Source organism: Quercus lobata, chromosome 12 (assembly GCF_001633185.2).
Source record: "Quercus lobata isolate SW786 chromosome 12, ValleyOak3.0 Primary Assembly, whole genome shotgun sequence".
NCBI classification, from domain to species: domain Eukaryota; kingdom Viridiplantae; phylum Streptophyta; class Magnoliopsida; order Fagales; family Fagaceae; genus Quercus; species Quercus lobata.
This window is the reverse complement of record NC_044915.1, coordinates 13,399,630-13,471,718: the sequence shown is the minus strand read 5'-3', so window position 1 is coordinate 13,471,718 and position 72,089 is coordinate 13,399,630. Positions and strand designations below refer to the sequence as shown.

At 35.0% G+C, this 72,089-nt stretch overlaps 3 protein-coding genes and 1 long non-coding RNA gene across 4 annotated transcripts; 1 reads left to right on the top strand and 3 right to left on the bottom strand.

Moving 5' to 3' along the window:
* Window positions 1–29,820: 29,820 nt before the first annotated feature.
* LOC115970991 lies at window positions 29,821–33,134 on the bottom strand. Its single transcript, XR_004087190.1, has 4 exons — window positions 32,996–33,134; window positions 32,846–32,884; window positions 30,727–30,802; window positions 29,821–29,942 (listed from the first exon to the last, which is right to left on the bottom strand). It is a non-coding gene; the product is annotated as an uncharacterized LOC115970991 (long non-coding RNA).
* Window positions 33,135–49,453: 16,319 nt separating this feature from the next.
* Window positions 49,454–50,964, bottom strand: LOC115972584 (protein INAPERTURATE POLLEN1). Its single transcript, XM_031092914.1, has one exon. It carries the CDS (start codon window positions 50,589–50,591, stop codon window positions 49,758–49,760), a length of 834 nt encoding a protein of 277 aa, XP_030948774.1. The 5' UTR covers window positions 50,592–50,964; the 3' UTR covers window positions 49,454–49,757.
* A 7,177-nt stretch (window positions 50,965–58,141) lies between these two features.
* LOC115971010 (probable xyloglucan galactosyltransferase GT19) lies at window positions 58,142–59,984 on the top strand. The gene has a single exon (XM_031090674.1). The coding sequence runs from the start codon at window positions 58,426–58,428 to the stop codon at window positions 59,770–59,772; it is 1,347 nt and encodes a 448-aa protein (XP_030946534.1). The 5' UTR covers window positions 58,142–58,425; the 3' UTR covers window positions 59,773–59,984.
* A 129-nt stretch (window positions 59,985–60,113) lies between these two features.
* On the bottom strand, window positions 60,114–68,621 carry LOC115971011 (3-oxoacyl-[acyl-carrier-protein] synthase 3 A, chloroplastic-like). Its single transcript, XM_031090675.1, has 8 exons — window positions 68,003–68,621; window positions 65,089–65,237; window positions 64,400–64,536; window positions 63,003–63,108; window positions 62,799–62,917; window positions 61,523–61,587; window positions 61,212–61,434; window positions 60,114–60,567 (listed from the first exon to the last, which is right to left on the bottom strand). Exons 1-8 carry the CDS (start codon window positions 68,194–68,196, stop codon window positions 60,346–60,348), a joined length of 1,215 nt encoding a protein of 404 aa, XP_030946535.1. The 5' UTR covers window positions 68,197–68,621; the 3' UTR covers window positions 60,114–60,345.
* Window positions 68,622–72,089: the final 3,468 nt, after the last annotated feature.

The window sequence follows — 72,089 nt, the reverse complement described above, 5'->3', positions numbered from 1 at the left end:
AGAATTTGATTCTGAACTCCCTCTCTGGTTCATCCGTTGGTGGACCCAATTTGGTACAATTATTGAACTATTCCCTGTGCCATTGAAGGATTCTTTCCAAAATTTTACATTAAGGTTCAGAACTGATGATCATGGAGCTAAGTTCACTCCCCTGCTTCATTTCACTAAAAAATACAAGGTTCCCTGGATTCTAAAATGGCAGTATGTTAAAGATGGTGATGTTCTCACTCGCTGTTGTTATGTTAAATGGTGGGATAAGTTTGCCCACACCCAATCCATCATTTCCAATGTTGCCAGAGATTTCCCTTCCCCAAGTGTTTCCCCATTACGAATCACTACTCCTATGCAAAAAGCTGTAGTTGACGCACATGCTTCCTCATCCGCTAAAAGTGTTAAGCCACCTGCAAAGACTAAGAAGAAGAGTTCTCCTTTGGATGCAATCCGCAAAGACCCTGATGCTTTATATGCCCTGCTCACTAAAATGGTTAAAGAAGGCGAAGCTGCTGATTCAGATGATGAGCGATCCTCTCAAGCTTCTGTTTCAAAAGACCCTTACTACCCTTACAATCAGGAGTGGTTTGGTCATGATGACGAAGACGCTGAAGACTTAGCAAAAGATTGATTGACAGCTTGATTCCCCTATTTGTCTGGCCTGCATAATGGCCAAAAATGTTGCAATGATTACTTTCTGGTCAAATTCTACTATTGATTTCCACCACTGATGATAATGTTCTGAAAAGATGATTCTCCATGTTTCCCGTGACTTTCTGTCACACCAAGATCGCTTTCAGCAAAATCATTACTGTTAACTTTTACTTTTCACTGTTAACTTTCACTATTCACAAGTACTGTTTACTCAAAAATATTGCCTATTAAAGGGGGGATGTCCCTGGGGGTTTTTCAAGTCAAGTTCTACTTCTGATTTCTCTTCCCTTAGAACTAGCCTTCTTAGAGAGAGAACCCACTTGCTTCCACTACTACTATTGTTCTACTACTACCTTGTTCACCTTTGTTCACTACAAGCCTTGTAATCCTACAAACCTTGTAACTAGGACTAGTTCAAGCTTTGTAACTGTTAATCTGTAACTGTTGAGGTCTTGTATTCACTACTACTACTGTAAGTGTTTATCCTACTTTCAATAAGAAGTATTTTCAGTTCTATGTTCATTACTTTACTTATTGCTACCACCACCTTGGACGGATTACCGCCATACCGGATGGTTCTAAATTGCTTTCATTTATTTTGAACTATTGTTCTTATTTACTTTGAATTATTTTGATATATACTGCTTGGCTGGTTCTACCGCCTTATTATTGTTCTTACATTCAAGTTATTTACTTTCAACTTACGTACATTATTTCCATTTACAATATTACTGTGCTTCCACTCACACTCTTCAGCAGCGTGTCACCTTCTCCCTTTATGGTATCAGAGCCACTCTTTTCTGGCCGGTGGTAGTGTGGTTGTGTTCTTTGTCTCCTTGTCCGTGTCTACCCGAACGCTTGATATTCCGTTGTTGTGTTCCCTTCTTACCGTCGTTGGCGCCACCCTAGTCGTAAAGTGAATTCCTAGGACCTAGCTGTAAGGCCCGTTTGAGCCAAGAGAGGGCGTGTAGGGCATGAGAGGTATGAGGTTGGTTAGGGTATGTGTTACGAAATGCAACGGTTGTGAGAAAAACATGATAACTGAGTGTTGAACCTAGGTTAGTATGGATAAGTTGTGGAGATCCAACTCCTCTATCAGCTCCAGGACTAGTTGTCCTCCTGATATTGTAAATGAAGAAGATCACACTATTGATGATAATGAGGTGATCCCTGATTTTCGTAAATGGACTATTCCTAAAGTTGATACTAAAACTATTTATAAAACTAGTTTTGTTGAAAGTACTTTTCATTCTGCTTATAAAGCTAGAACTGTTGAACAAATTTTCTCTATTTCGAGAATTCATGAAAAATGCTGTTTATTCACTAAAAAGAATATTAATGACTTCCTTGCTGCTAAAAAATTCAGTTATTTGCATATTGGTATGGTTCAAGTTGCTATTAAACCACTTACCCGAAAGGGTATTAATGCTTCTGTTCTCATGTGTTTAAGAGATGCTAGATTTAAGATTTTTAAAGATAGCATTCTTGGTATGATCACTGCTTCTTTGTATGATGGTCCTGTTTATTTCAACTGTTATCCTGATCTTACTCTTGCTTTGGATGATCCTAATATTGTTAAAGCTTTAACTTTGAATATTGCTTCATCTGGTTATCACATGGAAGAGGGTAGTAAGCCTTTTGCTCTGATTTATCGCATTTATTATAAATTAATGGGTACTCAAATGAATCCTTATGCTATAATGCCTAGAGAACCTTCAGGTAAAACCATGTTAATCCAATGTTCAACTCCTGATGCTAAAATCCAAGTTCCAAAAATGATTCAATGGCAAGATGTTAAACTTCCTAAGGATTGGTTGTTAGAACAAGAAACTCCTCCTACTAAACCCATTTTTGATGAGCTTGATCTCACCCATATTCAACAATATCTTGATGGTACTGTTAAAATAAGTTTTCAAAACAATCCACCTTTGAGGATCAACGAAGGAAGACATTCCTTTGCTGGATCTGAAAGTATTTCAAAAAGAGATCGCGAGATCAATGAATTTTTGCAAAAGAATTTGGAAACATCCTCTGATTTAAAGCTAAAAGGTATTTCAAGTGATAAATCCCAATTTAGCTCTGTTTACTATTCAACTAAACCTGAAACTTCCACTCCATTTTGTAAAACTGCTAATGAAGATGAGGAAGATACTGTTTCTGTTACTCCATCTGATTTTGATTCTCCTATTGAAACTCCTCCTGCTTACCAAAATCAATTAAGAGTTTTGACTGTTTTAAATGATGATTTTGAAATCGATTGGGATGCTTTGTACAATGAGTTTATGCTTGCATCAAACAAAACCAAGAGAAAATATTTCCAAGATAATTTTGCTCAGTCTGATAAAGACCGTGTTAAAAGAAAATGGTTGGAAATGATGAATCAATTGAAAAAACATATTTTATTTTTTGATTTTCTTGAGAACCACTATGTTCCAAATAATGAGGTTTCAAAACAACATTTGAATGTGATAAAGAAATCTAATTTTGTTAAGACTGATAAAACTCTCATTGATAACCTTATTGAACAAAACAATTTTACTAATCAAACTTTGCATATTATTGGTCAACAGCTTGACCGTATTGAAGAAAAAATTGTTGAAACACCTGTTTATGAAAAACCTGTTTTTGAAAAATCTGTTTCTGTTAAGACTGAGAAACCTTTGATTGATTTACCCAGTCAAAGAGAAAAAGTTATGTTTAAAACTTCTCAGTCCAAGACTCTTGAAATTGTTGAAAAAATGCTTTCTGATTTAAAAGTTAAAACTGAAAGTACTTCTACAAGTACTCCAACTGCTCAGACTATTTCCAAAAAAGAAATTGTTTCTGAAGAAAATACAGAATCTGATACTGTTTCTTCTGTTTCTTTTCCTGCTGATGAACTTTATGAATGGAATATTGATGGTTTGTCTGAACTGGAAATCGTTGCTAAAATGATTCACATGTCTATGGTTAGTATTGCTTATCAAAATAACCATAATTTTGACGAACCTGATATTGTTAACTTACTTGTTACTGGTTTTTCTGGTGCTCTTCGTGGATGGTGGGATTCATATATCACTGAAGAATCCAGAGAGTCTATTAAACATGCTGTTAAAAAGAATGATGAATGTTTGCCTATTTTTGATGAAAGTATTGTTTGTAATGCTGTCCATACCTTGATCTATACTATTCTCAAACACTTTGTTGGAACTCCATCCAATATTTCATCTCATGATTATTTAAATGATTTGCGTTGTCCAACTATGTCTGAATACAGATGGTATCAAGATGTTTTTATTTCCAGAGTGATGCTCCGAAAAGATTGTCTTAAGTTTTATTGGAAAGAAAAGTTTATTGACGGTCTGCCTCCTATCTTTGCTCATAAGGTAAAACAAGGATTAGTGGGTATATATATATATATATATAAGAGACAAAATCTTTGAAAACCCTAAAGCAATCTCCTCTGTCCGTCTCCACTAAGAGAGAAAACCCTAAACTTCAATTTCTTTGGTACGCTTGTTGTTGCTTTTTCTCTTTTTTGTGAATTAGTTTTTTTTGCTTTTGTTTTGTGTGGAGTAGTATTTTACAATATATAGTATAACTACAAATATTGTAGTAAGTTTGCTAACTTTTTGTCCGGTTCAAAGATGCTATATTCTATATTATTTTAGATTATATAACCTTAAACTTTACCTTATGGAGACGTATGTACAAGTTTTCAATTCTTTTTGTGTGGATATTTTCTCACAGCTGTGGAGTAAGATATATGCACTATATGTTATCTTATGTTTTCTCTTATGGTGTCATGCTTCTTTGTTTATTAATTAAAAATTATGTTGGAAGCCTATATTATTTGCACCTTCAAAGTGTTCTACAATGTTTGAACCAAATTTTTCATCAATTAGGAAGAATTGGATAAAAAAAACTTAGAAAAGTTTTCCATCCTTACTGAAATTGTCTTGCAATAATGACTTTTTTTTTTTTTTTTTTTAATTTGTAGGTTCTGGATGTTTTGATTTTTAATTTTATTGTCTTTTGAAAGTTTGACCATCTAAATTTTTGGGTTCAATTTTTTGCAATCTATATATATATATATATATATATAAAACCGAAACTTTTGAAACTCCCATAATTTTCCACATTATCATTTTAATTTTTAAAACTAAATAGTGAGAGAGTCCTAACAGGAGTCTCTTATATATATATATATAAGAGACAAAATCTTTGAAAACCCTAAAGCAATCTCCTCTATCCGTCTCCACTAAGAGAGAAAACCCTAAGCTTCAATTTCTTTGGTACGCTTGCTATTGCTTTTTCTCTTTTTTGTGAATTAGTTTTTTTTTGCTTTTGTTTTGTGTGGAGTAGTACTTTACAATATATAGTATAATTACAAGTATTGTAGTAAGTTTGCTAACTTTTTGTGTGGTTCAAAGATGCTATATTCTATATTATTTTAGATTATATAACCTTAAGCTTTACCTTATGGAGACGTATGTACAAGTTTTCAATTCCTTTTGTGTGGATATTTTCTCACAGCTGTGGAGTAAGATATATGCACTATATGTTATCTTATGTTTTCTCTTATGGTGTCATGCTTCTTTGTTTATTAATTAAAGATTATGTTGGAAGCCTATATTATTTGCACCTTCAAAGTGTTCTACAATGTTTGAATCAAATTTTTCATCAATTAGGAAGAATTGGATAAAAAAAACTTAGAAAAGTTTTCCATCCTTACTGAAATTGTCTCACAATAATGACCTTTTTTTTTTTTTTTTTTTTTTTTAATAATTTGTAGGTTCTGGATGTTTTGATTTTAATTTTATTGTCTTTTGAAAGTTTGACCATCTAAATTTTTGGGTTCAATTTTTTGCAATATTTGAAACAGTTTAGCAAATTTCAACTGTTATAACTATGGATTATTCTCTTGAAGGTAACCTATCTTTCTCTTATATTTCTCTATTTGGTAGTCATATATATTTTGTTTTTTTCTAATAATTTCTAGGCAATGCCAGTAAATTTTCTGATTTTTTTTTCCCCTTTCGAACGTTTTAATATCAGAACTTTTTAGTTATTTTTTTTTTCAATATCTAAATTTAGCTTATTCATCAAATTGTAACTCAAAAAGATAGGAGCAATTCACGCAATAGTATGGTTTCATAATCAATTTAAAATTTTATAAAATTATTTTAGTCTATTATAAATAGATAAATTCCCGTGCGTTGCACGAGTTTCCGACTAGTTAATAATAAAATTCCAGGAGTAGCGTATACGTTCTTAAACTTTGACTTAATCAACTCTCAGAAAGAAGCTTAATTTTGTTCATTATTGTTCAGGTGAAAAGACATTAGAAGTCTAGGGTAGAAAATGGAAAGTTCGAGTCAAGCTAACTACTCCCACTAAGCACTGAGGGTGAACCGAAAGAGACTTCTATTCCTTTGTTTTTTTTGTTTTTGTTTTTTTTGTTTTTTTTAAATATCTTTTTGAGCTATTATTTTAGCAAAAAAGAAAAGGATCTTTTGTGATAACTATATATAATAAACACTCATCCAATGAAATATAGACTTTCTTCTCAGCTACCAATTATGTAAGACTTGGGATTCCATTGCCGAGAAAAAAAAATACAGTTAGGTCAATGGCCAAACCTGATTGGACAACAATATTGATAAAACCATGTGAACACACCAGAAAAATATATAGAGTTATTTGTTTAATTTCTGCGTCTCATTGGCCAATAGGCATTACATGTAGCTATAGACGGGTCCTCCACACCCTAGTCTTTCTACACTTTTCTTAATTAAACCTTGTTTAGTCAAATGTTGGTTCATGTCATTGTAAACGTGGGGATTGGTTTATATATAATACATTTCAATTATAAATGGTCTTTTGAGGAAAGGGGTTTTGGTACCTTTCTTTCCAAGTTCCACAGCTGCAACACATGCAATGGCAACAAATCAATCAAAAAAGAGAGATTGCAAAACATTATATAAACCATATAATACAATATAAGCTACTTTTGACTAATGGGACACTTTTGAGCTTGGGCAATGTGCATAAGCTAAATAAGTTACTTAACTTCGAAGCAAATTGCAAATACACTATGCTTGGTAGCTAGCTACGTTATTTCCAGGAAATGGAGTCAGATGCTATGGGATTTATATATAAGTTTTCTTATATGGACGGCTAAGAGGATATTTAAGCACACGGCTGCACCACAAAATGACATGGTCCACACTCCAGTGCAATTTGTTTTATGATTAATAAAACGAGAATGATACGAGGAACACGGAACCAAACAACATTTGACAGTGAGCCAATTTTGTTAATTTCTTTAGTTCTCCATGACTTGGTGAATTCAAATTTGACTAAGATCTTGAGGGAGATCGATGTACTTGTCAATGTCATTTCCTTGTGGTTTCACACTTTAAACTAAGGTTAAATTTAACATAGGAAGTCAATAGCCATTTGATAATTTCAACAATGATATTGAAAACCCCTGATTGAAACCCCTAACCAGTTTTTAATTTTTCTTTATATATATATATATATATATATAAATTGATATTAATTAAAACCCTAACCCTATGATCTCATGAAAAGACTCAAACTCAGCTGCGGAAAATGACATTTTCTTCTCGATCTAAAACTAAGCTGTTGCTTCTAGATTACTGAGGAAAATGGCACGCTTGTTTCACATACCAAATTCTGGGAAACAACATATATACAATTATGTGTTCCGTTGTCATGTAAAAAACGACAAAATTATATTTATTTCTCTTTTATCTTTTGTCAAAGGAGGACATTGCTTCTTCTATACACGTAAACCAAGCCAACCTTTAGGGAATTTTGTTTTTTCTATTGGGAGGAATTTTTATTTAAACTTTAAGTGGAAAAAACGAGGATTTAAATCCTAAATATTTTCATTAAAAATATTGAAAAATATAATTGGAATTTGACTATTGGGGGAAATATTGATACCAAATTTGTAATAGAAGATTGCCAATCAAACTTTGCCAATAAACTCGTTACCACCTTAAACAATACATATTTCTATTAAACATTAAATTACCTAAAAAAAAAAAAATCAGATTATCATGTTATATAAATGCTATTTCCATGCCACAACTAATTAAAAAAAGGAATTGAAGAAAAAAAAAATTAAAACAAACCCTCTAATTCCACAAAGAGCATTAGCATTAAGCTATGTGAAATAACTTTTCAAGAAATATATGACTAAACCTATCCAAAACTACCATGTCTCTGGATCACCACTTTAGCATTCACAAATAACAAATAAACAGTACCTAAATAACTCCATTGAGATATTGTTCATCAACAAATCCTCTCTCTCTCTCTCTCTCTCAATGAAGATTGGCTGGGGACACATAGAACCCCATCAACAATCCTCCGTTAGTCATGAGCATTCTTCACCGAGAATGCAATCTGCAACCAAATTTGCTCCAAAGTGACTTATGCCTCATTACGAGCTCACTTTTCTGTGCTATAGAGATTTCTCCATGAAGGATCAGATCTGCTCATCCATGAGTCATGCTTGATGCTAGCACTCTTGGTCCAAAGCCATGTAATGTTCTAGCTATTTTTTTAATGATGTACATTCAAATATATTAATAAAAATGATGTATTTTTCAAATGATTTTTTTTTCTTTAATTAAAATAAGTGACGACTATATTGCAAAACTTTTGATTTAGGGAAAAAATATAATTAATAGAACCTCTACTTTTGGAAGGCACCAACAAAACTCCCTTCATTCTTGTGAGTTCGGCTTAAACCTTGATCCAAGTGGGTTGGGGCCCGGTCTTTCACAATATCATAACACATTCTCATACATTTTTAATTATGAATTTCAGCTTGTTTTAATTTATTCCTTACATCATAAATACTAAAAAATATATATTTTTCGTTTTAATTAAATCCATGCACAACATTTAGAATTTCAATTAGGTTTTCATAATTATTCTCATATGCCATGTAGAAGTATATTTAGGGTTTCCTTTTGCATTTTATGTCTTTATTGCACACTTGTTTCATGTTTATTACTGACCTTTATCTCTTTTTTTCATTTCGTGCATCGCATAGATATGGAGTCCATTCTAATTGTTGCTACAATGAATTCTTTGTTTTTATTATTCCTTGTTTGTTTGGGAATAAATGGATTTGTTTATATTCATTGGTTTACTCTAGGCGGGCAACTTAGTTGGGCTTGATGGGGTTTTCATTACCTTCCCACCTAATAACTTAGCTCCCAAACTTAATCTCTAGGGATGTAGATCAAGTGCTTTTATTGTAATCTCCTTTTTTACTCTCACTTGCAATTGGGAGATTAAGCACCATTCTCTTCTCTCTCTTAGAATGTATTTAGGTCCAAAGTGTTGTAATTTGCAAACATTGTATTCATTTACATTCATCAATAAAGATGTGCTTTTTTGAAAGAATGCCAATTGTGTTCGAGTGGTAGATGTAAGTGACAACTACAATGGACAACCTACTAAGATGCACAAAGTAATGCGTAGTTGTCACTTCATCTATATGGGAGTAACACCTATTCGCTTAGGGCATTACTCAAATAGTTGTAATCATTTAAGTGCTACATCTATTGTCTTAATAGATATATAGCTCGACACCAGCTGATTGATTGATCTTCGAGGATCTTGAATTCACAGTTTTATTTCAGATGACTTGGCAATCTTGGGATATGTGCACTAGGGTTCTAAGACAACTTATATAGTATTTGTCAGACCTGTCGTCATAGAGAGAAAAGAAATGCCTCAGAGAGAAGTTGTTGCAGCTTTTGTACTCCTACGGTTTTGTATCAAGCTACTTTCGGTTAGCCTTTAAAGCATGTTGCTGTGAAAAGCTTTGCACTAACTACTACAACAATCTCGAATTGTTGTGGAGAAATCAGTCTTGTCAATTGGTAGATCCATGCAACCGAATAAATTTGATAAGAAGAAAATCTAACTCGGTTGGAGCTAATTAGTTGGGATTAGTAGGTTCTACAATAGATAGGTATTTGAAATTGAGTAAGATATCTTGTACTTGTAACTCAATATTTTTAGTGGATTTTTTAGGAGTGGTAATCTATATATCATCCATTGGGATTTTTCCCAATGAGGATTTCCCCAATGTGACCATATCACAATGAATTTATATTTCGCTACAATTCGACTAATTAATCAACTTATCTTATTGGTTAACTAGGGTCAATTTAAACCCAACAGAGAATTTAGATTATGGGCATTATGTTTATCAACTCTATTAATGTTCAACAACATCAAAGGTCTATTTTTTTTTTTTTTTTTTTTGCTGGGTAATTGGTTTATAGGGGGATCAAACCCCCGAGCTTAACAAGGCACTAGGGCCCGGGTACCACTCAGGCACAAGGCCCAGTACATCAAAGGTCTAATTACATTATGAGTCTCTGATTATTTATAGACACACAGAGGAGAGAGAGGATAAGCATAAGAGAGGCAAAGTTTGTTATAACAAACTTAACCACTTATTACACGTGTGTAATACAGTAATTAGAAACTAACTAATAGACTTAGAATAGAAATGTTGTGTTTTGGTCTTGGCTTTAAGTGATATGGTGCGTATTGAAGATATAACAACAACAACTTTAGGACGACACCGTTTTCAATTTTACTCTAACACAACCAGAAGCCAATGACACCATTTTGTTCTTTGGAGAATCCTCATTTCTGCCATCTTCTATCTGATGCCTTTCACAATTCATAGTGATTTCGTAGCATGCAAGGTATGCCAAAATTACATGTTTTTTACTGTTATTTATTTGAATCAATAAGTATAGGAACACAACTTTGGCCATAATTTGTTGAAATTGTCGACTAGGAGTAGTGAACAATTATTTTTACATTGACATCACTACTTTTCTTTTCTTTTTTTAACTCACAATATACCACTTCAACCAATTATAATTAAAGTTACGTCTAAACTTTTTTTTTTTTTTTGGTGGTAAAACTTATCTATAGTACTATTTAAAGGGTTTTCCCTATTTGGAATTATCATATTTTTGGTTTAAAAATGCCCTTACACTCCTATATTTAAGTAAAGACAAAACTAAAGGACAATCCGGTAAAAATACAACTTTAACTCCCACTAAAATATTGCCTAAAAAATAGGGTTACTCTTCAGTTGATTTTCGAATTGTTTTATCTACTTATAAATTAGATTCTCAAAATGAAAATTATATATAAAAAATAAAGACATTTTTTTTTTTGGCTATAAAATAGGACCACTAAAGCCAATGTTTTCACTTTTTTTTCCCCTTTATCAAGACTTAAACGTTTCTTCTTCTTCTTCTTCTCCTTCTTCTTCTTTTTCCTGCTTTCCTTTCTTCTAAATTTTAATCCCACTTTTTGTTTTTTTTTGGTTATTTTTTTTATTTTTTCAAATCTCTTCTTTATTTTTGAATTATTAAAAAAAAGTGATTTTTAATGTACTCCCTTTTTATCTTTTTAATGATTTATTTATGTTGGTATTTGAATTGTTTTCTCTTCACATCTATTTGTACTGCCTCTTTTTTTTTCCCCCATTTTAATGAATGTTTTTTCTTTGTTCAAAATAAAAATCACTATGCATATGATTTAATTGGATAGAAGAGAGAATGTCTCAAATTGAGATGAATGAAAAATTATGACACTAAACCAAAAAAAAAACTTCATCACACACACAAAACGGGTGTAATGATACTAGTTATTATTATTAGAACACCATAGATTCTTAAAAGGAGATTTTGCTGTTTCTTTTTCCTGACAATATTGATAATACAAATAGTACGTGAAGGTATGAGATTACGTAAGCTCGACCAGGCCAACCAAACATACCAAACCAATTCTAGCTAACTTATGAAAACGTGCTAATACCTATATAGCTTGGTTTAAAAGTTGCAGCCTAATTTGATGTGACTTTTCTATCTACCTTTAGAACATTATTTTCAAATATAAAATATAACCAATAAGGAATTTGTAAAATTAAAAAAGGAAGTCTCGTAATAAAATAATAATAAGAGAGAGAGGAAGTTTTTTTTTTTTTTTGAGAGGAAGTTAGTTTTGTTATTCACATAGAAAATAAATACCTATATATTTCCCAAAGAATCAAGCCTAAAAACGTGTGTTCAGTCTCATGGTATCACAGTATCAATAATTAGTGACCACCACATCGTTAAACTCAACATAGGAAACCTATCATACTTAACTGTTGCAAAATTGTGAGATCCAATTAATTTAATTGGTAAAGTCTCTGATTGTTATAGAAGAGATTTGAGGTTCAATTTCTGTCTACATCAAAAACTGATTGATGTATAAGTTGAAACTCTCTCACAAAAAAAAAGAAAAAAAAAAAACTGCTGCAAAATTAGGAGTTGTCAGATCTTCATTAATCACCAACATTTGCGCTTCCTATTGAAAAGCAAATATATAGCAATTTGTATGGGCGGGGAAAATAAATTCCAACTGGTTCATTTGAATAATGGTAGTCTATATATATATATATATATATATATATTATTTATTTATTTAAGATGTAGTTGTATTAGTATTTGACTATTAATGTGAGAGAGAAATATAGAGGTAGGAAAAAAAAAACAGTTTTGTGATGAAAAAAATGGTACGTTTGTAGAAAAAAATGCAATTTTTTAAAATAAAAAAAGAAAAAGAAAAAGTTGTATTAGTACTTGACAACTAACACAAGAGAGAAATGTAGAGATAAGAGAAAAAAATGCTTTTTATTTTTATTTTTAAATTTAGCTAAAAATTAGAAGTTTTTAAATTGCTAATTTTACACGTCTTTAAGTGAATGAATTTGAGAATATATTAGACATTTAAATTGAAGATTTCAAATAAAAAAAATCCCTTAAATAGTAGTAAAAATATATAACTTCAAGTTGCATTGTGAAAGCAATTGAATCGGTTCTCATTATAATACTTGCTGATAATGAGTAATCGAAAGATCGAAAGGGAGGGTTGATTTGAGGTTCAGGGCAAAGTGGCTTGACTTTTTATAGTGGCAGACATACTATAATTGATATGCTTATATGTAAATGATGGCTATTACAGGGGCTAAGCAGTAGCAGTTAGGAATTTTTTAAGATGATGGTTATTAAGAAACTTATTATACAAAATTTAATATAAAAAATAACTTCATATATTGAAAAAAAAAAAAAAAACCTATATATAACATAACATAAACTTAATACCCCGAAAAAATGGAACAACACCTATATATTATAATTAAATTAAAGTAATAAACTAATGTATCCTTTCATGTTCAGCCACAACTATTGAGGTGTTGTACAACACTAAGTCAGGTAACTCACTATTCACAACAGTAAACTAACTTGCTATCGACAGAAACTTATAGCATTGAGCAACAGAGCAATAGATGAAGAGAAAAGGGCGAGATAGTCAGATACCAGAGGTTGCAGGTTTGGTCTGAAGCAAAGCCTGGAGAGACGGACTCACAGCAGAGCAACTAGCAGCTGGGAGGCCCGCACACAGTAATTATAAGACACTAAACAGATTTCTTTTTGTTATTTTGGGGTTTTTAATATATATATATATATATATATATATATTGGATTTTGTTAAAGGAGAATTTGAGTTTGTTAGTATTTGGACTTTGGAGAGCCACAGGCTGAGGAATGGGCTAGATTTTGATTTTGATTTCTTTTAGCTTCTTTATTTTTAACTAAATTTAATTTTTTGGTTTTTATTTTTATTGGATTAATTCCAAAATTTGAGGGGCCGATTCTAATTTTGAGAGAGAGCAAATTCTAAAAGTTGAGAGGGGCCTGTGAATAGATTTTAAGTTAATTTATAATTTCTTTTTGCTAATTCTAAGTACGTCTAATGAAAATTTCACAAGCCAGCAGTGCACCACTGCTCAAATGCCCAACTAAAAATAAAATACTTTCACTACATTCGTATATTTATATGAAAGAACAAAGCAGTAGCTTTTTTTTTTTTCTTTTTTTTTTTTTTAATTTTATTTTTATGAACAAGCAATAGATATGTATACCTAACAAATCACATTACTTTATTTTGTTTGAGGAACACGTTATTTGGTTTAGTAATAGTACTGAATATTTAAGGTACATTGAAATTTGAAAGTGATGGCATTTCATTAAAAAAATAAAAAGGTGGTGCTACCAAGCACTGCAAAGGACAGCAAAGTTGGACCAAATTGCAGAAAAAAATAAACAAAGTACAGTCCATGTAGCCACCTCGAGTACACGAGGCAAAACCTTGAACGTACCGAAAACGACAAAGCTTAGCAGTACAACTCCAAGCTTTAGCTTGATAGCTTAAAGCTTGGCTCCAAATCATTGATGTTACACACTGACGTGGCGACACAGTCTAGACTCTAGGGCAAAGACCAACGACAACGTTCCAATTCAGGTTCTTGATTTTTATTGGTATTTTCCCAAATTGGAGGGTCCCACTGTATGGCACAAATTACGAGACAAACAGGAAAGCTATATCGATGACGTAGCCTTGACATCTTACTAACTACCAAGCCCTCCCTGACTCGGAGCTGACTAGGACCCGTATATATTATTTCCAGGTTCTCACGTCTCGATTGGGAAAATTCAAAAGGGGTGTCCCTTTGAGGAAAGTACACCTGCACGATAAAGAAAGAGAGTGAATTTATTTTTTGAAAAAGAAAGCGAGTGATTGCCAAGGTAACTTTCAAGGGCATCCACTTTCAAACTTGGGTTCCTTATTTTCCAAGTATAACTAGACCTCCAGCAAGTTGGGACGTGGAAGCTACGGACACGGTAAATAAGTAAAAGAAAACGACTCATAAGTTTCATTTGCCACGGTTAAATATGTGGGACGCCTAGAAAAAAAAATCATATGTATTGAATATATGCAACGTCTATTTCACGTAGGGATGTATTAATCTTGTCTGACACACCGTTAGTTTTTTATGAGTAATATACACTTGAGTTTTTTATTTTATTTTTTATTTTTTTTTATGACATTTGACATAGTACCCCACGAGCTTGTTTTAAAGTGGTCCGCTCAAAAATCTTCCCTCACAATGAGGCTCTCGCAACTCGAATCCATTATTTTAGCTTTGATATCATTTTATTAGACTGTGAATTGTGTCATTTCACCTCAAAATTAACTAATTAGTAATAAGAAATACATACTTAAGTCTTTTATAGAATTCGACATTGTACCCTGCAAGCTTGTTTTTCGAGCAGCCGTAGGAAGCTAATTTGTTCCCCCCGCCCCGCCCCGCCCCGCCCCGCCCTTCTTAACAAATCTCACAAACATGAGACGCAACGTTGTGTGAGAGGAGAGTTATAGATGCTTGATACACTCACATCAAATACTTTTGCTAAATCTAGAGTAGAATTAATTTGAATAATGAAAAATATGAAAGCTTTATCAATTTAAAATAAAAGATTTATAAGCTAATGTAACAATGAACGTGATTAAGACTATATCAACAGTATAATATTTTTTTTTTTTTTTTTTAAATTTTGTGTTTAAAAATTGACATAATGTAATGCTTATGGAATAAAATTTGGACTAGTCATAACATTACTCTTAACACATGATAAGCATGATAACACATAAACTCATTACACACGATAAACTCATTACAAATGATATAAGCAGGCTAAATCTGCAGTGCATTGCACAAGAACAGCAGGGATAAAACATACAACACATTAAAACAAGCCAAGTAACCTGAAAAACAATCCTCAATCCTAACTCTTACTTCACGCTTTATACTCTGCAACAATCTTCTCTCAGAAGGGATTTGGCCTTGATACATTGTTTCATTTCCAAAAGAGAAAATTTATAGATAAAAAAAAAAAAAAATGACAATTGTTGTTGCGACAAATTGTTAATTGCAGGTAACAAAATGATGCCAGTTGTAAACTCAAATTTGAGAACCTATAAACACATTCCAACTCAATTGTTGTGAAATTTTTCATGTATATAACATTATTTTTTTTTTTTCAAAAACATGAGAAAAGGTTCTTGCAGTTCCAATTGATTACACCCCAAACCACAAGATCTTCACAATTGAACATAGAATCCTCTTGGAGGTAAAATCTAGTGACGAATCAGGATTTCAATTAAAGTGGCGCAAGATTAAGAGCAAAGATTGAAAGTGAAATTAATATAAAAAATATTAATCAATATTAATAACAAAACATATAAACAATTATATAATATATATATATATATATATTTCTCATACACAAGCTAATAAATGTAAGTTTTAAATTATTTTTTAATTTCATGATCTTAATTAACTTTTTTATATATTTATTTATTTATTTTTAAATGATTCTACAAGGAAATTTCTAGTAAATGCCTAGCAGCATGGGATACTCGTCACCAAATGCATAATTTGTCAAATCTTGCACACCAAGTCAATTACTTTTTACCAAGACAAGAGAATTATATTTACTTAAATCAAAGTTGTGATATATGGAGCCGCTACGTGCAAGTTAACCAAAAAATATTCTAGAAATCAAGACTGTACCGCATCTTAGATTCGTCGGTGCCCAACATTTTGCTTAGTGGAATCTTCATATAATTGACTGCGCACTTTTAGTTCACCAAACCTGTTTGATCATTCAAAACACACGACTTTTATGAGGTAAACTAAACCAAAGTCTAACTGAAATTGAACTTACTTCTTTTCGTGGGATCCATAAACTAAAGGGTACAGCGACCTAGAAGAATGCTTCCCCACTTACCAGTTACCACCCCTCCAAAAATGTTAAAAAGTTAGAATGCTAGCTTCTGCTTCGTGGAGTCAAAATATGGCCTGACATAAAGGGCATTGATAAAGACACATAGCATTATTGAGGGCAGCTGCATTATTAGTGCATTATAGCTCTCCATATCTCATCACTCAACGCCCCCATTTAAATTACAGCATGCATTTTATGTTGCTATTCAGCAAAAATAAATAAATTACATCATGCATCTTTTTACCTTGGGTTTGACTTATCTTCTTTAATTTTTAAAACTAAAATCTTATTTTGCAAAAACCACTTTTCGTTCCTACATTTTCATTCGATTCCACTATGGTCCCTAACTTTTTTTTCCCATTGCTTTTAATCCCTATCTTGGAAAACGCGTCTCATTTTAGTCCTTGCCGTTACATTAAAGACGAAAAATGCACATGTGGCAAATGAAATGCACTGTTAGCACACTAAAAACTGACGTGGCCATTAAAATAATAATAATAAAAATGTTATTTGGCATTCAAAAATACCACGTCATTAAAAAAATTAATTTATTAATTTTAACTAAATAAAAAATAGAAATAAAAACCAAAAATTACGTGAATTGAGATCTAAGTATGTCTTGAACAAGAACAACAAGAACACAAACTCAAACCTAAGAACACAAAATTAAGATCCAAAAATCACAAACCCAGAAAATAACCCCACCACCACACACACCCCAACAACCACCAACAACAACAAAAAAAAAAAAACTCACCAAAACACCAACTCAGCCACCTAAACACCAACCCATAGCCACCCAAACACCAAACTACCATTGATCCGGCCACCCAAACACAGATTCGGCCAACGCAAATACTACCAACCCAAAAATGGCCAACACAATGACAGATCTGGACATCCCATGACAGATTTGACTCTATGGGTTTGTCACTTGTGGAACCCAAGAGCTGAAAGGATGAGAGAGTGGGAGGAACTCTTCAGATTCAGAGTCTGGCTACCCAACCAAGACCCATGGCCATGCCACCACCGCGCCACAACCATTGGACCACCCCACAACCCAGCAAAAACCCATGCCACAAAACCCACAACCCACCTAACCCATAGCCCACAACCCTCATACCACCACTGCCACAACCATGCCACTGTTGCGTTGCCACCATCGAGACAGATTGGCAGCAAAAGAGAATAGGGAAAAGTACGGTTGCATATCTGTAGTTGGGAAAGAGAGAGGGAGAAAGAGTGTGGCGTGCATGATTGAAGAGAGAGAGATAGAGAGAAATATAGCTCTACTAGGGTTTGATATTTTGTTGCTTTTGCTAGGGGGTTCATGTGTTGTTCTATATGCTTAGATCCCTGTTAATAGTTTGGGAAAGATTGTTTTGAGCGTGGAATATTGATCTTGTTCTTATTTAATTCCTTGTTCATGTTTATTTTGAAATGGATCTTATATTTAATTTTGTGATCTTATTTTTTGAATTATTCGTAATTTTTGGTTTTCAATTTTAAGATCTTAAGTCTAGGTTGGTGTTCTTGGTGTTCTTGTTCAAGATACTTTTAGATCTTAATTCATATGAATTTTTATTTTTATTTCTGTGTTGATTTTTTTTATTTAGTTAAAATTAATAAATTAATTTTTTAAATTTAGAAGATGACGTGGCATTTTTTAATGTCAAATAATATTTTTTATTATTATTTTAATGGCCATGTTAGCTTTTAGTGTGCCAACAATGCACTCCGTTTGCCACGTGTGCATTTTTCGTCTCTGATGTAACAGTAGGGACTAAAACGAGACGCGTTTTCTAGGATAAAGACTAAAAACAATGGAAAAAAAAAGTTAGGGACCAAAGTGGGAATCGTGTGAAAATGTAGGGACGAAAATGTGGTTTTCGCCTTTCTTTTAATGAGAAACTACCACATCATCCACTAATAAAATAAAATGTGGAGATTAAAACTCACTACCACTTGTCATAGTGTATTTGAAACAAAATGAGATCTTCAGTTAAAAAAGTACTGGAGGTAGGCCAAACCCTTTTACCTTTATAACATAAAGTCCGCTTAAGGGGGTATACTTAATACTTTTTTTAAGAGAATTTTACAACTTATGACATTTGCTCCTGATGATAACCTTTTATCATTAGACCAAAACATCAATCGGTTTTTTGTGTAGGCGATGATTGAATCCCAGATCTCTTATTTAACCATTAAAGACTTTATTAGTTGAACTAACTTGAACCCACTATTTAAGACATTTATTAATGAATCATTTTAAAAAAATGCATACTACTTTTATGAAAAATAGATAGAAAAAACTATTAAAATAATAAATTTTTTTATTAGATCCGATGTGTTAGTGTTGGTATGATCACACCCAATTTTTTTTTTTTCCTCATACAAACTTTCCTAAAATGATTTACTAACAAATGCCCCTAGGGCATTTATTAACTTTTTCCTATAACTTATATGTCTTAGGTGGAGGGTGAGATTGCAGGTTGAAAACCGATTGGATAAGTATGCTACTTATCAATAAAAAAAAAGCTACCTAAACGATTATCCAACTGAGAATCTTTATCAAAATATTTTTGCTTCTCATTTTAGGCAATTAGCAATAATTTTTTTCTATAGAATCTATTTAAAAGATAACATAATCATTGGAGCGACCCCCTCCCCCTCCCTTTCGGCCCCCTTTCTCCGTCAAGCATCCAATACCGAGCACTCATATGAATGCTATTGTGGATGATGCACTATAATGGAACTAAAATTTATATATTTGGGGTCAAGTTAAAAATTTTAAAAATAAAAACTTATTCGCAACAGAGAGAGAGAGAGAGAGAGAGAGAGAGAGAGTATTATTATTATTATTAAGTGTACGATTGGGATCCACTTCTTCGACCAATGTTTGGCATTTTTCTTCAACTGTTTGTAGGTATCATGTTAGTTTATGCTTTATTTGGCTTACTTGCCTATATTTAGCTTATTGTTTTACAGTGTGCATTTGGGTTCCAATTCTATAGCTAGCGTTTGGCTTTTTTCTTCTGTTGTTTGTAGGTTCCACGTCAATTTATGCTCTTTTTTATTTTTTATATTTTACATGACTACCTACATTTTGCTTATTGTTTTACAGCATGCGTTTGGGATCCACTTTTTTAGCCAGCGTTTGGCTTTTCTGTTCTTCTGTTTGTGGGTCCCATGCTAGTTTTTCTTTTTTTGGCTTGCATGCTTGCATTTAGCTAATTGATATGAAGCCTGCATTTAAGTTTTTGGGTCCCATGCGTGTTAAGTCAAGGCAACGATAACATTATTGTCCCTTGTAACAATCAATGCTACGATGAGATTGCAGGTTGAAAACCGATTGGATAAGTATGCAACTTATCAATAAAAAAAAGCCACCTAAATGATTATCCAACTGAGAATCTTTATCAAAATATTTTTGCTTCTCATTTCAGGCAATTAGCAATAATTTTTCCCTATAGAATCTATTTAAAAGATACCATAATCATTGGAGCCACCCCTCCCCCTGGGCCCCTCTCTCCATCAAGCATCCAATACCGAGCACTCATATGAATGCTATTGTGGATGATGCACTATAATGGAACTAAAATTTATATATTAGGGGTCAAGTTAAAAATTTTAAAAATAAAAACTTATTCACAACAGAGAGAGAGAGAGAGAGAGAGAGAGAGAGAGAGATTATTATTAAGTGTACGATTGGGATCCACTTCTTCGACCAATGTTTGGCATTTTTCTTCTACTATTTGCAGGTACCATGTCAGTTTATGCTTTATTTGGCTTACTCGCCTATATTTAGCCTACTGTTTTATAGTGTGCATTTGGGTTCCAATTTTATAGCCATCGTTTGGCTTTTTTCTTTTACTGTTTTTAGGTTCCACGTCAATTTATTCTCTTTTTTTATTTTTTATTTTTTACATGACTGCCTGCATTTTGCTTATTGTTTTGCAAGATGTGTTTGGGATCCACTTTTTTAGCCAGCATTTAGCTTTTTTGTTCTTCTGTTTGTGGGTCCCATGCTAGTTTTGCTTTTTTTGGTTTGCGTGCTTACATTTAGCTAATTGATCTGAAGCGTGCATTTAAGTTTTTGGGTCCCATGCGTGTTAAGTCAAGGCAATGATAACATTATTGTCCCTTGTAATAGTCAATGCTACGATGAGATTGTAGGTCGAAAACTGATTGGATAAGTATGCAACTTATCAATTAAAAAAAAGCCACCTAAACGATTATCCAATTGAGAATCTTTATGAAAATATTTTTGCTTCTCATTTCAAGCAATTAGCAATAATTTTTCTCTATAGAATCTATTTAAAAGATACCATAATCATTGGAGCACCCCCCCCCCCCCCCCCCCCACCCCGCCGCGCGACCCTTCTCTCTGTCAAGCATCTAATACCAAGCACTCATATGAATGCTATTGTGGATCATGCACTATAATGGAACTAAAATTTATATTAGGGGTCAAGTTTGATAGGCCAAGAATGTGTTGACTCCTTGTGATAAATTAACCAATTGATTTAGCCAAGTTAATTAATTAATTTAATTAACATGCAAAATGCGTGGTAGCACAAACAAATCACCAATTAACTAGATGCAGCGGAAATTAAGTTAACATGGTGATTTATTTACGAATGGAGAAAATCTACATAGCAAAAACCCCACTGGGTGATTTTAAGGTCACCACTTCCAAGAATCTACTATTATCAAAACAAGCGTTTACAAGTAAAGGAATCCCAGTACCTTATACCAACCTACAGTTGAACCCTTACCCCAATATCCAATTGGACTTGTTCTGTAGTGACAATCTCTCATTTTCAATGCACGGTTCCTAGTACGTGACTAACCAATAGATGTGCAAATCTCAGTACACGACTTGATCACCAACTCAAGAAAGATGTTGACTGCAAAGTTCTTCAGTTCATCACATGATAAAGATCACGAAACTCCTTGATCACAATACCCTACGGTGTACAAACACAGTAGCTTCTTCAAGAGAAAGATGAATTAGGGAAAATTCTATCTTCGATCACAATTTGTAAGAACAAAACTTTTCTTCACACTTGCACAACCTTTGACGGCCTTAAAATAATTATTATATATGTTTAGGGTTGTGAGAAAAGAAAACATAAACATATACTCATGGATTGGAGTGAAACCAACTCTAAAAAACTGAATTTCATAAATCTCGACAAATAGGGTATCTATCGAGCTAGTTGTCGAGCTTCCGGCTTCAGCAGCTTTTTAAACCTCGGTAGATGCTAGCTGTCGAGTTTTAAAATCCAGCACTTCTTCACTTGTTTCTTGGACAAACTTGCATGGCTTTTACACTTGAGTTTGAAACCTTGTTTCTTGAAGTATTAAACACATCCTAGATCTACCCAATTACAAGTAAAATATGTTTTGTCAAAGGATTAGCCAATTCTAGTTTGACATATGTTCCCAACATTAAATCACATATGTCCTAACAAAGTTAAAAATTTTAAAAAGAAAAACTTATTCACAACACAGAGAGAGAGAGAGAGAGAGAGAGAGAGAGAGAGAGAGAGTATTATTAAGTGTACGATTGGGATCCACTTCTTCGACCAATGTTTGGCATTTTTCTTCTACTATTTGCAGGTACCATGTCATGGCTTTTACACTTGAGTTTATTGAAGTATTAAACACATCCTAAATCTACCCAATTACAAGTAAAATGCGTTTTGTCAAAAGATTAATCAATTCTAGTTTGACATATGTTCCCAACATCAAATCACATATGTCCTAACAAAGTTAAAAATTTTAAAAAGAAAAACTTATTCACAACACACAGAGAGAGAGAGAGAGAGAGAGAGAGAGAGAGAGAGTATTATTAAGTGCATGATTGGGATCCACTTCTTCGACCAATGTTTGGCATTTTTCTTCTACTATTTGCAGGTACCATGTCAGTTTATGCTTTATTTGGCTTACTCACCTATATTTAGCTTATTGTTTTACAGTGTCGTTTGGGTTCCAATTCTATAGCCAGTGTTTGGCTTTTTTCTTCTACCATTTGTAGGTTCCACATCCATTTATGCTCTTTTTTTTTTTTACATGACTACTTGCATTTTGCTTATTGTTTTGCAACGTGTGTTTGGGATCCACTTTTTTAGCTAGCGTTTGGTTTTTTTGTTCTTCTGTTTGTGGGTCCCATGTTAGTTTTGCTTTTCTTTTTTTTTTTTTGCCTGCGTGCTTGCATTTAGCTAATTGATCTAAATCGTGCGTTTAAGTTTTTGGGTCCCATGCGTGTTAATTCAAGACAACGATAACATTATTGTCCCTTGTAACAGTCAATTAATGCTACAATAACATTATTGTCCCTTGTAAGTTGTAAACAGTAATATCACTATTTGTGGGTCTCACATTCAATATATTTTTATTCCTCTTTTTTTTTTTTACAATACTTTCATCATAAAAAATAAAATAAAAAGCTTTATTTAAATTTTATTTATAGTATTTTCAGCAAAAAATTAAATAAGTTTTTAAATATTTTTTAATGGAAAGAAAACTAAATAAGTTGTTCCCAAATGTACACTAAGGGTCTGTTTGAGATTCACTTATTTTGCTGAAAAAGAAAACTTTTTTTTGAAAGTACTGTAAATAAAGGTAAAAGTTAATTGAAATAGTATAGTGGAACCCAGGAATATCACTACAAGAAATTTGGTCTTTAGCGACGGCATATAGTCGTCGCTAATACTTTAAATATCATCGCTAATTATATTGGCGACGAAAAATATCGTCGCTAACTTTCGTTAAACGAATTTGGTTACAAAAAAGTTTTTTAGCGACGATATTAATGTCGTCGCAAATACAATACTATTAACGACAACAAAGTTGTCGCTAATAGTGACAGTTGTCGTCATAAATAACTTGAGACCCTAAGACGAAATGTCGTCGCTACTATCTCATTAGTAGTGACAAATTTTTTTGTCGTCGCTAATAGATTATTATTAATGACGACATGTTTGTGGTCAATTGATATATCTTTACTAGCGACGACGCTTGTTGTCGTCACAGATAACGATATATAAGTGACCACAAACATGTCATCACTAAAAATTTCATATTAGTGATGATATTGTTTGTCGTCACTAATGATATGATAAAATATTAGTTATGACAATGGCGTCGCTAATAATATTTTACATTTTTTTTTTCTTTAAAATTTACATTCTGAAATTTACATGGGTATCTAATAAGAAATAATAAAAAATCATAAACCACAATCCCACACATCATAAATCTTCAATCACAAATACTCATGTAAGCTTAACAATGGCTCAATCAATAACTACTGTAAGGACGCGATTCGTGACGGACCGTAACAGTGTCGGGTTCGCACGTGAAAAGGCCCCTAACAATATCATTTGTAGAGCGTGGGTTTGAAAGGCTAGGCCTTGTTCGATAGGCGGTGGGTTTTTTCGCGGTGTTCGTATGAACTTAAGCTTTCCTACACCCCTGGAGTCTTTCTCCTGGAGGTGGGCTGGGAGGCTCTGGTTTCTGGCCATTTTTCCCAACCCTCCAATCGGTGCACCTTCCTTTTTATTATATAGTCCGTCTTGGCTGATCCTGACCCTCCACTTGTAGGTCAGGCAGGAGCTTGTTCCTGTGTCCATCCCATCAACTGTCCCGTCTAACTTTCTATTAGTTGCATGGATCGACGTTTGCACCGCCCAAACGTCTTTTCTCATTAACCAACTCTGGGTATTGGCAGGTACATTTACTGAAGGGGGTGGGACGCACTTTCCTTGGTCCGAGTTCACACCCTGCTTCCCTATGAGCCCCATTCCGTTCACATCCCTTTGAGGGGGCTGTTTGGGGATTGCCTACACCAAGGTGTTGGTCTTCCTGTTGAAGCTATGGAATGCCGAGGACAGGGTAAGTTCTCAGCCGTTCCCCTTGCTACCTCGGCCACTGAGCATTTGTCTTCGGCAAGGTACCTCCTCGGCACGGGCCCTGGGCCCAGATAGAGTTTGGGCCGGACTGCAGAGCTCTCGGACCCACAATAGCCCCTCAAAATCCTGCTATCCGTCCCCTCGGACGGATAGGAGGGTTTTGATGACATCATGGGTCTGCCAATGCCTATCAATCCTTGTCATCTAGCGATTCCCGAGATTTTTCACCTGCCCAAGGCACGTTCCTAGAGCCGTTGGAAGGCGAAACGTGGCCTCATTAAATACGGGCGGCTTGGTGCTTCCCACGTTCAACGGTGTGATGGGAATCGAACGGTGGTGATCTCCTGGCCTCTTTGGGCGGGAAAAAGGGGCGCGCTGTTTACCCTAGAAAGTATAAAAGATTTTTTGGAGATGGATCCGTCTCTCCAGTTCTATACTTAAGAGTTTTAGTGCGTGTATCCAGGGTTCATCCGAACTTCCGCCCAAATTCAAGTCTATCTCAAGCACATACAGCCCATCCGAAGCGTAATTCTCTTTTTATGTAAGTTCCCTACCCCTATTAACTCACGTTTTTTTCTTTTCTGGATTTATTTCTCTTTAGCTCCCTTTCTTCTCCGTCGCGGGTTAGGTTTGTTTTAGTAAATGGCGAAAGCGGCTAAACTGAGATTGAGGAAGTTGGTTGATACTGAAGAGGCGATGAATAAGTTCATCGTTGATTATAGGATTCCCCCTAACGTAAGGCTGGAACACTGTAAGATGGGGGAATGGCACATTAAGAGGGGAACGGGCGCGGTTGTAATTCCCGTCCTCGCCTCTGTAGAGGGAGGTATGAGAATCCCCATGGGACCAGTGACAAGGGGTTACCTCAGGCATTTCCGTTTAGCCCCTACCTAGTGCGCCGGCAATGTTCTTAGGATTTTGGGTTGTGTGGACGCTTTAAACGAGAAGATGGGTTTAAGACTGACCCACCATGATGTAAACTGGTGCTATAACCTCCAAAAATTGAAAGGAAAAACCTACTACATGAGGTCGAGGGATGATAGGATTCGGTTGATCCAGTGCCTCCCTGATTCCAACAAGGGACTGAACAAGGATTTTCTTATCGTCTCTGGGGAGTGGCATGATGGCGATCCATGCCCCGTAGTAGAAGGAGAACCAGGTGGGGTATTAGGATTGGAAGAGGGATAACCCTTTAAACCATTCTAAACTTACTTCCTTCGATGACTAACTATGCATATATGTTTGTTGTTTTTGTAGATGAACGCGCCTATAAACGGCATTTTCATTTAGTCAATCGGGCAGATTTGGAGACCGTTTTACAAGCGGCAGTTTTTGTGAATGACAGTGATGGCCAAGTTCGTGCAGCTCACAAAATACTAGGGTACCCTCCGGTTCAGAAGTCGTTCGGGGACGCGAAGCACATGATCAGTGCCTGCCGTCCTTGGCTTCCAAAGATTACAGTGGTAGAGAAGGGGTTCTTGATCTCGCAGGAGCCAGCTGTCCCCAAGAACATCCCCCTGGTGGGCCCCTCTTCGTCCCATCAAGCAGCAGAGGACGAGGGTGAACCAGGTCAGCCGGAGGAAGGGTTTGGGGTATTCGACTTAATCTACCAATCTGAGGACCCTCCGGGTGACCTAGGTGACCCAGCCTTGTCCGAGGCGGAATTATCATTAATAGGCACCTCTTCTCAAGCCGAGATGGGAGTCAAAAGAATACCTTTAACCCCCCTTCTCCAACTCCTCGAGGACCAACCAGGGAAGGATACCCAGGAGGCACCACAACCCAATGCTCCTCCTCCACCAGCTCGGCCCCTTACAATTCAAACCAGGTCATCCTCCACCAAGTCCCAACCACAGTCCACCCGTTACGAACCTCCCACCTCCTCCCAACCAGCTCGGTCTCCTCGACCCGAAGGTGCTGATTCTAAGAGAAAGAGGAGCCCCAAGGGCAAGGACATCGTGGACGAGGGAAAATCCCAACCTCCTAAGGAGAAGGATGAGACTCCGCCCACAAAACAACCGAAGATCGGACCCCAAGGCAGAGGCAAAGGACCCGCAGTTCAAACCTCTCAAGGCAAAGGAAAAGGAATTGATTCCCAATCCTCTCCGAGCGCCTGGCTTCCTGCCCCAATGCTTCACAGGGGTCCATTACTGGAAACTGCCTCTCTGAGGGACCTTGGAGACGGCGAGGGTGGATACGTGGCAGATGCATTAGGGAGAACCATGCTACTTCCTAATGACATGGAAGAGCTGAAGAGAATGAGGATGCAGGAGGTTTTTCTCAGTACTAAGAGATATTTGGGCATGGTAAGATTTCTTGAAACCTAACACTTTACTAATTCTTGTCACCAGTTTGTCACTCACTACACGTTCATCTTTCTTGACAGGCTCTCCAGGCAACCTATAGGATGGAGGAAGAAGTGCATGACAGGAATAAGGTGGCCGAGAACGAACGCAAGAGGCGCATAACGGCCTCAAAGACTCTCGAAGCTACTGAAAAGGAACTTGCCCAAGTCAAGGATGACTTAACAATGACCACTCGCGAGAGGAATAACGTCTCGGCGGGCCTTGCTAGTGCCCAAAAACAGGCCAAGGACCAAACCAAGCGCGCAATTGAAGCCGAGGACCAGCTGCAAATAGCCAGAGCTCTGATCGAGGATTTAAATAAGCAGCTGGCCACGGCTCTGCATGAGAAAGGAGTGGCAGAATATGCCCGTGATGAAGCCGTAAGGGCAAAGCAGGAGGCCGAGTTTGCCAGGAATGAGGCGGAAGCTGCCAAGAATACGGCCGAGGACGATGGTTACAACATGGGAGTAGCTGAGACCCAGGCCATCCTTAAGGCGCAGATCCCTGGTGTGTGTAGGTTTTATTGCTCCCAGGTTTGGGAGGAAGCATTGAAGCGAGCTGGGGTGGATGCCTCATCCGATTTGTGGAGGGCGGAGAGCATATTCTACCCGGCAGCCATCCGCGAGGCCACTTCGACTAGCCCCGCGGCTACTCGTGATCAGCCCGAGGAAGAGATCACCCCGTTGGAAGACTTACAGGCCAGCGGTTCTTCTAGCAAGGCGCCCAAAGAAGGAGAACTTCAGGATGTGACAGTGATATCCCAGCGCATGAGTTCTGAGGCACCTAAAGAGATTGCCGAGCCCGTGGCTGGCATTCAGGTGCCTAATACAGAGGAACCCACCATACTTGCAGAGCCGTCGCAGGCCACTTCCCTTGCCGTGGTTCCCCAGAGTACCAGTGCTGGTCCTGTTCAGCCTTCCCCAGAAGGGACCATCCTTCCAGGCACCGAAGCTGAATCTGCTCCCATTTCCCAAAATGTTACCGACAAAAAAGCAGAAAAGTAGAAACCTTCGTTGGGCTTTTTTGTATTCGTTTCTATTTGAACGATTAACTTGTTTCTTTTCCTTTCACAAACTTCTTAATTTATTGATGGTTTACAAGCATTTGAACATGTATATATGAAATCTTGCTTTTTCTTTTTCCTTCTGATTACATCGTTAACCGCCCTAATAGACGCGCACTATTTGCTTATGAACTCTGCGCTGATTTATTTTAACATGTACAAATAGCTATGCATGTAATACATTCATCACCATGTTCCCCGAACCCTAATTTGCTTGCGCCCACAAAGGCCTTAGATTTATTCCTAACCTTTGTCTTACGAAGATATAAGCACCATTTTTAACGTTACGCATAATAGTTAAAACTCGCTTAGTGCCTGGTTTTCCTCATCCAAGTAGTCGGTTTCCCCGTAGGCTTGAGTCCGAGGACCATACAATGCCTTGGTTCTGTCCAAAACCTAGTTTTCATTACATCCAGGTAGTTGGTTTCCCCTGAGGCTTGAGTCCGAGGACCATGCAATGCCTTGGTTCTGTCCAAAACCTAATTTTCATTACATCCAGGTAGTTGGTTTCCCTTGAGGCTTGAGTCCGAGGACCATGCAATGCCTTGGTTCTGTCCAAAATCTAGTTTTCCACATCCAGGTAGTTGGTTTCCCCTGAGGCTTGAGTCCGGTGGACCATGCAATGCTTGGTTCTGTCCAAAACCTAGTTTTCCACATCCAGGTAGTTGGTTTCCCCTGAGGCTTGGGTCCGAGGACCATGCAATGCCTTGATTCTGTCCAAACCTAGTTTTCATTACATCCAGGTAGTTGGTTTCCCTGAGGCTTGAGTCCGGTGGACCATGCAATGCCTTGGTTCTGTCCAAAACCTAGTTTTCCACATCCAGGTAGTTGGTTTCCCCTGAGGCTTGAGTCCGGTGGACCATGCAATGCCTTGGTTCTGTCCAAAACCTAGTTTTCTACATCCAGGTAGTTGGTTTCCCCTGAGGCTTGAGTCCGGTGGACCATGCAATGCCTTGGTTCTGTCCAAAACCTAGTTTTCTACATCCAGGTAGTTGGTTTCCCCTGAGGCTTGAGTCCGGTGGACCATGCAATGCCTTGGTTCTGTCCAAAACCTAGTTTTCTCATTGTGTGGGATCTTGGCTTTAGGGGAGTTAGCTCCTCGGCCAAACCCCTAGAGTTTATCCATACGGTTAACGTTACAAGGTACCTAGTTTACTCTTTACAGGGGACCTTGGCTTTAAGGGAGTTGGCTCCCCAACCAAGCCCCTAATCAAGAAACATAGTCCCTAACAGAACTTTATACTAGAACTCTATAACCGACGGTTAGATATAACGAAGAAGCTCCATCGACCCACTTCCTATACCAACACACAAGCCTTTCCCACAGACGGCGCCAATTGTAAGGACGCGATTCGTGACGGACCGTAACAGTGTCGGGTTCGCACGTGAAAAGGCCCCTAACAATATCATTTGTAGAGCGTGGGTTTGAAAGGCTAGGCCTTGTTCGATAGGCGGTGGGTTTTTTCGCGGTGTTCGTATGAACTTAAGCTTTCCTACACCCCTGGAGTCTTTCTCCTGGAGGTGGGCTGGGAGGCTCTGGTTTCTGGCCATTTTTCCCAACCCCCCAATCGGTGCACCTTCCTTTTTATTATATAGTCCGTCTTGGCTGATCCTGACCCTCCACTTGTAGGTCAGGCAAGAGCTTGTTCCTGTGTCCATCCCATCAACTGTCCCGTCTAACTTTCTATTAGTTGCATGGATCGACGTTTGCACCGCCCAAACGTCTTTTCTCATTAACCAACTCTGGGTATTGGCAGGTACATTTACTGAAGGGGGTGGGACGCACTTTCCTTGGTCCGAGTTCACACCCTGCTTCCCTATGGGCCCCATTCCGTTCACATCCCTTTGAGGGGGCTGTTTGGGGATTGCCTACACCAAGGTGTTGGTCTTCCTGTTGAAGTTATGAAATGCCGAGGACAGGGTAAGTTCTCAGCCGTTCCCCTTGCTACCTCGGCCACTGAGCATTTGTCTTCGGCAAGGTACCTCCTCGGCACGGGCCCTGGGCCCAGATAGAGTTTGGGCCGGACTGCAGAGCTCTCGGACCCACAACTACTAATAAGGAAAAACAATACCCAAGTTCAATATTATATACATAATTTAAATTCAAATCTACCATCTCAAATGCAAATCAAATAATAACAAATTCTTCAAGAAGATATACAACCATGCTTGCAATGAAATGTATCTCCTCTCAAAATCACCAGTAACCCAAGGCATGCGACATTTTAACCTGAAATAAAAAGAATAAACAAATGTAAATGTCAACTAAAGTAAATGACAAAAATGCATACAAAATAGTTTTAATATCCAAATAAAACTTTAACATTTTTATTTTTCAAAAGTACCATAGTTGAGAAGATATGAAATCTTTATGTATTTAACAAAACTTAACTTGCATCAAAACTCAACTTAATCTTCATCCCAAAGATCTCCAATAGATTCATCATTGCTAGATAAATCTTTTTCCTGATTTGAGCTTAAAACATCATCATCACTATATATTTCTTCTTCATGGTTGGAGTTTGTATCTCATTCCTCATTAGACAAGTCATCATTGATGAACATACTTTCATCAAGTTGTACATATATATCATCAACAACTATTAAGGCCCCCAAATTTATTGCTGTCACATCATCTCTATGTAACAGAGTTGAGTCTTCATCATTTTCTTGTTGAATTATTACATTAACCCTAATAAATTCACTTTCTTGATATACCTCATCACTATTATCTTCTTTATTTTTTTCATGCATCCAACTTCATTTTATCCATTTTTATGTTCCTATCATAATTTCAACAAACACATTTTTACTTGAAGTGGGTCAATGAGTTAAACAAGTTCTCTAACAATTGAATTTAGTAAGTTATTCTAGAGAATTTTCCATCATTCAAGTATTATCAACAAGAGAGTTTACATGCATTAATATTTCATGTTGTAACAATTAAAACAACTAATAAGATTATTAAAAAGCTAAATGATAATTCATAGATGTAATAGAAGTCAACTACTTACCAAGTATAACCCAACTTTCTTCACAAGGTTGCTACTTCTTGTAAACTAGCCCGCTTTATAGGAATACCAGCAATAGCTTTGAGTTGAATACAAATCCAAGCATCAAATGAAAAAGTGGGACAAAATAAAGGATAGAGAACTCTATGGTAGCTCCAAGAACCCAACAGTGAGTTAAAAATATAATATTTTTTAAAAGAAAAATTAAAATAATAAATGATCAAATGACTAAGCAATGAGAAGTGAAAATGAATGATGAAGTTTGGAATTTTTGGACCACAAGATTTTCAATTCAGACATACCCATTATTAAAAAAAAATGTCAAGGTAAATAAGCCAATGCCAAGCATCACATAAGGTCTTATAATAACTACTGAGTATCCCAACCCCAGCACATACGTGGATTTCAAACAAATTAAAATAAAATTATATACTAGTTACTATACAATGCTCTAGTTAATTAATTTATTTGAGACTTTCGATTATATTTTACACATCTAGGAACAAAGTTGTAACACCATAAAAATGACTTCTTTTATAGAATTAATTTTGAGAGAAACATGATCATACCAAATTGAGATAGTCAAGATGAAGGTATCGGCAAGAATGAGATTTAGCTATAGCTGAAAAATGTTGCAGATGTCAATGCCAAGCTCTTATAATGTATAAATTTCATCAAAAAAAAAAAATGTATAAATTTTGAGCTTATAATCCCCTGCTATATTAGTATGTCACTATTTTAGATCCTCATGTAAGTGTGAATTAATTAGGGGAATCAATATAAAAAGAGGATGTATCCAATTACTACCTTAATAGTGCACACAAAGACAATTGGAAGAGTACTGCCTAGGTCAGCTATGGAATGCTTTTCCTGCCAATAGTCAAACTATATATTTATTGTTAGGTGCATCATAGCACCATGGGTCCAGCCCACACCTTATCAAAGCTCTAAATGAGCTTGTCTTGCAAGCTTGTAGAAAAGTCAGCCTTCATTAAATGAGACATGACTTGAGGTGGGACACGTTGGCTTTTGGCTGAAGCAAACAAAGGCCACTTGGCCAGAGTGTGAGAAGAAACACACTGAGAGAGAGAGAGAGAGAGCTGAAGTATTGTGAGTTCCACAGAGCAAGCAAGAAACACATAGAGATATTCAGCCATTTGAGGTGCAGTCTGAATGAAGAAATATAGAGATACACAGTGAGAATATGAGAGAGAATATGAGAGAGTGAAAAAGAAGAATGTGACATTTTTCTTTGCTCAAGTTATACACATAAGGAAGAAAAATTGGTAGAGTCCTCTTGGAGTTTTTGAGTGCTACAATTAGGGAGAGTGGGAGTATTCAGAGGAAGATTTGGCTATTGATTTTGTGGTGAAATTGTATTTATCCTTGAAATTATTTGTCATATATCCAACTTATTGTGGACTCAAGCTTAGCACAAACTTGAGAGTTGTAATTTCTATTTCACAATGAATATTTTTCAGAGTTGCTCCGTGATTTTTCCCTCCACACTAGGGTATTTCACGTAAAATTTGGCATTCTTTGGTGGATGTGTTTATGTGATACTTGCTAGAATTTTTTTGTTTCCATAATATTACTATTACTTAATAGTCACTCATTTTAATTCACACATAGACATTAAGGGGATTTAAAAACTTTTCCCCAACATTTACATTAAGGGTTTTAGATAGTACAAAGGCAGAAACTTTAGTAAAAAAATTGTGCCTTTTTTTATAAATAGTTATCAAATTCTGGAGTTTCTTGAAATTTCCACACAGTGATGAATACAAACATATTTTAAAGGACCCAAACACGTTTTAAATGACCCTGTCAAACAACTTTTTTTTCTTTTTTTTTGGGGTGCAATTGTCAAATATATAAGCAATTGTTTTTTCAGAGTCAATGAAATATATAAGCAGAAGGATTCAGTGACTTGTCTAGGCTTAAGTTGGAATGAAGCACATATTCGTAGTACCATAACCATTAATTACCAAAAAAAAAAAAAAAAGCATTAGCAATTAAGGCATGTAGTACGGTAGCTAAATCCCAACTCTATCTTTGATTTATTATATTATATATTTATTAATTTAATGACAAAAACAAAACAAAAAAAGAAAAGTCATACCTAAGGTCCCACTGATTGGAGCAAACTTTAATATGAAATCTGTAAAAAAAATTGAAAAGCGAGCCAACATTACGAACACTAATACGAACAAGAAGTAAAGGAAAAAAAAAATGAAAACACAAATGAGAGAAGAGAGAAGAGAGACAATACCTGGAAAGTGGCTAAGAGATGGTCAACGGCAGTGGATCTACAGGTTCTGCAGGTGTTAAAGAGATGGTTCGTAGTAGGCCTAAAGGTTCAGTGGGTGTGTGAGAGGGATGGAGAGAGATGATGAGTGATAAGTGGGTAATTGGATACTGACCGAGAAAGAGTTGGAGATCATGGCTCATGGGACTTTAATTCAGTTACTTTATTATTATTATTTTTATTTACATTTCATGAGTTATTGTGACAAAAAAACTATATCTTGTGACATTAACTTGTCACAATAGGCCATCTTTTTTTTTTTTTTTTTTTTTTTTTTGAGGAACTATCACAATAGGCCATCTATTGTGAGAGACTTAGGTTGCCTTCGTTAAAACACAATATTGTGACAAACTATTTTGTTTAGTCACAATATAGTTTTATATTTTACTAATAAAATTTTTGGTGGAGATACAATAATTTATAAATTGACAAAATTGTCCAAACTAATAAATTTTATTTTACTCTTGAAAATAACTTAAAATTTAAAAAACCAAGAAACCTCTAAAATACCCCGAAACTACTCAAATGAAAAAAAATATATATTTGGAACAACCAAAATGACTAAAATGTACTGCGAATGTCTAAAATACCCCTAAAACCTTCAAAATGACCACAATACCCCCAATTTTTTTTAAATGACCAAAAAAACCCAAAATCACTAAAATGACCAAAATACTACCAAAATTTCTAAAATGACCAAAAATACTCTCGAAACTTCTAAAATGACCAAAATAACCGCAAAAATCTAAAATAACCAAAATACCCCTAAACCTTTAAAAGGACCAAAATACTCCTGAAACATAAAAAATAATCAAAATACCTCCAAAACCTCTAAAATAAGCAAAAATACATTGAAACTTCTAAATACCTCAAAACCACTAAAATGACCAAAATACCCTTGGAACCACAAAAATGACTAAAATGTACTATGAATGTAAAAAAAAACTCCTGAAACCTCCAAAATGACCAAAATACTTTGGAAACAACTAGAATGACCAAAATGCACACAAAACTACTAGAATACCCCTAAACCTAAAAATTTACTAAAATAACCTCAAAACTTCTAAAATATCCAAAATACCCTAAAACCTCTAAAGTGACAAAAATGCCACTGAAACCTCTAAAATGAAAATTTTGGCCTTTTAAGAGTTTAAGGAGTATTTTGTTCATTTAGTAAATTTTGGTCATTTTAGATATTTCAAGGGTATTTGGGTCATTTTAGATATTTCAAGGTTTCAGGGTATTTCAGTCATTTTAAAGATTTCGAGAGTTTTTTTTTTTTTTGGTGTCAGTTTAGAGGTTTTAGGGTATTTTTAGTCATTTTAGAGATATCAAGAGTATTTTGGTTATTTTAGAGGTTTGGGGGTATTTGGGTCATTTTAGATGTTTTGAGAGTATTTTGGTCATTCTAGTTGTTTTGGGGATATTTTGATCATTTTAGAATATACTTATATAGCCTTGGGGGCATATGTCTCATTATATCTTACATGCATCAAGAATAAGACGTGTTTAGATTGATGGTTTTGATTTTAGAGGATAAAAACAAAAATAACTTTAGTTTGAAAACCATTTGAAGACCCCACAATTAGTAAGGGTTAAAGTCAAGATAAATTGGAAATCTCATGTTTGATCCAAGGGAGAACCTACTAGTATCTTCCCTTAAAAAATGAATTTTTGAAAATTAGTATTTTTTATGGAAAATATAATTTAAAAGGTAGTGCTTTGAACTAATACTTCTGTCACTCCAATATGTGATTCAAGGGAAAACATAACTTTAAAGGAAGTAATTTGGGGAACATAGTTTCAATTGGATGTTAAATTATGAGAACAAGGATAACTGAATCTTCATAGGACCACATGGCATGTGACCATCATGCTCCAATTCATATTCAAATCTTGATCATTGGATTTCAAGAGTATGATGGTGACATATTGGTGTTGGTAAAATTTGAGACCAATTGGATGGTTAGATTAAGATAACAAAGCCATACAAGTATGCAACACATGTCCATCATGCACCATAATTAGATCTAGAATTTGATTGTTGGATTTGAAAAGTGTAATGAAAGGTTAATTCTAGCAAATTATGGTCACAATCGAATAGTTGGATTTAGAGAAAGATGCGGTCAAAGTTTAGTTAAACTTGGTTAAACTTGGTCAAACTTAATAGATGGTCCTGAGATCGTTGGAAATTTTGACGGTATTTTGGTCATTTTAGAGGTTTGGGGAACATAATTTTAATCGAATGGTTAAATTATGAGAACAAGGATGACTGAATCCTCATGGGGCCATATGGCATGTGACCATCATGCTCCAATTCATATTCAAATCTTGATCAATGTATTTCAAGAGTATGGTGACATATTGGTGTTGATGAAATTTGAGAATAATTGGATGGTCAGATTGAAAGAACATAACCATACAAGTACACAACATATATCCATCACGCGCCATACTTAGATTTGAAATCTAACTATTGGATTCGAAGAGTGCAATGAAAGGTTAATTCTAGTAAATTATAGTCACAATCAAATGGTTGGATTTAGAAAAATGTGTGGTCAAAGTTTAGTTAAAGTTGGTCAAACCTGGTCAAACCCGGTCAAACTAAATAGATGGTCCCGAGACCACTGGACTTAGTGAAATTCATATTCGAATCTTAATCATTGGGATTGTAGAGTATGGTGACATATTGGTGTTGGTGAAATTTGAGAACAATTAGATGGTAGATTGAGAGATTATAGCCATATAGGTACACAACACATGTCCATCACAATCCATCCTTAGATTTGAAATCTAACCGTTGGATTAAAAGAGTGCAATGAAAGGTTAATTTTAGTAAATTATGATCACAATCAAACGGTTGGATTTAGAGAAATGCACGGTCAAAGTTTAGTTAAAGTTGGTCAAACTTTATAGATGGTCCCGATACCACTGGACTTGGTGAAATTCATATTCGAATCTTGATCATTAGGATTGAAGAGTATGGTGACATATTGATGTTGATGAAATTTGAGAACAATTGGATGGTCAGATTGAGAGATCATAGCCATAAATGTACACAACATATGTTCATCACATGCCATCCTTAGATTTGAAATCTAACCATTGGATTCAAAGAGTGTAATGAAAGGTTAATTTTAGTAAATTATAATCACAATCAAACGGCTAGATTTAGAGAAAGAGGTAGTCAAAGTTTAGTTAAAATTGGTCAAACCCGATTAAACTTAATAGATGGTCCTGTGACCACTGGACTTGGTGAAATTTATATTCAAATCTTGATCATCATAATTGAAGAGTATGGTGACATATTGGTGTTGGTGAAATTTGAGACCAATTGAATGGTCAGATTAAGAGAACATAGCCATACAGATATACAACACATATCCATCTCACGCCATACTTAGATTTGTAATTTAATCGTTAGACTTGAAGAGTGTAAGGAAAGGTTAATTCTAGTAAATTATGGTCACAATCAAACAGTTGGATTTAGAAAAATGTGCAGTCAAAGTTTAGTTAAAGTTGGTCAAACCCGGTCAAACTAAATAGATAGTCCCGAGACCACTGGACTTAATGAAATTCATATTCGAATCTTAATCATTGGGATTGTAGAATATGGTGACATATTGGTGTTGGTGAAATTTGAGAACAATTAGATGGTAGATTGGGAGATTATAGCCATATAGGTACATAACACATGTCCATCACACGCCATCCTTACATTTGAAATTTAACTGTTGGATTCGAAGAGTACAATGAAAGGTTAATTCTAGTAAATTATAGTCACAATCAAACGGTTGGATTTAGATAAATGCACGGTCAAAGTTTAGTTAAAGTTGGTCAAACCTGGTCAAACTTAATAGATGGTCACAATACCACTGAACTTGGTGAAATTCATATTCGAATCTTGATTATTAGGATTGAAGAGTATGATGACATATTGATATTGATGAAATTTGAGAACAATTGGATGGTCAGATTGAGAGATCATAGTCGTAAATGTACACAACATATGCTCATCACACGCCATCCTTAGATTTGAAATCTAACCATTGGATTCAAAGAGTGTAATGAAAGGTTAATTCTAGTAAATTATAATCACAATCAAACGGCTGGATTTAGAGAAAAAGGCGATCAAAGTTTAGTTAAATTTGGTCAAACCCGGTTAAACTTAATAGATGGTCCTATGACCACTGGACTTGGTGAAATTTATATTCAAAACTTAATCATTAGGATTGAAGAGTATGGTGACATATTGGTGTTGGTGAAATTTGAGACCAATTGAATGGTCAGATTAAGAGAACATAGTCATACAGATACACAACACATATCCATCTCACGCCATACTTAGATTTGAAATCTAACCGTTGGACTTGAAGAGTGTAATGAAAGGTTAATTCTAGTAAATTATGGTCACAATCAAACTATTAGATTTATAAAAAGGCATAGTTAAAGTTAGTCAAACTCGATCAAACTTAATAGACAGTCTCGAGACCACTAGACTTTATGAAATTAGGTTTAGTGGGAAGGTTTTCAGTGGATTATTGGGTATTGGAGTAGTTGTTAGAAAATGTTAATAAAGAAATAATTTTGAAAATAATGAACATCTTGTTAACATTGACTTAGATAAAATTGATTAGGCAAAATGATGAAAAATTTTATTATTTTGGCTCATATATCATGTATTATTACTTCTGATTTTAATTAATATGAATATGTATGTTATAAATATATTTTAATTTGATTTATTTACTTACTTTTGGTAAATATCATTACATAATTGATGATTGAATTGGTTATTAGTTGAATATATTATGAATTTATAATAAATATACCTTTCATATATTTATAATGAATTTATTAGTTTGGTAAATATTGACTAATACCTTTCTTATGACACATGATATAGAAAAATAAAAAATTGATTCACAATACGATTCACATTTTGATAACTATGAGAATTAGTCAGTATTTTGAGTGGAATCAGAACTTTCTCAATTTTTATTATTTTTATCGACTTCAAGTTTCAAATGGGTAACATTATGATTTGAGAGTATATTGAAGCAACAAGCCCTCCGTTGTCTCATATTTTCTTCTTCTTTTTTTAACGGATTCGAAAGTTTTAAACTACTTTGGAGGCTTCAAGTTTATTTTGGTCATTATATAAGTTTAGGGGTATTTTGGTCATTTCGACGAGGTTAATGGTATTTTAATCATTTCAAACATTTTAAAGGAATTTATGTCATTTTAAATATTTTAAGAGGCATTTGGAGGATTTGATTAAAAAAAAATCATATTATATCAAAATTGTTTTGGCCACATATTAGTGATGACAATCTTTGTCTTCATTAAAAGATCCCTTACAGCGACGACCTAATTCGTTGCTAATATAAAATCTGCTTCCCTCCAATAATTCTCACCATTTTTTGAGAGTGAAAATTTTACCCTCCATTATATTTAGGTAGATATATTTGCAACGACATGTTGTGTCATCGCTAATAGCCTTTCGCTAATAGCCTTCTAATAGCGACCACCAATGTGTCATCACTGATAAATAAAGCATATACATAACATATTTACTATGAATTTTTGGCCACATAACTGTGACGAAACATAAGGTCGTCACTAAAGATGATTATTAGTTATGATAGATGTCGTCGTTAAAATACCTTATTTTAGCGGTATAAATGTCGTCACAACAAAATTTATTGTCATTGCTAAAAGTTTCCCTCCATTTTCCAAAAGTGAATAAAATTTCCTCCATGGCGTTAGCAACGACTTATTAGTGACTACCTTAGTGTTGTCGCTACAATACACTTATTAGTGATGACCATATATTTTCGTTGCTAATGTATGCTTAATAGTGACGATTTTTTGGTCGTCGCTAAAACATTGGTCGTAAAAGACCAAAATTCTTGTAAAAATAATAGTAGCAAAAGACCACTTAATCATGCCAAACGGACACTAAGAATCCATTTTTGGAACGATTTATTTAGCTGAAACTGAAATTTTTTTTGTTGAAAGTATTGTAGATAAAGCTAAAAGGTAGCTGAAATAGTACAGTGAGACCCATGAATAGTACTAAAAAGTGTAATGAGACTCATGAATACAAAATATAAGCTAAATAATAAAAAAAAATCTGGCTTTTTAAGCCAATACTAAACACAACCTAAGTATGTTTTTAAACATCATTGAACATATGTTATCGTTTTATATATAGTAAAATTTACATCAAAATATTGAACATATTACATATGTTATTGTTTCTATCATATTTTCACTGTCGGGCCAACAGTGAGATGGTGAATTTCATTATATTGATTAACAGGATATATACAACCATAATCTAAGATCAATGTTCTAAGTAAGGAGATATTAATTTTCTTAGGTTCAAATCTTGGAGTTTTTCTAGAAGGATTAGAATCTAAAGTTTCAGTATTTTATATAACTTCTATAGTAATACCTTCTAAATTTTGGACACTTTCTCACTTAAAAGTGTACACTCTTAAAATATGCATCAATAATAGATGACTTGCTCATAATTTACTTCTACTTTGAAACCTAAATTTATTTACATTGATCACAATGGATATTTTAAAAATAAATTTAGATAATCATTTAAATAATGACCAGATGTATAATTTTATGTGTACCTATTTTGAATGAGGTACGTGTGGCATAAAAATTATCTTAACAATGAAAAATGAAATATCGTTCCTTTAAATAATTTGATAGTAAATGTTTTAAAATGTTAAGAGTCTATCCAGTAAATTTTTATATGATTAGTTTAACTTTAGCATGTGCATTCTATTTAGCTCAACTTGTTGTGGAGTATTTTGTTGTTGAATAAAGATCCCGATTTCATATCTTGCTTATAACAAAATATCAATTGATATCTTGGTTAGATGGTAATTAAAGAGCAATTATTATAGAACAAATATCATAAGTCTCTCTCTCTCTCTCTCTCTCTCTCTCAAAAGCTATGGGGTATGAGCCCCCTTCCCCTCTGCCAATGTGCAATAGATTTCAAGTTCAAGATATATACTCCCGTCATACAATTTATTAGGAATTTCATGGGATGTTACCATTGGTTCTCCTATTCTAACTGATGAGTTAAACCTCAAAGAATAACATAATCGGTTGGGACGCCATGGCTCATAGAGCGAAAGTTGTTAACAGAAGACCCATGCTGTTGGAATGAAAGGCATGCATTAATGTATAGCATTAAGTTACTCTGAGCTTGTTATATGTAAGACCAAGTGCAATACAATGCTCACGATTTTCTTCTTCGTATTTTTAGATTTTCATATTCGAATTTTCTTATTAGTGCATCCAGTTTAGGACAATACAGAATGCCCAAACACCCAAAAGTCCTTGAACCTGAATTCTCGTTGTTTGCTTCTTGCGATGGTCCATGATCTTCTTTGTCCTTAGCAAGTGTCAGATTGCCAAAGACAATGAGGAAAATGGGGTCCCTAACATAAAATCAAGCTTTATATTGTCACTGCTATTTGCACCTGTGAAGTACTTGAAAAGAATTCATTTTCCCATCCACATAAACTTCCAAAGTGTAACAAGTAACAACATCTGTTTGCTCATTTAGTGGCTACTGCAGATGCAGACATAAAATGGGAAACTGACAGGTTGTTCCTTTGCTTAGTATCGACAAATTTCAATCAATTTTAAGAATATCATCGTGTCGGCCACTCAGTTTTTCACATAAGCTCGTGTGCCTAAACTTAGCAATATTTATTGAATCATTATTGAAAAGTTCTCTCCCTCTTTTTTTGTTTTTTTTTTTTAGAATCAATTATTGAAAAGTTCTCTCCCTCTTTTTTTGTTTTTTTTTAGAATCAATTATTGAAAGTTCTCATTAAACCTATTCTGTCTCTTAAAGGATTGTGGAAGGCAGATTGGAAAATAAATTAAGAGGGTTTAGGTTGCATAAATATTGGAGAAATTCAGTTTCAAATTCATCGCCCTTTGAGATTTTTATTTTATTTTTTTGATAATTTGATAGTTAGGAGTAGAGAGATTTGAACGCCAGATATCTCTATTTGAAATATTAAAAAGTATCAGTTAAATTATAAAACTCAATTTTTAATAGCTTATTTGGAAATTCTAAATCACTATAACCCAACTTTATTAGCCACTAAAAGCATTATAATATAAAAAATAAAAAAAAACTAATGTGACCGATGAAAACCAAAGAAAGTAATAAAATAGAGTGATGATGAAAAAGAAAAGAAAAAAAATGCTAGGTTATATAAAGAAAGAGAAAGAAAATGATGAAAACAAAAAGAAAAAAGAATTAGAAACAGTAGGAAAGAAAAAGTTCAGGCATGATTAGGAAGAAATTAAACAGAAGATGAGAAAAGGAAATGAAAGAGAAAAAAAAAATTATTGTGGTGGAGCCCAACAATTTGTTTCTATGTTTATATTGCTGAATGAAAGGGACAATTCTTATTTTAGTTTCAGAAAATGAAAAATATATTTCATAGATTATTTATAAAAAAGAAATTCCAAATACACTCAAAAACTGCAAAATTCATTTGGCTTTATGAAAATATATGAAATATATTCTGTGCGGACTATGGCCCAAAGTAACGAGTTGGGCCTTGGGCCTGTCCGAGGATGCCAGCTTGTCCGAGGAGGCAACGTGGCTTAGGCGATCCATGTTAAGTCTATCACGGGAAACAAAGAAAAAAGGTCCGAGGAGGAATTCCTCCTCGGACACTGAAAATCCGGAGCGGAGGTACGTCCAAGCCACTGAAGTCCATCCCCTAAATACGTGAAAAGGAAGGAAACACAAAATATCTAAGCAAAAACTGCTACCACTACATTGAATGCACTACAACTACTTTCCTGGCCGCATTAATGTGGAGAAGACCCCTGAACAGTGTTACCTTAGTTACTACAACTCACAAAGAACTGAAAGAGATGTCTGATGGGATGAGTGCTCAAGTGGAGGCTTGGATGATCCACAATTGTAAAGCCCAGATGATAAGGAAGGGCCTATATAATGTATAGAAGCCCCTATAAGGATGGAGACGGAGAAAAGGAAGGTAGAATACTGTAGCATGCAAAGAAACCCTAATGTACTGGTCTGTATACACAAATTAAGTTTTTAGTCTCTTCAGACCGTGAGATCTTTCAACGTAATGGCTTTTGTTCTTGTCCATGTGTACCTTTATCCCATGCAAGCCTCTGTTTAACTTATCTAAATCTAATTCTTTGACCCATACTCTACAAAATTCATTGTGTTGGATTTTTTTAGATCAAGACTTCACAAGATAGGGGTTTGGGCTCCAAACTGTCCCCACACATTCCTAATAAAATTACCAAACTGACCTGAGTGGTTATCTCCTATATTAAGTTCAAAAATATAAAAGAGAGTAATTAATCAATATAATATTGATAGTTTTAAAATCCATGAGTAGTTAATCTAATATTCATAGGTCCAAGCTCCAAGACTTAAATAATTTTTGGCATAAATCCCGTCATATTATATCAAAGTCTTTATGAGAAAAACTTTTAACACATTATAATTTTTTGGATCAAGTGGTTTTCTTTATATTATCTCAAGACTTTACACACAAAAATTCTCAATGTTAAACTTTTTAATAATAAAAGAAATTAAAGGGGGTGGGGAGGGAATAATGTGGCATCACCTTAAAGTTGTTTTATTGGCTTAGGTATGTTTGGTACAATTTTTTAAATAAGTTGGCTTGTGTTTTTTTATCCAATTTATGTATAATTTTTTAAAAATTCACATTTTTTTTAGATACAAATATAATTTTATTAAACTTATTTTTTTAATCAAAATAAATCATTGTAAATAAGCTATCCGGAAAACACACGTTAGATTCCATCAACTATCACGATTCATTAATGGTTAAACTATTGGTTCTTACAACATAGTTGTCTTCCGCAAGTCCACTCCAATATTTGTCAGTAAGAGTTGACATGGTCGCCCTCAAAATCTAGGATAATATTTCAGGTATATCAGTTTTCTGGGTCGATATATTGACATTAAAAAAACTTCCAGATTTGGAAGGTAGAATAACTAACATAGCAGTGATGAATAGCCTAACCTTGTCCAGAGAAAATATTTATAATTAAGCGAACGAGAGAGAGATGAAGGCAGTAATAGCATGCAGATGAGCAATTTGGCAATTTGGGTATAGGATAACATATTGAAAAGAAACAGATGACAAGTTGAAATTTCTTGATAACCAAAACCACATTGCAAGTTGCAACAGTTTGTGGGAGCTAGGGAGAGAGATGAAGAAAGGATTAAGAAGAAAATTATCAATTTGGCTGAAGGATAACTTATAAAAAAAGAAGGAGAAGACAGTTTCTGAACTTTATTCATGGACAGAACAGGTTGTTACAATTAAAGAAGAATAAGTGCAATCAGATACATAGTTACGTAGGTTGCTCATATTGCATTCTACATATTTCTGCAGCAACTTTTATAGTTGGCTATATGTCTCATATTCAATTTTTCAAAACAGAATTACAGAGTCTGCATATATTAAAGGGTGGAAATATGCCTTACGTTTTTTTTGGATAACAAATTTATCTGGTGGAGGGTTTTACTCGTCCATGTTGATCTGCAGATGATCCATGAATTTTGGTTATTATTTTGATTTGGGATCGATGAGTGCTGCATCCTTGAAACGCAAATGAGTCAATTATAAGATGAGTTGGGATTGATGTTGTATAGTCTTATTGCCTGACTTGGTGTTCCAACGTGGGATCAAGTTCCGATCAAGTTTTTTTCATGAATTTGTTTCAGACTTATATAGTAGACAGCCCTACAGGTTGATTAATTTGCAAGCGGGTCTGAATTATAACCTCATTTCATGTCACCCCAACTTGTCATTAAAAAAAAAAAATGACCGCTAAAAATTGGAAAATGGTTTAATGCATAGCTTCTTGTTGAAAACAATTAGCAATTTTTTTATGTACTTCGGTTTTCAATCAATTTTATTTGCTGAATTGTTATTAAAAATAAAAATAAAAATAAAAAGAGTACAAAGAATAAAAGAAATAGCATGGTTTCTGACATGCTCACAGCTTCACAGGGAGTCACACCCCTCTCCCCAAACTTTCTTACTTCCTATACGACCCTCTTTAAGTGTGCTTATTTCTTGATAAGGCTATATGGAAAGTGGAAACGATTTTCATAATTAATCTCTCTTATCTCAATATATATGTGGTAGATTTGTACTTTCAAAATCATTGTTATGGATAAAGAGACCTTATACTCACATGATCATCAAGGAGGACTAATTAAAATAAACAAATGAAACTTGTGTGTATGTGTAAGAATTATTAATTGGTCAGGGCAAGCGCCATATAAAGATATATTACCCGTTTGGATTGCGTCTGAGTCTTGCGTGTGTGTTGCAACTTTTTTTTTTTCCCTTTCAGAAGTGTGTTTTTGTAGTTTTATGTCACACTAGTGGATTCTATGCACTGTTCATAGGACTTATAAATCTTTTTTTCAGCAACTTTTTTATTAAAATAGCTCCCACAGTACTATTCACATATTTAAAAATTATTTTGTTACAGTGTTTTTAATTTTCAGCAAAATAAGCGATATCTAAATAGATCCATAATTTTTTTTTTTAAACTAAGTTTTTCACGAAGCTCAGGTGAGAGTATCAACCAACAGATAAAAGGAATATCAAACGATAAGTTCAGTTGACTGGGCTGTTAGTATGAACAACAAATTATCTAAAAAAGAGGTGGCTGGGCTATCATATTATAGATAACGTCGGAAAGCACATGGTCCGATGAAAGGCACTATGCTTGAAGTTGGAAAAGTACATTGCTCAGATGCTCTCCTGTATTAAAATTAATTATTGATTATTGAACATGTCTGTACTTTGTTTCGATTATATTTCCTCCGAGAAAAGTTTATAAACATAAAAAATTTTATACTTGCTAGTGTGGCAGATTGTTAATGATAAGTAAAAAAGTAATATTAGCAATAAGTCTGATGAAAACTAATAAAAGTTTGTTAACTTAATTGTTAATAAAAAAATTTTGTGTGTAGCATTGCTCTTCCTTAATTAGAAGTGTGTTGAGCGTGACTTAATTTACTAATCTAATGCATTGCAACTCTCTAACCCTCACTTATCCATTCTAGAAAATATAAAAGTCGGTATCATCTTTGTAATGTTAAGGAAAATCTGGTAGGTTTAATTTTAGCATCAGTTCATTGTATGACATTTGCTGGAGTATAAATTTCAAGTTTATTGGTGTATTTTATTTATTGTAAAAGTGGTTCAGTCCAAGCCAAAAAAACTATTCAAAGACTACTGAGTTTCGTTATTCTCAAGATAAAGAATTAATGATCTTTTGTCCATATATCATAATGAATTTCTAAGTGAAATTTGTTCACCAGAAACTAGGCATTCAAAACTTCAAAATGGACATAACTTTGACCTAATTTGAATTTAAATAAGTGAGATATAATATACTCGCTCAAGCGAAGATCGAGCAAGAATTTTGTGATATATATCCAAATTAAGCTGGAAAATAGATTTCTACTACGTTATAACCATATTTGGTGTTCCTATATAAACCATATTGTTGCGCAACTTTTAAAAGCAAGAAAGACAGCTATATTAGAGCTAAATTAACAAGTCTAATTGCCTTTCTTCTTGGGCCTAAACAAAGAAAAGCAAGCCACAACTTGTGCTATTCAGAGAGAACACATTATAACTTTTCATTTTTGTACATCATAGAAATTTTTTTTGTTCTTTGTACACTCATCTTGTGATACCAAAAGGTTGTTTAAGAGTTTGAAACCACATAGTTTTATTCTAGTGAGTTTACTATAGATTAAATCTTCAAGGAAGTGCCTTGGAGTACGCTAAATATTTTGGTTCGTTGATGTAGACGTCTTGTTTGTGAATAGATCCATATAAGAAGAAGTTCAAAGTTCTAAAGCTATTGTGGATCATATAGGTGAGTAGTTTACTAGGTCTATAAAGTATATATACAAAGGTTTTGTTCTAAATTGTAAAATTCCTTTTATAGTAAATTTTCATTGTTGGGGTAGGTATCCTTGTAGTAGTTTTTCCTTTGAAGAGTTCTTCATCAGTTTTCTAGTCTAGCACCAAATTTTCGTGTCTTTCTTGCTTTATTATTATTATTTCTTTATTCAGTCTATAGTGATAAATAATTATTTTGCGAATCACATAATTGAGATAAATTGATAATATAATTAATAATTACGCTGTAAATTACCTAAGGGGTCTAAACCGCATTCAATTATATCAATACAACAAGCGCAGAGTTTCTTAGGCAATCAGGGCAAGAATCTAAAACGAAATCAAAACCTAGATACTCTCAACTTACGCTAGCTACTCTCAACAAGCAAACAGAGGGATTGAAAAGTAAAAACTACTTTCAGATATTTCTCTATTCTATTGTTTTAAATACAAATTTTATTAAAGCTCGATCATATATATTGGTAACTTATTTTCTAGACTAAGAGTTCGACATGACAGTGAATTGTCAACTAAAAAGCAATCTTCTAAATGATGTTTAGACTTAATTTGTCTAATAAATCTTTTTTTAGAAGAACTTTTGTCTAAACCTTGTGTACAAGTCAATTGACATGCAGACCGTATTATCACTTATGTAGTTATGTGTTCCAATTTCTTGGGTTGCATCCAGATGACACCATACCTTATTGCATGCTTGTATGCTAATTTTAGAAGGAAATTATAACTAGAAATCCATTGTAATTCCTAAGGATTGGTTCACACGCATACGAATGCAATGGTGTGTTGGGAATGGGTAACCTGTAGTCAAAGCTTTCCCCTGTATATCTGCTAATGCTTTTTGTGTTTATTCAAATTCAAAAAAAAAAAAAAAAAAAAAAAAAAAGTGATACTTTTTGTGCCTGGGTGCAGACCTAAATCATGACATCAGTTACTGATGCAACCTCTGTCAAGGTGTTAGACGGACTCCCCTTGATTACATATGCCAATAATTACCAAATGGATCCGATCTCACACAGTCACACTTATGTTGTTCTAGTCATCTTTTGTAAAAATAAATGGGAAAACAACGATTTACATCTTAAAATTCAGGCAGTAAAATCCTTATAATAACACCAAGGGTATTCATATTACTATTGTCAATAATTCTATATTTTGGCATTTGGGTTTTTGGTTTTGGGCTATCCATAATAGGCGCTCATATGGGTAGCCCAAATGCCCAATATTCCTAAAGAACTTAGCCCTAGGGCTTGAGTATATGAGATTTAAGTGCATTGTTCTAGACAAATGGTACAACGGCTAGATATCAGCTAAAAGAATTGTACACACATAACTAATGGTGTAGGAGTGGAATAATTAATGTCCCCATTAGAAATATTATGTTTCTTTGACCCAAGGATCTTGGTGAAGAAACTAGTGCAAGATAAAGTTTGCTTATTTAGTATGCGCATTGAGGTAAGCGGTAGTCCATGCACACTACTCCCCTCAACTTTATTCACTGATGAAAGTGTCCATTTTTTATTTATAAATTTCCATGTTTCTTGAGTATCCCCAACTCATTAGCGTTCTCTTTACATATTGTACCCTTAATCCATGTGACACTTTCATCAATATCTTTAAGCTATTGGATTTATGAAACTCATTTGATTGTATTTGTTTGCAACTTTTGATTGTACCTTTTGCCATGAGATTGCCACATTGACCCTGTGAATGGAGAAGGAATTTGCATACATATATATTGTGATATTAATTACGATTATTAATTTTCAATGACGTCCCTATCCAAGGGGGCAATACACGGGTAGTTGTCCTTCCTGTTTTGATGATCTTATCAGGAAGGAAGCTTGTTGTTTTTTTTTTTTTGTTGCTTAATAAAGTCTTGATTTATAAAAAATAAAAAATAAAAAAAAAAAGGCGGGGGGGGGGGGGGGGGGAGATACACGGCCACATGGGAGTGTACCCTTCTTCCTAAAGGAGCAACACACTGGACATGACATTTATTTATTTATTTTATATTGTGCATATTCATACTATTCTTATAAATTGAGCAATAAATTAGGTACATACAACTATCTTGTTTTCCTTGTTTGGTCTAAATTTTGACTTTGAGGTCATTAAATTTATTGTCTTAGGCTGTGTTTGGTTGCCGTAAAATGTTTTCTAGAAAATACATATTTTTCGGAAATGCTAATTTCCGGAAAAGGAAAATATTTTTGTGTGTTTGGTTGTATTTCAAAAAATTTTCCGGAAAATATTTTCTAGTGTTTGGAAAAGAAGGAGGAAAACACAAACCAGAAAACACACAAGCCACAACCCAGAAAAATCGCGGTCTCGCCGTCGCGAGATCGCGATCAACGTCGCGGTCTCGCGACGGCGCGATCTCGCGGTCGACAATTCGCGAGATCGCGCCGTCGATCGCGATCTCGATCCGGCGCGATCTCGTGAAGCGTCGATCGCCGTCGTCGGACTGGTCCGTGCGCGTGGACTGGAGCTCGGACTGGAGATCGGCGCGGACTGGAGCTCGGACTGGTTTTCTCCTCTCGCGCGCGCGCTCTCTCTCTTTTTCCAGAAATCCATTAAGTGAAAATGAAGGCAGAAATTCATTTCCGTGGTCAAACTGAAAATTTCGATCAACAGGAAATCATTTTCCGGAAAATAATGTTTTCCGTGACAGCCAAACGCACGCATTTTCCGGAAATTGATTTCTGGAATTGGTTTGAAGCCGATTCAAACGCAGCCTTAATAAAAATTTTTGGAGACCCTTCCTGATAGTTTATCTATATGAACCTAATACCTTTTGTTATTCCTAGATAATGGTGTATGAATTATCACTTATTGGGCTTAAAGCTCATTCCCGTTGTTTCAAAATTTTTTTTTCTTTTAGATTAGCTGTTCATATTCTTAGTGACATGAGGCTGCTGGAATGTGATCACAATATTACTAGGGACACCTAAAGGGACGGAAATGAATTTTTGGTTAAGATAGGCCATGTCACAATGGGTAGGCTTATGCATAAGAGGATTCTAATGATTGCCCGATCTCAATATCAAACACAATCTATAATTTATGCCTGATCCTCTTTATTAATCAACATGAAGGCGTGAAAACTACACTTACAAAACAAGATCACAGTTACTTTTCTAAACTTTAGATTTTGCTAACCTTCTTGTGGGTAGTGTAGGATCGATGCCTCAACAATCAAACGAAAGGGACCAAAATTATTGGCTGATTCAAGCCGCTATAACGCTCACTTCTACTCACCATAACAAGAGGAAAGGAAACTAATTAAATTTCAGGATTCACCAAATCTGATCAACAACAGTGTTTAGCAACTTCAACCAAAAAAAGAAAAGAAAACAAAACAAAAGAGAGAAAACAAAACAAAACAAAATTGCTTATTTAGATTAAAGACGACGTAAAATTTTCCACTTCCCTTGAGAAGTTACAACCAAAGAACTATTACAGATAAAGAAAAAGGTTATACTCTGCCAATAACTTTGTTCCCGGGCAAAGTCAAAAAAATCATAGCAGAAAAATATGCATGCTTCACAACAATAAATGGAATTTCAACAAATGGAATTGAACTACATAGCAAAGAAAACTTGCCCAAGAACTCCATATATAGAAGAAAAATGCTCCAAGAAATGCAAGAAAGTTCAATTAATCCCACACTTCAGACCAAGAACACAAAATAAATATAAGGATCAAAGGGCAATGCGGCTTGGTTTATTGAGAGGCATCTGGCAACTTTCGAATTGGGCGAGCAGTTGAGGGTCCCTCAACCCAACAAGAAATTGGGCTAGCCCTTCAAGAAACAGAGCCCCCTGATACACACTGGTGGCGCTGATAATCTCTGCAAGAACGCTCCTTCTCATCCTATTAGCATCCAAGAACGCGCTCACCATCTCCTCCATCTCGGCCTCCACCGCCTCCACAATGACTGGTCTAGCCGCCTCTTTCCTCCCCTGGTACCAGACCCAATCCTCCGCCACACGCTCCACCAGCCCCGCCTGCGCATTCCTCACCCTGTCCACCAATGCCGGCACCATCAGCCTTAGTCCACACTCAATTTGATCAACCCGGGTCGTCAAGTTTCTACTCGGGTTCTTCCATGCCATTGCAACCTCCCACGGTTTATCGAATAAGTACTTATAATTCTCTCGAACCACATCATCATTGAATTCATCCTCTGTCTCTTCTTCTTCTTCATCAGTGTCCTCAAGGTATGAGCGAAGGAGGTTGGTGAAGAGGTAGGGATGGAGGTCGCCAAGCCAAAGAAAAGGCTTCTCGAGGGAGTTGCGCCAATAGGGGAAGAGGAGCTGAGAGACATCGTGGGAGGCGGCGAGGTCGAGGGCTTCGTAGTAGGATTGGAAGTGTTGGTGGAGCATTTCAACGTGGGTGGAGAGGGTTGGGACTGAGCCGGACATTGAGCTTCGGAGGAGGGGTAAGAGCGTGTTCTTGAGGGTGTTGAACCACTCGGAGTGGTAGTCTTTGAAGGGACGCGAGCTTTTCTTGCGGGCAAAAAGAGCCTTCAGCATCTTGGAGAAACAGAGAGATGTGTGACAGTGTGAGTGAATGGTGTTTGTTTGTTTGTTTGTTTGTTTCTTGATCTTCTTTGGCTAAGAAGAGTGAATGAGAGAGTCAGTGAAGGTTTTTGGAGGGAAAGCAGCGCAGGGATTGAAAGAGTGGTGGGATTTGAGTATTTGACAACTTGGACCTGTTGTGTGAGTTGGGCCCGTGTAGGTGTAGCTTCCGATGGCAAAAGAAAAGGCTTGGACGCCTGGGAATTTTGAAGACTAGAGTCTAGATGTATAGATGAAATTCTAGGGATCAAGGAAAAGATACAAGTCTGATCCACAAAATGTTGGTGGTATAGTGTAAACCCCATTGTGTGTTAGCTTTTAAACCACAACCTCTCTGCCTCTCTTTGCTTAATCTTGTTCACAAGACAGTGTGGATATGGGCCAAGGAAATGACATTCTCTTTGGAGCAATCATAGCATGGGTTAGCCCATACGCATACGGTTAGTTGGAAAAAAAAAAAAAAAAAAGAATCAAAGGACCACAAATTTTTTTACCACAACTTTGCGACGACTGTTATAGACAATTCAATCTACCTAGTTAAAGTTGTGGCAAAAAAAAAGGTTGCGGTCTTAGAACCAATCTAAATTGAAGCATTAGATGGAGACAATATGGATAGTGGATCAAGCTTAGGATGCCTGGACATATGTAGGCAATACAATTACGTTGAAGTTGTGAAGATTAACCCATCTGTAATGTGTGTCGAGAATCTTGACATGTTGACAGATCTTAAGGTATTATTACCAACCTCGTAGATTACTACTTCTGGAAGAGGTTATGGGCCTTCAGGACTTGAAAGTTGAAAGTCCTTATTATCAGGTTGTGACTCAGCTTGTAAGTTCGGTTGTGTTTCGAGAGTAGTGCATACTGTAAGGCCCACGAGTTGTAAAAATGGTTTTAAAGGAGAATTACTCTGGTACTGTTAATCTATATTCTTGTTCTAGAAGGCTCCTGCGAGCCATATTGTATAATGGCTATTTTTTGTGTTGCATTATTGAATTTTGCTTTCCGCTTAGCAAAAAGGAAAATTATAATTTGCCAAACGGTGAAGACTTTTCTTTCTTTCCAGAAATTAAAAAAAAAAAGCTTTTCAAGCTGAAGTGAATTATTGCTAAAAATATAGGCGACATGGGAAAGTAATTTTTTTTTTTTTTTTAAATCTATTGTTTGATCATTAGCATACAGTGAATCCTATACTTTTAAATAAGAAACTTTTTACCTGTTTCGTACGTGTGTTTAAATAACAATTTTCAGTTTTTTTTAAAATATGTGTTGATAGTGTGTGAAAATACGTGTAATGTTATTTAAAAACTGAAAACATGTGTTTAAACTTGCGTACCAAACAAGGCCTTTAAATCCCAGTCATTTATAAATGTATTATTCATCTAAAAACCTCCAAACAAATCCCACCTTCACACTAGGAATGGCAACGGGTCAGGTTCGGGTCAGGTTTTTCGATACCCAGATCCGACCCGCGTGTCCTCCCCTATTACCCGAACCCAGCCCATTTAATAAACGGGTCTTTTTTTAGCCCCAAACCTGGACCATCGGGTCTCCGCGGGCCCCGCCCAGCCACTTCTGGGCCTATTCCATGGCTGCCCAATCCAACCCAATCTTATTTAAAAAAAAAAAAAAAAAAACACACACACACACACAAACACAAATCAATCAACATTGTTGTCAGTTAAATCCTCAAACTCCATTTATCATTTATGGAAGAAACAAAACTCCAATTTTTACATTTATGGACAGATTTTTACATCAACATAACATTCACTCTGATTTTACATATTGAATCCTGAAACAAATACCCAAAAACAAAAACTACTGAGAGAGGAACAAAACTCCATTTATCATTTATGGATAGATTTTTACATATTAAATCCTCAAAAAAATATCCAAAAACAAAAACTACTGAGAAAGGAAATGAACCAAAAAAAAAAATGAACTAAAAAAAAAAAAAAAGAACTCAAACCACTAAATCTCTCTCCGATCTAACAATCACTAGCTCCTTTGTGACAAAAACGGCAACCACCACAAGATTAGTGCTCCTCCACGAGGGTGAGGGTGGGTTGGTGAGTGAATGAGAGTGAGGTTGACGATGAGATGTGAGTGTCTGAACCTAATTTGTGACTTTGAGAGTCTTTGTGGAGCCGACTAAGGAGAGTGAGAGTCAGTGAGAGTGAGAGTCAGTAAGGGAGATGGATGAGTTGAGAGAAAAAGGAGAGAAATGAGTTTTAGGTTAGGGTTTGTGATATATATATATATATATATATATATATATAGGTAGGTAGGTTTTTTGTGATTTTATATTTAAGCTAACCGGGTCAGGTTGGGTTCGAGTTCAGGCTGAGTTTTTGCCAAAACCCGGACCCGTTTCAGGTTTTTTTTTTTAAACCCAAACCCAACCCTATTCTTCATCGGACCAGGTAAAACTTGACCCATTAGAGTCGGGCCAGGACGGTTACCTGTGGGTCGGGTATAAATTGCCATCCCTACTTCACACATGAAACGTACAAAGCAATGTTATAGGGTGGGGGGCCATGGCCCCCTAAGATTTTGAAATTTTTTTTAATATATATATATATATATATAATTATTTTCAAAATTTTCAAAATTTAGTCTACAAAAATTAAAGTTGGCCCCCACAAATATTTGAATTAGTCCAATGATACTTTTAAAAAAAATAACTGGTCTAATAATTATAGAGATATAACTTTATTTTTCGCAATTCTATATTTTTATTGTAAAATATGCTCTTATATCTGTTAAATATTTGATAAAGTTTGGCACCAAACATGTTTGAATTTATCTTTTTCAACCCATTATGTGGCGATTAACAAATTATTGAGGCATTAAAAAAAAACTTGTTACTAAAACTCACATGAAATGTCTCTTTAGTTGCTACATAATGGGTTAGAGCAAGATAGCTTCAAATATGTTCGGAGTTTAACTTATTCCTCCAAATTTTAGATTATTCATATTTTTGAAAATTTCATTAGTTCAAATAAATGATTTTTTTACAACTTGATGATTTGTATTTAAAATGAAACTTTTTTAGAATTTCACTATAAAAATGGTAAAAATGAATTTTATTTTATGAAAGATTGCCATCAAACATAATTTTGAGTGAAAATATTAAGTTTTTGTTTTTTTTTTTTTTTTTTTTTTTTTTTTTTTTTTTTTTTTGTTGGGTGTGTGTATATACATAACTTATTAAATAAAAAAGTGTATGTATATGCGTATATATAATAATGTGCGTACCCAAAATATATGGCTGTTGGGCTTAACCTCTACTTGGGCTCACAATCTATTTGTTTTGTGGGCTTTTGGGTTTCCTACTGTGGGTGGTTCTATGCTCGGTAGACCCAAATACACTCCTATCTCCTCAAACTTTTCTCTCTCCCTCACAGAATCGCTCCTTTGCTCTCTCTGAGTGTTTTACTCTTTTTCCTTAGTATTCTTCTCAGAATTGCCAACCTCCTTCTTCTCATCCTTGTTTCTTATTTATAGTGTGAGGTTAGTGGGAATGCCATGATTATCTCTGATTATAAGTGGAAATGATGGTCCAATTTCATCGTGTTTAAGTGGGTGTTTAGGTGGGCGAGGTGGTAGTGGCATTGGAACTGATTCCCACCTTTAAGAGCCTGCTCGGCAGTAATATTACTTAAGGCAACACCAGGAAGCCGAGACGTTGTTTTGTCGAGCAATCACACACCTGACCAAGTTAAGATTGATTAGGTGTGATCCGTTTTCGACACTCCAAGTGACAGTGTCTCATTATGTTTATTGGGCTCATACCAGGTCTTAAGGAGTGTCTGGGTCAAGGTCATGAGTCTAATGGGGAGAGCCCAGGTGTTACATCCCAAGGTCAGGGCATGGGTCCTTGTCCCGCATACTGTTACAGGGCTAGAGTCCGAGGCCCAATGACCCCGGGGCATCCCCCGTACAAATAAAAAAGTGTGTGTGTGTGTGTGTGTGTGTGTGTGTGTGTGTATGTGAGGGTTGTCTTAATAAATATATTAGTGCTGCAACTTGGCCTCCCAAACAAAAATTCCTGGTTCCGCCCCTGAATGTACATTCATAAAAGTCTGGGGTTTAAATTGTCTCATTTAAAAGTTTATAACATGTCTCACTCATATAACTATTGGGGTTTTTGTTGTACTTTTACCAATAATTTAGTATCCCTCTAGAGTGTATTGTGTATTATGTATTATGTATCTAAAAACCTCCAAACAAATCCCACCTTCACACATAGTGGTGGCTCCAGGATTTTTTTGTAGGGGGGCAAGTAGAGTTAGGAATTTGTCATAAGGGGCAAGTAAAAAAAATAAAATAATTAATTTTTTTTTTGTACAACTTTCATATTATATACATTATACAATAATCTAAAATAGTATTCTAAATATAATTTAGTATAAATATTGAAAGACAGCAATCATTGAATGCATAAACAAATACAATCAAATAACTAATCATAGATGTGGTCAGTTTCTTGGAGTTAGACTAACGTTAAATGTGAAACTAAGAAAAAAAATAGTAACTGATATAAGTTTTTACTTTTGAAGCATATGACTTCTTAACCATGCACGTGGTCAGTCTCTTGAAATTGGAGTAAGCACTGAAAGACTTCTTGGATTTGGAAATCTATAGTGTATTTATCAAACAACTTGATCAAATAGAGAGAAAAACTAAGAAAACATAGAAGAGAAAAAGAAAGATAGCTAGAGAGAATGATGAAAGAATTACAGATATAGATATAGATCTGTTAGTTATAACAGTGGTGTACTTTTTTGTTGACAAAGAAGAAAAATGCAAGGAAAAACAACTTTATTATGTTGTCAATTAAACCAAAGTCCCAAGGAATTTTTTTTTTTTTTTTTTTTTAACGAATGATAAAAAATTTGAAACATTTTTTTTCTTTCTTCTAAAATAATTATTTTAAGAGTAGTGCGATTGACACAACACTTTCATAACAAAATCTAGGTGGCAAGTTGTTAAAATGTAGGAAAATAGTAATGTCAGTTGTGGTTCCTAATAAAAACCAGTTACAACTTGCCATTTAACCTTTATTGTTAAAAATTTCAAAAAAAAAAAAAAAACCTTTATTGTTAAATTATTGTGAAAATAGCATTAAGATAATCATATTCAAACTTCTATATATCAGCTGGGTTTTAAAAAAATTAGGTTGAGGGGGTTCAAAATTTTATTTTAAGGGCTTAAAAAATTTTATTAAAAATTATATATATATATATATATAATTTATAAAAAAAAATTGGCCAGGTCAAGGGGTTCATTAATGAACCCCCTGGCCTTAAGGTAACGTCGCTCCTGGTCACACATGAAAGGTACATTCATAAAAGGCTAGGGTTTAAAGTATCTCATTTAAAAGTTTATAATGTGTCTCACTCATAAAATTATTGGGGTTTTTGTTGTACTTTTATCAAAATTTATTATCCCTCTAGAGTGTTTATCAAAATTGGGCCACTTCATTTAAAAGTTCAAACCTAATGTTGCCCAAGCTAGTAAATATTCAAACCTAATGTGGGTATCAACCCAATGTTAAACATTTTGGGTTAAGGGTTGATAAAGAACACACTATAAGAGTTCAGTATAAGTTTGGCCCAGACACAATTCACCTATTATTGTAAATTAGATCCAATCTTTTGAGGACACCTGAGTGGTGTACTCAATGAATTTGAAAGATGGATTGTAAACTTAGAGGTTCCAAATTTCATGCATCACACTCAAACCCTAATAGAAATGCATGAAATTAAAATTGAATTGGAATTAAACTTTATTTATTGGTAAATTTCACATTTGGTCTCTATAATTTAGTGCAAGTACGATTTTAGTCCTTCAAATATAAAAAAGAGAACAATTTAGTACTTCCATTATCATCCATTTTTTGCTTATGCAACTAAAATACCCCTTCAATCCTTCTATGTCACGTAGCAAATCACATCTTTCTTTCGTTTTTTTTTTTTTTTTTTTTGGTTGATGAAGTAGCAAATCACATCTCGAGTATAATTAGACGGGATTGAAAATAGATGTCAATAATAAATGCCGAGATAAGTGGATTTGCACTTTGTCCAAAATCTTACGTCAACCCTTTATGTGCTAACCAAGACAATCCCCGAGTTGTTCATTTCCCTCATCATTCGAGGGTAATCGGTAATCCTTTCAACAGATCTTCGTGGTTGTATGGGTACACCTAGTAAAATTAGACCTGGACCCAATAACTTGCTTGATCTCAAAGAAAAAAATATAGGTACGTAAAATGATTTTTTGACTTGTGGAAAGAACATGTCAACTCATACTCGACTTGTTGAAAAAACAAGTTAGGTCAAGTGGACTAGCAAGTCACGTGGGTTGACTCATTTTTCTCAAATGAAATTATTTCGGCTTAAAAAAAAAAAAAAAAAAAACAAAAACAAAAACAACTTTGTGCAAATGTGTTTCACACTTTCACCTCTAACTTTAATATTTCCTTATTTTCTAAGTTCTTTACTTGTCACAAAGTCATTTGTTTTGCAACCTATTTAGGATGATCCTTTTTTTTTTACCCTAAACCCTATCGGTCCAACCTGTTTGTCAAGTTATGTAGCGGGGATAGTTATGGGGCTCAATCTTTCTAGCTGAGCAATCGCAGTTTTGGTTAACAAGGGCCAGTCAGTGATGCTGAAATGGAGCTAATAAAACGGTTGCAGGCTCGGCCCTTTCGAATAGTATTGAGCCCAGCTTCTCCTTGGGCCGATATGTCTTTGTTAAAAACCTTATAGTCCTGTCCAACTTCTGATCGTGACAATTAGTGCTCCTCCAATGAAACAACTTTTATTGGTCCAATTGTCCCACACCACGTAAAGCAAAATACATTATTGTGATCCAACGAGGATTCCGGACGTGACCTTTTTATTTATTTGATAAAAAAGACTTGAATCTCATTAAATAGAAGTGAAATAAATTAACACCATTAAATGTTAAATCCTGTTTGTAAAAGTTCACATACTTGTCTCGTGTAAAAAGAAATCCCAAGCGTGATTGATGCCACATGAGATCACCGACTAGTACAGTACATTATTAAAATTTTTTTTTGGTAAACCAGTACATTATTAAATGCACTATAACAAACACAACACCTCAATATAGTCAACAAGCTTACAAGCATATGCACCTCACTGACCCCACACAATATACTATAAAAAAAAATGCCTCCAACTGGACCAACCTCACAATGTCCCAAAACAAAATTTACCTAACTTTTCTTTTCTCAAAAGATTAAAAATTAAAATAAAAAAAAAACCCAAAAATAATATTTAACGGTAAAAAAAATTAAAAGTTTAAAAGAGAGCTAAAAAAAAGTAAGAAACGCCGCCGCATTGGGTGGATAGTGGAGCCCCCACGAGCCGTTAACATCTTCCACCGACAATGTTGGGTCAAATCCCACCAGTCCACCCCATTTCCACAGTTAAAATTCTCTCTTCTCTCTCTCTCTCTCTCTCTCTCTCTCCCCAAAAAGTTCCAACTTTTTCCAGTTCATCCACAAATATCTCTCTCTATGTCTCCCCCTCTCATTCTCAACAGAAAGAAGGTTAAAAAAGACACGGCAATTTGCAATTGTGAAAGAACAAAACAAAAGAACAGAAAAATACAAATTTGATATTACTGTGCCACCCAAAAAATAAACAAAGATCCAAAACCAAAACCATCATATGGCCTGAGTGGCCTTCTCTCTCTCTCTCTCATCCAAATTTCCCAAATCTTAACCCCAAACACCTTCTCCAACACCCCCATGGCCTCCTCCATTCCCACAATTCTCACTACCCTTTTCATCTTTCTCCTCAAATCAACAATTTCCCAACAAATCAACACAAACACAAACCCAAAAGACCCAGATTGTACTGACCGTTGGATCCACATCAGACGCCTCCCCTCGCGTTTCAACACCGATCTATTATCAAACTGTTCAGAATACCCACTCTTCGATGATTTCTGTCCTTACCTTCCAAACCACGGCCTTGGCCAAAGGACTCATTCCAAGTCCCACAGTTGGTTCCGCACAGACCCTTTGATGCTCGAACTCATCTTCCATCGTCGGATGCTCGAGTACCCTTGTCTCACACCCGATCCCAACTCCGCTAACGCCGTTTATCTCCCTTACTACGGTGGCATCGACTCTCTCCGTTATCTCTACGGCCCCGACGTTAATTCCAGCGTGGAACACGGCCTCGAGTTGTTCGATTTCGTTAAGGAACAAGATAGTCCCAACGTTTGGGCTCGACACAAAGGCCACGACCATTTCTTAGTCATGGCTCGGCCCGCGTGGGACTTGTCGCAACCTTTGTACAAAGACCCTCCTGTTTGGGGTACTTCGTTTCTCGAACTCCCTGAGTTTTATAACGTTACGGTGTTGACGTTTGAGGCTCGAGCTTGGCCTTGGCAAGAACGTGCGGTGCCTTATCCGACATCGTTTCACCCACCAAACCTCTCGTTGTTGGAGTCGTGGATACACCGCGTGAGGCGGTCGAGAAGGTCGACTTTGATGCTTTTCGCCGGTGGTGGCGGTGTCGCGGCCACCCGGAATATTCGGCGGAGTATTAGAGATGAATGTGGGAATGATACAAATAGTAGTGCTAATTATAGTAATGGGTACGTGAAGTTGTGTGAAATTGTGGATTGCTCAAATGGGATATGTGAGCACGACCCAATTAGGTACATGAAGCCAATGTTAGAAGCGAGCTTTTGTTTGCAGCCACCAGGGGACACACCAACGAGGAGGTCCACGTTTGATAGCATTCTGGCCGGTTGTATTCCGGTTTTCTTCGAGGAATTGTCGGCGAAAATGCAGTACAAGTGGCACATGCCGGAGGAGGAGTACGAGGAGTTCTCAGTGTTTATACCAAAAGAAGAGGTGGTATATAAGGGGCTGAAGATTTTGGACGTGTTGATGGGTATACCTAGAGATAGAGTTTGGAGGATGAGGGAGAAGGTGTTGGAGTTAATGCCAAGAGTTATGTATAGAAGACATGGGAGTTCGGTGGATTTAAGGACCAAGAAGGATGCATTTGATATTGCAGTTGAAGGTACTTTGCAGAGAATTAAGTCTAGGCTTCAAGACCGTTCAGTGACTTTTAATTAATTAGATGATACTATGATAGATTCTGTTTTTATTTCTTCTCTGTATATGTAATTTATTGTTGTTGTTGTTTTTTTTTTTTTTTTACTTACCTTTTTGTTTTAATTTACTTTTATCTCACGATATTCACTGCCGAAGTAACAGCCGGGAGAATTATACCACTGTATCTCAATTTGGTAGTAAGTAACAAGAAGATTTTGTTTTGCTTCTGGTAACTTTATGGTGTTTTTCATTTATTTGTGTGGATTTCAGATATTGTAACTCATTGGTAAGATAAGCTGTGATTTCAGATAGTGCACATATTGGAGACAGCGAAGATGATAAAAATAAGTAGATTATTGAACTTCACGGAAAAGAATCAAATTTATTGAGGGTGTCAATCAAAGCTAAAATTTAACAAAATACAAACAAACAGAAGGGGGGGACAAGGGAAAATGTGACACTAGAAAAACTCCCCCCCCCCAAGAATATCTGTAATACAAATGGAATGGGAAGCAAGATTTAGAGGAGAGCTGCACTGCACTTCATATCAAAATCTTGTCTTCTGTATTGGTGATTGGCCGTTTAAGTGAAGCTTTATCCCCACCTGAGAATAGCAGAACCCCAAGTAACGCCTGCCCCGAAGCCTGCAGCTGCTATAGTATGGCCTACCTTCACCCTGCCGCTTCTAACAGCTTCATCTAATGCCAATGGAATGGAAGCAGCACTTGTGTTACCATAATTTGCTAAATTTGATATGACTCGTTCTGGTGGGACCTCTAACCGTGTAGCAACTGCATCGATAATCCTCTGATTTGCCTGCATTTATCGATCTCCATTATTACTTTATCACCATCCATATGGGATATGTCTACCATTTTGTGACAAATCTTAGCAGTGGAACAAAGTCCTGTCAGAGTAATTACTTTGGGCATACTTTAATCAATTATCTTGTGTGTGAAAACCCTGCACTTGGCTTATATGCTATAGTTCTTAGCAGTGTAACAAAGTCCTGTCAAAGAGTAATTACTTCGGGTTTACTTTAATCAATTATTTTGTGTATGAAAACTCTGCACTTGGCTTATATGCTAGTTTAGACCACCAAATCAATTTTACTTTTTAAGCCATTTGATAGCAAAGCAGAAGTCCTAACCCTATTTGTTTGTAGCATCAAGTGATCACACTTTGACCTAAAACCTTCAACTTCAATGATTTGACCAATAAACTTTAATCTTTTCCTCCCCTCATTTTTTGGTTGAGGCTAAAGATAGTGAAAGCAAAATTAAACATCACATTACAACAATAATAGTAAAGAAAGTAATAATTACTGAAAGCTTATAAGATATCATTCAACACGCTACAGTCTTGCATAAATTTCCTAGATGGACCATGAGTTATCATTTATATCTTATGTTGAAAACATAGCATTTTAATTTCCAATTTTTAGGCAATATATTACATACCTGATGAAGTAGTAACCAATCGATACTGGACCCAGGGAGACCAGCCTTTGCAAGGGCAGACTCAATTGACTGTGGCACACTTCGTACAGCAAAACGAAAGACCTCTTTGCCATTCATTTGAATACATGAATATGAGGATCGATTTGGAGGAAAGTCTAACACTGAACCATTAGATCCCAATGTGTTATCCATTTCATTTTCTTTGATGGGGGCATTTAGATGTCTGCAGAAAGCGAGGTTAAGTGCTCAGTCACATTCCTAAAAGAAATAAGTGCAAACTTAGTTTAGTTAAGATACTAGAATCACATTACCTTTGGCCATCACCATCACTATGTAGGTCAAAACCAAATAAGCCATCCTCTTCACTGTCGCAAGCCTGCAGAATAGTTGTTATATCAAAATAAATGAAATTTTTAGTTTCCCATAGGTATGAACTTTTATTAAAGCAGATATGAGGTAGTTATGATCTTTAAAGCAACAATTGAACCAAAATTCCCACAGAAAATACAAGGGATATCAACCCTAGTGTCAAGAATTGGAAACCCAGGAGATTTTCTGTATAGTGCTGTTAAAGCAAGTTTTCAGAAAAGAGGATAGCTGAAAGATAATTGTCTATAAAGTAGTCAGATTTTACAGGCAGCAATCGTCTCCTTAACTCCTTTGCTTCCAAGAGGGTTAACTGATGTTAAAGAGATGGGTACAAAATACAAGTGCCCATTAGGTATACGCATTTGGGTGTTTGATCCATCTGATCCCCCAAATTCTTGAATATGGAGACCTGGCTTAATCATGGAAGTCTCTCGTGCAGGAACACAGCCTTCAGTTGGAACAGATGACAATAAATACTAGTTTAAAGATTTTGCATCATCATGTGAAAGTCAGGAGGATGTAAACTAGAAATACGCTAAAAACAAGGGTAGAAAGCAATTCTCTTGTAAGAAAGCAATATGCTGTTAATCAGCCAAACCATTTCTCTAGCCTTCAAACTTTTCCCTAACCTCATGAGAAGCCCTTTTATGAACATTTGTATTGAAAACCAGAGGATCATATTTGATCTCTACTTCCCTTTACAAAGAATCAATCAATCATGAAGAGAAATCCTCAAATGAAGCCAACTTTAGAGTTCTATTGAAAGGACTGTGGGAAGCATAGAGAAAGGATTGTGGGAAGCATAGAAAAGTTTTATATATACTTTTTTTCCAAAAAAAAAATCTATACAAGTCTGATTTTTGTTTCTAAAATTTAAAGTTTGTTGATTTTTAACCAAAATTTTTAATGTTATCAATAATGCCCTCATCTATTTACTGTCAATGGAATTACATATGTGATATATAGAGTGCTGATGTGGCAAGTTAAAATGCTGAGGTGGGCTAGAATGGATGGACAGTTGAAACTAATACCTTTTAAAAGTTTCAGGGATGAAATTGCAACTGGAATTTAGAAGACAAAATTTCAGGGAAAAAAATTGTATGTCTACCTATCTAGTAAGATAAGATAATATTCTTTTTCGCTAGAAGTGCAAGGAACCATGGAACATAACTGTTTACATAAGCAATAACAGTCAAACACCAAAATAAAGACCATTACCTGCACTAATACAGCACCGGCAGCATCTCCAAAGAGAATACAGGTACCTCTATCAGTCCAATCAACATATCGAGAAAGAGCATCAGCTCCAATTACTAGAACATTCTGAAACCCAGCTCCTGTAATTTAGAGAGATAGAGTTTAATTCTTTTAATCAAAGAAGATATTGAGACCCCATTACAGCAAAGTAAACAGATTGATTACCCCTAATGTGAGAAGCAGCTGATATTAAACCCAGAACAAATCCGCTACATGCAGCTGTAATATCATAAGCCAAAGGATTTCTTTTGCAGCCAAGTGCTTTTTGGATCTGACAATTAAAATACAATGAAAAAGAGAGCTTAAAAGACTTACTGGGTTATAATACCAGGTAAAGTAGAATCACTCAAAGTTCTGGAGCAATTATACTTTTGAATAGTTATATAAATGGAACTAACTTCAGCAATATAAAGCTCCAATAAATTTAATCAAGGCCTACGAAGTTCAAGGGGAGGTAGTTAAGGGTAGTTGACCTGAAGTTAAACCCAAAAGTTCTACTTCAGTCCAACCAAACCAGGCTTGTAGGGCATAATTCTTAGCTCTATAATTCAGGCCAGACTCTGAAACTATATATGGTATGAACTAGTAAGAGACAGCATCTGTCTCAAAAACATGTTAGACGCTGACACCCAATATATCTTCCTACTACACTTTATAACCTCAACAAGAAACCAACTTGCCATGGAGAATGAGCCAATTAAGTCTCTAAGTGCAAAGTAGAATGTTTTTTAAATTGAAACAAGAGATTATGTATTGGCATATTATAACAAAAATTAGTTACATCAAATGTAATAAGTTGATATATTTCTTCATCCTTTTTTTATACAGTGCTGTCCTCCTAAAGCCATAATTCAGAATGCATAGAACCAGCTTTCTGAAAGCAGAAGATGCAACATAGTACAAGAGACACTTCTTGAAATAAAGAAATGTGAATGTATATATTAAAAGAGAAGACAGATTAAGAAAAATAAAAGAACACTTAAATTTATGTAGCCAACACAATATAGCAACAAACAGATTAATAAGTTCACAATTGTCAAAGTTCCTCACAAACATACACTGCACAAAATCATCATTTTTCAGCTTGCCAAGATACTCCTGGAGACATCAAATTTCAATTTTCAATGTCCATGTGCATGTGCATGCAACATTGCTCAGATTGACAGCACCGAACATCCCTAGATTATTTAGTGTTTGTTTGGGAACAACTTATCTAGCTTTTTGCTGAAAGTGTGCTAAAATATACTTGTACCTTGATAAAATTTGAAAAAGTGAGGTTTTAAAAAGCTATACATAAAAGCTAAAAGCTATTCCCAAACACACTCTTAAAACATACATGCTGCTCAACCTCAACTATGAAACCAATATAATGGGTCTTTCAATTCAATCCAATTTTCATAATATAATGTCTTATATCACCATGAGTTTGACTTAAGATAGAATAGAATGGAGGGAAAGAATACATGTGACCAACCCTAACTAATCTGTTAAGGATCCATAGCCAACTCCAAAACATTGGGACTAAAGCTTTGTTGTTATTGTATTATCTTATATCACCATACCTGAGGAGCACTACCAAAAAGATCATCGGGTGTAGATGAGCACATCAACACTAGGTCCACATCATCAGGGTCAACTTGTGCCATTTGAAGAGCATTCCTCGCTGCTTCAACCGCTAAAGTTGTCACGCTTTCTTTGCCTATAACATTAAAAATGAAACAGTCATTCATAGTTTCCACAATTAGGTTGTCATTATATAAAGAAACTACATTCCATGTCATAACAACCATGCCATAGATATGAATACCAACAAACAAATATACATACTATTTATTGAGCACTAGGAAAACAGGTCTAGACATCAGGTTATCGAGCACAAACGTTAGAAAACCCTCTTGAATTCAACTAGGTCCAAATAAAATAATCTTTTGAAATCTGAAATATAAAGCTGACTAATTATGAATGATCTAATTAAGCAATCTTGTTGGTAAACAATACACAAGGATCATACAATCAGCAAGGACTCAATCAAGAAAAGCTTAGCCTAGGCCCAAGTTAGGCTCAGACTGATCAAGCTGAACAGCCTTTCCCTAGCTCAAGCTTAGATTTTAAGTGTCTTAGTCAAGAGGCTAAGTTACAATCATGCAAAGCCACCTTTTATATCTGGGCTACAACCAAGTAAAGTCACCACAGACCATTCTTAAATACCTGAAATAGGGTAGCACATCATGAACTGACTGCAAGAACTGACCTGATAGAACTCGTCGATTACGAATCCCAGTCCGAACAGAAATCCATTCATCAGAAGTATCAACTAATTTTGCAAGATCATCATTGGAAACCTTCAGAGTAGGTACTGCTGAGCCACATCCAACTAACTTGCAGCCTTGACTGACCAGCCTGTATATTATTCAGGGTGGGAACAGGAGAATAGATCAGTCAAATTGTCATTTCCTCATTGACAAGTTGCTTTCCATTGAACCAAATGAAATATCAAACTGAGGGTGCCTCTGACTGGACTGGACTATGAAACATAGCACAAATACAATCAGCCAGAATCCAGAATGCCTTAAACTTATTAGTAAGTAGATGGTAAATAGACTGAGAATGATCATTTTCAAAAGATACAAACTGGACCCTTAAGCTCCAGGGTGACAATGAGAATTAAATTTGCCATGTCATAGGATGAAATTAAACCAGCAGACCAGACACTCAAATATGGGAAAGAAGTAGAAGGTCATGAATATAGCCTATATTTTCCAACAAGGATCTTTGCTGAAATATGACAAAAAATCAATCACCTGAGGCTAAAACGTTTATATCAGTCAAAGAGACACGGTTGAACCTAAATTTAGAAAGAACATCCACATAAACAAAGCATACAAAGAAAATTACTTGAAGAATAATAAGAAGATAATGACATAAAACTCTTCACCATGGAATGCTTGTAAAATTTAAAGCAAATTACGCAAGACTCTTCAGTACAAAATGAGTGCAATCAAAGAGTAAGACATTTCCTGTTCCATTTAGCTGAAAAAGATTTCTAGCAAGCATATTAAAGTTAGCCTCTAACTTGATCAAAGAAGATGAAGAATATATTCAGGCTTCTGCTTTTTAGTAACCTATACCTTAAGTTCAGCCTTAAAATATGCCAAATGCTAAGATGTCAACATCCCCACTGTGTAGACTATACACAGCCAGACCGTGCATATAGAGATTACAGATGCATGAAGCAAACTGACAATCTCCTCTGGCCCCTCTCAATCAATAGACCAGCTCCTGAGGGTTTGTATAGATTTTTAACTCTTAGCAGTGTAAAATCACAGACTAGAGACTGCTTCAGAACACTAAGAAACTTCCATCAATTCATCTAAAGATACATGTCTAAGTACAAGAGCATAAACAAAATCGTTCCTTCTGTTTTCTACGGTCTCCCATGCGAGAGAAAAAGAGGGAAAGAGAGAGGAGACTAACTGAAAAATATGAAAATTACATGAGTTCAACTAAAGACACCTGGTTAAGTACAAGAGCGCACACAAAACCAATACTTTAATTTTCTGCAGTCTCCGATGTGCGTGTGTGTGTGTGTGTGAGAGAGAGAGAGAGAGAGAGAGGAGATAGACATATATATATATATATATATGTTAGAAGCAACCTTGGAATTAGTTTGATCCTGTGCAATACAGCAAGGGCTATTGAGATACCATCCAACAATGGTTCTAGCAAATACTAAAATGCTCTTCACATGGAATGCTGAAAGAGGCACAGGCTACTAAAATCTTTTGACACAAACTTTTAGATGCCTATGATGTCAATAAACCAGGCCAACATAGCACCATTATGATTTCTACTATCTTTAAAGTAAAGACAATGAAAGCAGCATCTTGACTCTGGTTTCAGCTTGGAACTACTCCATCACCTTCTCAATAACTGTTCTAATGAACTCCAACTTCTGTTAGAAATAAAAGCAATGCAGACAAGCCTGGAAGCTTATACATGGTAATGCCAAATTGCCAACTATCATTTTGAACTTTTTCACTGAAAAATGCCTCTCCAATTTGATACAAATTGTGTTTCGTCTTCCCAAAGATAAAACATCACAAAAAGGCTTCACTGATACACAGAGGAACTATACACCTGAGAAACTTTGCCTAAAATGGTCTGTTCTTGTTTGCAAAATTGTGTCAACTAGAAACTCTATACCTTTGGGCTGCTTACTTAATTCAATTCCAACTGTGAACAATTGTAACGGAGTTCTTCCATCCAACACAAAATATAAAGAGTATATTGCTTCTCACATGCCTGTCCGATGCCTCAAATAACTAACAATTGAAACTTCTATGGTATGAAACTCATCTTAAGACATTCATTCCAAAATGAGGTTCACTCAGTAGGCAAAATTTGTAACCAATAACCAGTCAAAGGCTGTTACTAGCTTTCAAAAAATGCTCCAACAACTTGCATAGTTGCATGTTATGATAACCCAAAAATATCAATGTTTTGGCCAGTATAGACTGCAATGGGTTTTTGCAGAGCTCTCCTGGTGGCAGGTATGTTAGAACAAAATTTTCTGGCTAATAAGAATCATGGGAAGCTACTGCCACAGTTTCCAATAAATGAAAGCAAAAAAACTTTAATATTTTAAATACTACCACTCAAGATCTTAACATCACAATTTAATAAAGTTACACTTACATACCCCCTCTAGATAGATTCTATTCACTCTGCAAAAAGTCTCTTTCAACTTTACACAGTAAAAGTGCCCATGCAAGAGCAAATCACCCATGAACTCTACCCCAGTAATCATATACAAAGTTCAAAAATTTTATTCTAGCAAAACCCAAATTACACAAATGAAATCCTTGTCCCAATATTGTTCGGCAATGGTCCCTCAAACTAATCAGTGTCAGCCAAATGTATTGTTTTCCACCATTCTATTCTATCCATCCCAAGTCATACTCTTTATTACCTTCTACTACCCACTGATGTTATGAGGCTTTCAAATAGAGATCAACAATCAAAACCCAACCACTACTCCTTAAACATATCCCAATTGACAAACTTAACTAATCCATTCCATTTGCTTAAGAAACTGAAGAATCAGTGATCAATCACCAAAATACAGAAGATATTTTTTTATAAAAAAAAAAAAAAATGAAACATACCTGGGTACCCGAGATTCAGAAGAGGAAGCACCAGAAGCAAGCTTGTCTGCGCCTTCAGTGGTGCTGGAACAAAATACCCTCGTGGAGAATCCCTCAGGGGAGCGAGACCCAGATCCGAAAATCCCTATTGGAGGTTGAATCCTCCTTCTCAAGCTGGGAACTGAAGGAGTAAAGAACCCAGATGCATTGGCCATTCAAACCCACCACCCAAAACCCAATAAATAAATAAATAAAAAACAATACTTGCAAGCAGAAAGAAAAAAAAGGAAGGATGTTTAGCACATATGTGAGACTAAGAGAAGAACAAGAAGAATGTGACAAACAGAGTATATAGAGACCATGGGAGGAGAAACAAAATCAACAGCTGTGGCAGAGACAGAAAAACGCTAATGTTTTTTTTCTTAGGATTTTTTTTTTTTTTTTGTTTTTTTGGTAATATATAAATCTTTCGGAGGGTCCGAGGCAGATATGAATAAAAGGGAGATTTTGCCAAACCACTCTCTCTCTCACTCTCTCACTCTCTCACTCTCTGAGACTTATACGTTATATAACAGGTCCAGAGTGGAGAGAGAGTCATGCAGTATTCACTACAATTGTGGCTGTGGACCAGCTGGTCTCGTCAGAGACAGAGTTAGCTTGAGGAGAAATGCCCCAATTTCAATGATAATAAATAAATTCTAAAAGCAGGTGAAAAAGTAAATAGGCTTATTTTCAGTATTTTTTAATAGAAAATGTTATAGAGGATTGGTTAACCATTTATTTAAAGAATATTTTTATAAAAAAAATAATAATTAATATTTTAACTATTTTTTTTATTTCTTATAAAAATAGTGTCAAAATTTATTTAAAATAAATTATTAATCAACGTCCTAAGAGCACTCATTAACATGATCATTTTTTAATTGGACATGTCCTTTTGTTTTAAATATACTAATGGTAAATAGTAGTGATTTTAATCCCCATATTTTATATTTTATTTAGTTAGTAGATAATATGACAATCTTTCGTTAAAACAAAAAAAGATTATTTTTAAAAAAAAATACTATAGGTAAGCCAAACTCGTGAAAAACTAATTCGAATGGTAACTCAATTGGAATTAGCATAATATATCATTTAAGATTTATTGTGAAATCATCTAGTATTATTATTTGAAATATGTTATGTTCACTACAATTTTATAACAATTTCATAACAAATCTTAAATGATAGGTTAATACTTGTGATAAAATAAAATTTTAAATAATTGGTTCAAATTAGAAACAATAACAATTTATTGAATAGAATTTATTAAGAGAGTATTATGAAAATGTTATAAAATTATTGTTAAAGTAACATTTTTTATTCTCTAATTTATTAGGCTGGGTTAGTTAGAGCATTCTTATCGAATGTGCTAAAAATGCTAAAAATGCTAAATACTATTTTTCAGCATTTTAGCACCTCAAATTATAAAAATTCACCTAAATCAAATATGCTAAATCTTAAAAATTTTAGCATTGAGTTACAGTAGAATCTCATTTTTGAGACCCTACCGTAGAAAGATGCTAAATTTTTTTAATTTTTTTTCTTTTTCTCTCTCCCACTCTCTCGTGTGCCATGCGGCCTATGCCTTTCTTCTCCCAAAGCTTTCCTCTCTCTCTCTCTCTCTCTCTCTCTCTCTCTCCGACTCAAGTTTCTTCTCAGACCATCATGCGACAGCATATATATATATATACCTCACCTCTCCTTCACCTTCCCTCTCTTTTCCAAATCTTTGTGAGCTATTTATTTCAATTCTTGCTTGTCTGAAAATTTCATTCTCTCCCTTTTTCTCTCTCTGGCCAATGGTTGTGGTCCAACGATGGTTGTGCTCCGGCGATGGTTATGGGTCGTGGGTTGTGGTCTGATGATCCAATGGTTGTGGTCCAACGAGGTGATTTGATTTTATGGGTTTAGGTTTGTGGGTCTGAGTTCATGGGTTTGGGTTTGTGGGTCTAGGTTCGTGGGTCTGGGTTCGTGGATCATCAACGTGATCAGCGTGGATCATCAAGTTGACTGACGTGGATCGTCGACTTGATCGGTGTGGTTAGCGTGGGTCATCAACTTGATTGGCATGGGTCTCTAATCGTTGTGGTAGTTGTTGGAATTATGGTGGGTGGTGGCCAACGATGAGTAGGATTGCTAGGTTGAGACAATGAGACCGAGAGGGAGAGAGAGACACTGAGGGAGAGATGATAAAAAAATAAAAACAAAAAAGGAAAAAAAATAATATTTAAATGAAGTTGTAAAAAAAATAGAAGTTTTGATGTTGAGTATATTATAAAGTGAGATGTTAAATGTTTTTTTTTAGAAGAGATGTTAAATGTTATAAAGTGGCTTTTTGAGATGTTAAATGCTAAAATTTTTAGAATGCTTGATGTGAATGCTCATAGAATTTCTATTTCGCTGGCTTTTGTAGCTAAGTTTGATTTTAAATTGAGGCGTTAGACTAGTAGGGCCACATTGGAGGAATTGTAACTAATGTAGAGTAGTTTAAAACTACAAATTATTTTACAATTTTTTTATCACAATTCTGACGTGATAAATTGAGAGTAGTTAATTATCACTTATACATAAACTCAATTTTTTTTCCCACAAATCACACTCTGCTATGTCAGTTGTAACAAGAAATTATGAAAAAATTTGTGATCAACTTTTTCTTGTAACTAATTCAATTGGAATTGGAGTTTTCCTATATAGAATTTATAAAGTATTGTGAAAATGTTATAAAATTATTGTTTTTTTTTTATATGAACTAAACGGGTTGAGGGGCTACCGGAGTTGTATAATTATTGAAGTTGCATTTCTTTTTCTCTAATTTAGTCGGCTGGGTTAGTTATTATTTTTATTTCGTTGACTTTTGTAACCGAGTTTGATTTTTAATTGAGGAGTTAAACCAGTGGGCCCACATTGGAGGGATTGAAACTATTGTAGAGTAGTTGTAGGATCTAATTATTTTACAATTTTTTTGTCACAACTTTGATGTAGTAGACTGAAAATAATTAATCATTATTTACATATAAATCCACTATTTTTTTTTTACCAATCACACTCCGCTACATCAATTGTGGCAAGAAATTATGAAAAAGTAGGTGGTCTTAAACTTTTTCTCATACCTAAACCACTTGAAATGGGAGTTTTCCACGTAATAATGTTCCAATAATGAAATAACTATAATATCCCTTCTTTGACGAGTGGCTGAATTTCATTGGTTGGTTGTCAAAGGTCTTATAGATTGGACCGTAGAAAATGAGAACTCGAGTTCTCATCTTGCACTTGTACTTGTAATTCTTGCAACTCCTTGCCCCCAACGATACAATTAAAGAGCGTTCTTTTTAGGTTGTTGTTGTGAGAAATAGTCAAAGAGTTTGTTTAGCTACTACCCTACAACTCTACGAGTTTTACAAATCGTTCACTCGTTGAACACTCTACTTGTTTCCGGAAAATTTGTATAAAGGAGAGAAGGATATGACCATTTTATTCAGGAAAAATCACTGATGTATTGAAGTACTTGATACTAGTATTGTAATTATCATTATTAAAAAACATTGTTGATCGTTGAACTTGAAAAAAACGGAGTTCATCTTTTGCAATTAATGAATGTATTGACGTAACAGAAATGTCAAAAAATTAAAATCTTCACGCATTTTGGTTGCGCGTTTGGTTTGTTTGGGTCGGTAGAGGAGAAAGTTGGAGGCCTGTTCACATCAAATTCACATGAAGGAAAACCCAGCAAGCTTTAGGGGTTCGGCTAAATTATTTATTTTAGTGACCACGCTAAGAATGCGTTTAGTAGGGTGAAAAACACAAATGAGAAGATATTTTTTTATAATTCCAATGACGTTTGATTTTTTATTAAAGACTTGTTTGATAGGAGAATTTTTGTTTTTGTTTTCAAAATAGTATGATTTTTTTTTTCCAAAAAAATTGAAATTGAAACTAGTATTTAGATAATAATTTTTACATAATATGTGTTTGGCTCCCATTTTTAAAAACAATATTCAAAATATTGAAAGCAAAAAAAAATGTTTTGGAGGAAAAATTATTTTGTATTAAAATCAAATCCAATAAA

Excerpts from the sequence above, each read along its gene's own strand:
- LOC115972584 (XM_031092914.1), bottom strand. The coding sequence starts at position 50,591 with ATGCTGAAGGCTCTTTTTGCCCGCAAGAAAAGCTCGCGTCCCTTCAAA.
- LOC115971010 (XM_031090674.1), top strand. The coding sequence starts at position 58,426 with ATGGCCTCCTCCATTCCCACAATTCTCACTACCCTTTTCATCTTTCTC.
- LOC115971011 (XM_031090675.1), bottom strand. The coding sequence starts at position 68,196 with ATGGCCAATGCATCTGGGTTCTTTACTCCTTCAGTTCCCAGCTTGAGA. Across the intron at positions 65,238-68,002 it reads TCTGAATCTCGGGTACCCAG|GCTGGTCAGTCAAGGCTGCA; the intron begins GTATGTTTCATT and ends AATAATATACAG. Across the intron at positions 62,918-63,002 it reads AGCTGCTTCTCACATTAGGG|GAGCTGGGTTTCAGAATGTT; the intron begins GTAATCAATCTG and ends TCTAAATTACAG.